The following is a 72,089-nucleotide window of genomic DNA, read 5'->3' on the forward strand; positions in this document are numbered from 1 at the left end:
GTCTTTCCCCTTTTGGAAGGAGGCCGCCTGCCTGAGTCCAGAACCACTGGAGGTTCCGGCGCGGTGTTCGGCTGAGGGCCGAACTCGGAGCCCTTGGGAGCCTTGCTCCCTCTGCTCCCGGAAACCGGAAGGTCGCCTTGAGGCGCCTCCGGGACTGTCTCCCCTCGACCCGGTGCCTCTTGAGACAATACCTCGGCATTGTCCGTAGGGCAAGGGGAGGTGGCGGTCGGAAGTGGATCGCTATCCATATCCGACGAGCCCAGGGAGCCGTCCGACGAAGATACGTCGATACGGGCTCGTGGCGGTCTGCATAATCATAATTCGGTGTTAGGAGAAGCAGTGGAACAAAGGTATGCTATGAGTTACTCTGGCATCCGAATACTTACGACTTTGCCAGGGGCTTGGCCCTGAGCAGCCACTCTTCTTCGCCTTCGGCGGCGGTGGTGGAGTAGTCCGGAAGGAGAGTCCTTCCCTTCTTGGACCCTTCGCCCCCCCCCCCCCGGTTGGGGCGGCCTTCCTTTTCTTGTCTCCCCCTACTGGAGGGGGAGCGTCTTAATCTTCCTCCTCGTCTTCGGGGGAGGAGTGCGTCGCGGAGTTATCGGACGATGAGTCCGATAACACCTGGCGTCGGGAACTCTTTCGGGTTCCCTTGGCCTTCTTGGTCTTCTCCGGCACCTTGTAAGGAGCCGGAGTCAGCATCTCCGTCAGGAGAGCGTCTGCAGTGTCTTTGGGCAGAGGGGCTGGACAGTTAATCTGCCCCGACGTCTCCACCCAGTCCTGTCAAAGGCATGGAGCTCAGACCTCGCACATGGTTAAGCTAGGGGAAATAAATATCCTACCAGATGTATAGAACTCACCGAATGCGCTAGGCGCTTCGTGTTTAGCCCGCGGTCCTCGGTGAGAGAGGGAGGGACCTCGGCGCCCTTGAACAGCACCCTCCAGACGTCCTTGTGCGTCATGTCGAAGAGCTCGCTCAGAGTCTGGTGCTGGGCCTGTTCGAACTCCCACAAGTTGAAATCCCGTTGTTGACACGGGAGGATCCGGCGGAAGAGCATGACCTGGACTATGTTGACAAGCTTGAGCTTCTTGCCTGCCATATTCCGGATACATTTCTGGAGTCCATCCAGCTCCACCGATGAACCCCAGAACAGGCCCTTCTCTTTCCAGGAGGTGAGTCGCGTGGGGATTCCGGATCGAAACTCGGGGCAGCCACCCAGTTGGTGTCACATGGCTCGGTGATGTAGAACCACGCCGATTGCCACCCCTTTATGGTCTCCACGAAGGAGCCTTCAAGCCATATAACATTGGGCATCTTGCCCACCATGGCTTCGCCGCATTCTGCTTGTTGGTCTCCCACCACCTTCGGCTTGATATTGAAGGTCTTTAACCACAGGCCGAAGTGGGGACGGATGCGGAGGAAAGCCTCACACACGATGATGAACGCCAAAATGTTGAGGATGAAGTTCGGGGCCAGATCATGAAAGTCCAGCCCGTAGTAGAACATGAGACCGCGGATGAATGGATGGAGGGGAAACCCCAGTCTGCGGAGGAAGTGGTGGAGGAAAACTACCCTCTCATGAGGTTCCGAGGTAGGGACGATCTGCCCCGCAGCGGGCAACCGATGCGTGATATTCGCAGCTAGGTATCTGGCCCCGCGTAGCTTTTTGATATGTCCCTCCATGACGGAGGACGCCATCCACTTGCCTCCCGCTCCGGACATGTTTGGAGAAGGTTGAGGAGAAGGATGTGGACTTGGGCGCTGGAGCTCGAGTGTGCAAGAATGGCTGAGTAAGGAGGTGTTGGGTTTCGTAGTAATTTCAAAAAATTTCCTACGCTCACGCAAGATCATGGTGATGCATAGCAACGAGAGGGGGAGAGTGTGATCTACGTACCCTTGTAGATCGACAACGGAAGCGTTTGGTTGATGTAGTCATACGTCTCCACGGCCCGACCGATCAAGCACCGAAACTACGGCACCTCCGAGTTCTAGCACACGTTCAGCTCGATGACGATCCCCGGACTCCGTCCCAGCAAAGTGTCGGGGAAGAGTTCCGTCAGCACGACGGCGTGGTGACGATCTTGATGTACTACTGTCGCAGGGCTTCGCCTAAGCACCGCTACAATATTATCGAGGACTATGGTGGAAGGGGGCACCGCACACGGCTAAGAATATGATCACGTGGATCAACTTGTGTCTCTAGGGGTGCCCCTGCCTCCGTATATAAAGGTTCAAGGGAGGGGGGCCGGCCGGCCAAGGTGTGGCGCGCCAGGAGGAGTCCTACTCCTTCTAGGAGTAGGACTCCCCCCTTTCCTAGTTGGAATAGGATTCGTGGAGGGGGGGAAGAGGAGAGAGAGGAGGAAGGGGGGCCGGCCCCCTCTCCTTGTCCAATTCGGACCAAGGGGGGAGGGGCGTGCGGCCCATCTCTGGCCACGTCTCCTCTCTTCCACTAAGGCCCACTAAGGCCCGTATACCTCCCGGGGGGTTCCGGTAACCTCCTAGTACTCCGGTAAAATCCCGATTTCACCCGGAACACTTCCGATATCCAAACATAGGCTTCCAATATATCAATCTTTATGTCTCGACCATTTCGAGACTCCTCGTCATGTCCGTGATCACATCCGGGACTCCGAACAACCTTCGGTATATCAAAATGCATAAACTCATAATATAACTGTCATCGTAACCTTAAGCGTGTGGACCCTACGGGTTCGAGAACAATGTAGACATGACCGAGACACGTCTCCGGTCAATAAACAATAGCGGAACCTGGATGCTCATATTGGCTCCTACATATTCTACGAAGATCTTTTATCGGTCAGACCGCATAACAACATACGTTGTTCCCTTTGTCATCGGTATGTTACTTGCCCGAGATTCGATCGTCGGTATCCTATACCTAGTTCAATCTCGTTACCGGCAAGTCTCTTTACTTGTTCTGTAATACATCATCCCGCAACTAACTCATTAGTTGCAATGCTTGCAAGGCTTAAGTGATGTGCATTACCGAGAGGGCCCAGAGATACCTCTCCGACAATCGGAGTGACAAATCCTAATCTCGAAATATGCCAACCCAACATGTACCTTTGGAGACACCTGTAGAGCTCCTTTATAATCACCCAGTTACGTTGTGACGTTTGGTAGCACACAAAGTGTTCCTCTGGCAAACGGGAGTTGCATAATCTCATAGTCATAGGAACATGTATAAGTCATGAAGAAAGCAATAGCAACATACTAAACGATCGGGTGCTAAGCTAATGGAATGGGTCATGTCAATCAGATCATTCAACTAATGATGTGATCCTGTTAATCAAATGAAAACTCTTTGTCCATGGTTAGGAAACATAACCATCTTTGATTAACAAGCTAGTCTAGTAGAGGCATACTAGTGACACTCTATTTGTCTATATATTCACACATGTATCATGTTTCCGGTTAATACAATTCTAGCATGAATAATAAACTTTTATCATGATATATAAGGAAATAAATAATAACTTTATTATTGCCTCTAGGGCATATTTCCTTCAGTCTCCCACTTGCACTAGAGTCAATAATCTAGATTACACAGTAATGATTCTAACACCCATGGAGCCTTGGTGCTGATCATGCTTTGCTCGTGGAACAGGCTTAGTCAACGGGTCTGCAACATTCAGATCCGTATGTATCTTGCAAATCTCTATGTCTCCCACCTGGACTAGATCCCGGATGGAATTGAAGCGTCTCTTGATGTGCTTGGTTCTCTTGTGAAATCTGGATTCCTTCGCCAAGGCAATTGCACCAGTATTGTCACAAAAGATTTTCATTGGACCCGATGCACTAGGTACGACACCTAGATCGGATATGAACTCCTTCATCCAGACTCCTTCATTTGCTGCTTCCGAAGCAGCTATGTATTCCGCTTCACACGTAGATCCCACCACGACGCTTTGTTTAGAACTGCACCAACTAACAGCTCCACCGTTTAATGTAAATACATATCCGGTTTGTGATTTAGAATCGTCCGGATCAGTTCCAAAGCTTGCATCAACGTAACCATTTACGATGAGCTCTTTGTCACTTCCATATACGAGAAACATATCCTTAGTCCTTTTCAGGTACTTCAGGATGTTCTTGACCGCTGTCCAGTGATACACTCCTGGATTACTTTGGTACCTCCCTGCTAGACTTATAGCAAGGCACACATCAGGTCTGGTACACAGCATTGCATACGTGATAGAGCATATGGCTGAAGCATAGGGAACATCTTTCATCTTCTCTCTATCTTCTGCAGTGGTCGGGCATTGAGTCCGACTCAACTTCACACCTTGTAACACAGGCAAGAACCCTTTCTTTGCTTGATCCATTTTGAACTTCTTCAAAATCTTGTCAAGATATGTGCTTTGTGAAAGTCCAATTAAACGTCTTGATCTATCTCTATAGATCTTTATGCCTAATATGTAAGCAGCTTCACCGAGGTCTTTCATTGAAAAACTCTTATTCAAGTATCCCTTTATGCTATCCAGAAATTCTATATCATTTCCGATCAGTAATATGTCATCCACATATAATATCAGAAATGCTACAGAGCTCCCACTCACTTTCTTGTAAATACAGGCTTCTCCAAAAGTCTCTATAAAACCAAATGCTTTGATCACACTATCAAAGCGTTTATTCCAACTCCGAGAGGCTTGCACCAGTCCATAAATGGATCGCTGGAGCTTGCACACTTTGTTAGCTCCCTTTGGATCGACAAAACCTTCCGGTTGCATCATATACAACTCTTCTTCCAGAAATCCATTTAGGAATGCAGTTTTGACATCCATCTGCCAAATTTCATAATCATAAAATGCGGCAATTGCTAACATGATTCGGACAGACTTAAGCATCGCTACAGGTGAGAAGGTCTCATCGTAGTCAATCCCTTGAACTTGCGGAAACCCTTTTGCGACAAGTCGAGCTTTGTAGACAGTAATATTACCGTCGGCATCAGTCTTCTTCTTGAAGATCCATTTATTCTCAATTGCTTGCCGATCATTGGGCAAGTCAACCAAAGTCCATACTTTGTTCTCATACATGGATCCCATCTCAGATTTCATGGCTTCAAGCCATTTTGCGAAATCTGGGCTCACCATCGCTTCTTCATAGTTCGTAGGTTCATCATGATCTAGTAGCATGACTTCCAGAACAGGATTACCGTACCACTCTGGTGCGGATCTCACTCTGGTTGATCTATGAGGTTCAATAGTATCTTGTTCTGAAGTTTCATGATCATTATCATTAGCTTCCTCACTAATTGGTGTAGGTGTCACAGAAACAGTTTTCTGTGATGCACTACTTTCCAATAAGGGAGCAGGTACAGTTACCTCGTCAAGTTCTACTTTCCTCCCACTCACTTCTTTCGAGAGAAACTCCTTCTCCAAAAAGTTTCTGAACTTAGCAACAAAAGTCTTGCCTTCGGATCTGTGATAGAAGGTGTATCCAATAGTCTCCTTTGGATATCCTATGAAGACACATTTCTCCGATTTGGGTTCGAGCTTATCAGGTTGAAGCTTTTTCACATAAGCATCGCAGCCCCAAACTTTCAGAAACGACAACTTTGGTTTCTTGCCAAACCATAGTTCATAAGGCGTCGTCTCAACGGATTTTGATGGTGCCCTATTTAACGTGAATGCGGCCGTCTCCAAAGCATAACCCCAAAATGATAGCGGTAAATCAGTAAGAGACATCATAGATCGCACCATATCTAGTAAAGTACGATTACGACGTTCGGACACACCATTACGCTGTGGTGTTCCGGGTGGCGTGAGTTGCGAAACTATTCCGCATTGTTTCAAATGTACACCAAACTCGTAACTCAAATATTCTCCTCCACGATCAGATTGTAGAAACTTTATTTTCTTGTTACGATGATTTTCAACTTCACTCTGAAATTCTTTGAACTTTTCAAATGTCTCAGACTTATGTTTCATTAAGTAGATATACCCATATCTGCTTAAGTCATCTATGAAGGTGAGAAAATAACGATATCCGCCACGAGCCTCAATATTCATCGGACCACATACATCTGTATGTATGATTTCCAACAAATCTGTTGCTCTCTCCATAGTACCGGAGAACGGCGTTTTAGTCATCTTGCCCATGAGGCACGGTTCGCAAGTACCAAGTGATTCATAATCAAGTGGTTCCAAAAGTCCATCAGTATGGAGTTTCTTCATGCGCTTTACACCGATATGACCTAAACGGCAGTGCCACAAATAAGTTGCACTATCATTATCAACTCTGCATCTTTTGGCTTCAACATTATGAATATGTGTGTCACTACTATCAAGATTCAATAAGAATAGACCACTCTTCAAGGGTGCATGACCGTAAAAGATATTACTCATATAAATAGAACAACCATTATTCTCCGATTTAAATGAATAACCGTCTCGCATCAAACAAGATCCGGATATAATGTTCATGCTTAACGCTGGCACCAAATAACAATTATTTAGGTCTAATATTAATCCCGAAGGTAGATGTAGAGGTAGCGTGCCGACTGCGATCACATCGACTTTGGAACCGTTTCCCACGCGCATCGTCACCTCGTCCTTAGCCAATCTTCGCTTAATCTGTAGTCCCTGTTTCGAGTTGCAAATATTAGCAATAGAACCAGTATCAAATACCCAGGTGCTAATGCGAGCATTAGTAAGGTACACATGAATAACATGTATATCACATATACCTTTGTTCACCTTGCCATCCTTCTTATCCGCCAAATACTTGGGGCAGTTCCGCTTCCAGTGACCAGTCTGCTTGCAGTAGAAGCACTCAGTTTCAGGCTTAGGTCCAGACTTGGGTTTCTTCTCTTGAGCAGCAACTTGCTTGCTGTTCTTCTTGAAGTTCCCCTTCTTCTTCCCTTTGCCCTTATTCTTGAAACTAGTGGTCTTGTTGACCATCAACACTTGATGCTCCTTTTTGATTTCTACCTCCGCAGCTTTCAGCATTGCGAAGAGCTCGGGAATAGTCTTATTCATCCCTTGCATATTATAGTTCATCACGAAGCTCTTGTAGCTTGGTGGCAATGATTGGAGAATTCTGTCAATGACGCAATCATCTGGAAGATTAACTCCCATTTGAATCAAGTGATTATTATACCCAGACATTTTGAGTATATGCTCACTGACAGAACTGTTCTCCTCCATCTTGCAGCTATAGAACTTATTGGAGACTTCATATCTCTCAATCTGGGCATTTGCTTGAAATATTAACTTCAACTCCTGGAACATCTCATATGCTCCATGACGTTCAAAATGTCATTGAAGTCCCGGTTCTAAGCCGTAAAGCATGGCACACTGAACTATCGAGTAGTCATCAGCTTTGCTCTGCCAGACGTTCACAACATCTGGTGTTGCTCCAGCAGCAGGCCTGTCACCCAGCGGTGCTTCCAGGACGTAATTCTTCTGTGCAGCAATGAGGATAATCCTCAAGTTACGGACCCAGTCCGTGTAATTGCTACCATCATCTTTCAACTTTGCTTTCTCAAGGAACGCATTAAAATTCAACGGAACAACAGTACGGGCCATTTATCTACAATCATACATAAACAAGCAAGATACTATCAGGTACTAAGTTCATGATAATTTTAAGTTCAATTAATCATATTACTTAAAGAACTCCCACTTAGATAGACATCCCTCTAATCCTCTAAGTGATTACGTGATCCAAATCAACTAAACCATGTCCGATCATCACGTGAGATGGAGTAGTTTCATTGGTGAACATCACTATGTTGATCATATCTACTATATGATTCACGCTCGACCTTTCGGTCTCCGTGTTCCGAGGCCATATCTGTATATGCTTGGCTCGTCAAGTATAACCTGAGTATTCCGCGTGTGCAACTGTTTTGCACCCGTTGTATTTGAACGTAGAGCCTATCACACCCGATCATCACGTGGTGTCTCAGCACGAAGAACTTTCGCACCGGTGCATACTCAGGGAGAACACTTCTTGATAATTTAGTGAGAGATCATCTTATAATGCTACCGTCAATCAAAGCAAGATAAGATGCATAAAAGATAAACATCACATGCAATCAATATAAGTGATATGATATGGCCATCATCATCTTGTGCTTGTGATCTCCATCTCCGAAGCACTGTCATGATCACCATCGTCACCGGCGCGACACCTTGATCTCCATCGTAGCATCGTTGTCGTCTCTCCAATCTTATGCTTCCACGACTATCGCTACCGCTTAGTGATAAAGTAAAGCATTACAGCGTGATTGCATTGCATACAATAAAGCGACAACCACATGGCTCCTGCCAGTTGCCGATAACTCGGTTACAAAACATGATCATCTCATACAATAAAATTTAGCATCATGTCTTGACCATATCACATCACAACATGCCCTGCAAAAACAAGTTAGACATCCTCTACTTTGTTGTTGCATGTTTTACATGGCTGCTACGGGCTTAAGCAAGAACCAATCTTACCTACGCATCAAAACCACAACGATAGTTTGTCAAGTTGGTGCTGTTTTAACCTTCGCAAGGACCGGGCGTAGCCACACTCGGTTCAACTAAACTTGGAGAAACTGTCACCCGCAAGCCACCTATGTGCAAAGCACGTCGGGAGAACCGGTCTCGCGTAAGCGTACGCGTAATGTCGGTCCGGGCCGCTTCGTCCAACAATACCGCCGAACCAAAGTATGACATGCTGGTAAGCAGTATGACTTATATCGCCCACAACTCACTTGTGTTCTACTCGTGCATATAACATCAACATATAAAACCTAGGCTCGGATGCCACTGTTGGGTTCCGTAGTAATTTCAAAAAAATTCCTACGCTCACGCAAGATCATGGTGATGCATAGCAACGAGAGGGGGAGAGTGTGATCTACGTACCCTTGTAGATCGACAACGGAAGTGTTTGGTTGATGTAGTCGTACGTCTCCACGGCCCGACCGATCAAGCACCGAAACTACGGCACCTCCGAGTTCTAGCACACGTTCAGCTTGATGACGATCCCCGGACTCCGATCCAGCAAAGTGTCGGGGAAGAGTTCCGTCAGCACGACGGCGTGGTGACGATCTTGATGTACTACTGTCGCAGGGCTTCGCCTAAGCACCGCTACAATATTATCGAGGACTATGGTGGAAGGGGGCACCGCACACGGCTAAGAATATGATCACGTGGATCAACGTGTGTCTCTAGGGGTGCCCCTGCCGCCGTATATAAAGGTTCAAGGGAGGAGGGCCGGCCGGCCAAGGTGTGCCGCGCCAGGAGGAGTCCTACTTCTGGGAGTAGGACTCGCCCCCTTTCCTAGTTGGAATAGGATTCGTGGAGGGGGGGAAAGAGGAGAGAGAGGAGGAAGGGGGGCCGGCCTCTTCTCCTTGTCCAATTCGGACCAAGGGGGGGAGGGGCGCGCGGCCCATCTCTGGCCACCTCTCCTCTCTTCCACTAAGGCCCACTAAGGCCCATATACCTCCCGGGGGGTTCCGGTAACCTCCCGATACTCTGGTAAAATCCCGATTTCACCCGGAACACTTCCGATATCCAAACATAGGCTTCCAATATATCAATCTTTATGTCTCGACCATTTTGAGACTCCTCGTCATGTCCGTGATCACATCCGGGACTCCGAACAACCTTCGGTACATCAAAATGCATAAACTCATAATATAACTGTCATCGTAACCTTAAGCGTGCGGACCCTACGGGTTCGAGAACAATGTAGACATGACCGAGACCTGGATGCTCATATTGGCTCCTACATATTCTACGAAGATCTTTTATCGGCCAGACCGCATAACAACATACGTTGTTCCCTTTGTCATCGGTATGTTACTTGCCCGAGATTCGATCGTCGGTATCCTATACCTAGTTCAATCTCGTTACCGGCAAGTCTCTTTACTCGTTCTGTAATACATCATCCCGCAACTAACTCATTAGTTGCAATGCTTGCAAGGCTTAAGTGATGTGCATTACCGAGAGGGCCCAAAGATACCTCTCCGACAATCGGAGTGACAAATCCTAATCTCGAAATACGCCTACCCAACGTGTACCTTTGGAGACACCTGTAGAGCTCCTTTATAATCACCCAGTTACGTTGTGACGTTTGGTAGCACACAAAGTGTTCCTCTGGCAAACGGGAGTTGCATAATCTCATAGTCATAGGAACATGTATAAGTCATGAAGAAAGCAATAGCAACATACTAAATGATCGGGTGCTAAGCTAATGGAATGGGTCATGTCAATCAGATCATTCAACTAATGATGTGATCCTGTTAATCAAATGAAAACCCTTTGTCCATGGTTAGGAAACATAACCATCTTTGATTAACAAGCTAGTCTATTAGAGGCATACTAGTGACACTCTATTTGTCTATGTATTCACACATGTATCATGTTTCCGGTTAATACAATTCTAGCATGAATGATAAACTTTTATCATGATATATAAGGAAATAAATAATAACTTTATTATTGCCTCTAGGGCATATTTCCTTCAGGAGGGAGAAGGCGTGGGTAGAAAAAGGTTAATCCTTATCCCTTTATAAGGGCGGCAGAAACTATGCGCTCCCACTAGCCTGGTAAAACTCGCTTATCCCCCAAGCACCGTAATCGATGGCGCGGTTGGGTTACCCACGCACGTATTGATGAGAATCCCGTAATAAGGGGGACACGATCTCTGCTTTGACAAGACGTGTCAAGAAACTAACTTGCGTTATGTGCGGGGCTAGTTAAAGGAAACGGTTCGAATAATCACCGGTCCATGGCATAATGTCATGTTGCCAAAGCGTGTCAGCGGATTAGATTTGTGGAAATATTATGCTCTCTACGGTGGTATGTGGAACTTATTTTGCAGGGTCGGTCACTATCCTTGTATTCAAATTCTTCCGTGGTGTATTCGGAGGAGGAACCCGCCTTGCAATGCCGAAGACAATACTGCGCTCCGGACTCATCGTCATTGTAGCCTGGTTCAGGGGCTACTGAGGGAGTCCTGGATTAGGGGGTCTCCGGACAGCCGGACTATATCCTTTGGCCGGACTGTTGGACTAGGAAGATACAATATTGAAGACTTCGTCTCGTGTCCGAATAGGATCTACTTGGCGTGGAAGGCAAGCTAGGCAATACGGATATGTATATCTCCTCCTTTGTAACCAACCTTGTGTAACACTAGCCCCCTACGGTGTCTATATAAACCGGAGGGTTTTTGTCCGTAGGACAACATACAATCAAACCATAGGCTAGCTTCTAGGGTTTAGCCTCTCCGATCTCGTGGTAGATCAACTCTTGTAATACTCATATCATCAAGAATAAATCAAGCAGGACGTAGGGTTTTACCTCCATCAAGAGGGCCCGAACCTGGGTAAAACATCGTGTTCCCTGCCTCCTGTTACCATCCGCCTTAGACGCACAGTTCGGGACCCCCAACCCGAGATCCGCCGGTTTTAACACCGACAGTTAGGTTTACCTTAATACTTATGTTGTAGTTGCGGATGCTTGCAATAGAGGTTAATCATAAGTGGGATGCTTGTTCAAGTAAGAACAGCACCCAAGCACTGGTCCACCCACATGTCAAATTATCAAAGTACCGAACGCGAATCATATGAACCTGATGAAAACTAGCTTGACAATATTCCCATGTGTCCTCAGGAGCGCTTTTCCTTATATAAGAGTTTTTCCAGGCTCGTCCTTTGCTACAAAAAGGATTGGGACACCTTGCTGCACTTTATTTACTTTTGTTACTTGTTGCTTGTTACAAATTATCTCATCACAAAACTATCTGTTACCACTTATTTTAGTACTTGTAGAGAATACCTTGCTGAAAACCGTTTATCATTTCCTTCTGCTCCTCGTTGGGTTTGGCACTCTTACTTATCGAAAGGACTACGATAGATTCCCTATACTTGTGGGTCATCGGGGTGGCTGTCCTCACATGGGAATTGGGACATCTCTTTATATGTGGGTGTCGGAGAGATGTTGGTGCAATTGTCTCCATGCTCAATCATGTCGTAGTTGTAGCCGTGGTTGAAGGCCGAAGATGGCACATCATCACTCTCCTCTAAGACCAAAGAAAAGGTCTCATGTGCGGTCTCGTAGCTTGACTTGGAGAATGTGTCCAATATGGGCGCCGTCTTCATGTTTTTGAAGAGGTACGTGCTCGCCGCGCTATGGTCGAAGGGGATGGCCCTTGCTCGACCTTCTTGTCGCCATCTTGTTGTAGGAGGCCCATATGATGTGGCACCTCGTAGCTCGTCTCCATGACCGAAGGGCGGCTTGCGAAGATGGAAGTGTCGCCCTCACTTGTAGGTGGTCGCCTTGGACTTGATGAAGTCGTTGTAGGCGTACTTGTGGGAAGTAGGTGAAGATGCCTTGATAGCACTTGGCGAAGATGCCAAAGTGGTTGTTGTAGCCGTAGCTCTGTCTTGGTGGTGCTCGTCTCGCGGTCTTCTCTTTTGCTCATGAAGCTTGGACTTGGCATGAAGTAGAGCTTGTTGGGACTTGTACATTTGCGCTTGGCGAGCATCTTCATGATGATGGCATCATCGTCGCACTTGAGCTCGTAGTAGATGTCGTTCGTCGTCGTCGTGCACATGTTGCTTGGAGATGACTTGCCCTTCATGACAAGGTGGATCACAAACGTAATGGTGGTCGTCATGGAGATGTGGACGTGGACGACTTGCGCTTGCATCATTTTTGCGCTCCGAAGACTTGTGACTTGAACGTCGCCGCCTTGAGGATGATGAAGTGGAAGAACGGTTGATCAACAAGGCCCGAATCTCCTCCATCCTTGCATCTTGCTCCTCCTTTTGTGTGGAAAGCTTGTTGTCGATGTAGTCCCTTTTCCTTACTTCGGAGTGACGAATGTCGATGGAGAGGTTCTCGATGCGCTCTCGCAATCTTGATTGTGTGCCTTGCATTTGTTGTTGTAGATCGAAGATTGACGCTTTGGTGAAGTAGTTGTTCATGCCGTTGTTGTCGTGGAAAACCGGAGATGAAATGCCTTGCCTATCCATCACAATACTCGAGAAAATATGAGTGGAGAAAGGAGAAGAACTTATACCAAATGTACCTTGACCGATGTTGAAGATGGATCAATGATCACTCAATGATGTAACAAGGAAATAGCACAATTGGTACCAATTCTTGTCGGTTTCTCACACCTACACAAAATAAGGCTTATGGTGGAGCTTGGTGAGGATAGTGGCACAAAAAATTTGATGCAAAATGTTAGCAAGAGTCAATAATGTTGAAAGAGATTCACAAATTTGCAAGTGAAACAAGTAGACCAATAGCAATGAATGGCACACGGAAACACACACAAGGATAGATAACTGGGGTGGTGCAACCAAGGATGAGCATAAAATGTGGAATCCACGGAAAACACTCGTGTTGCACAACTCAAGAGAGACGCTAGCACGATTGCTCAATAGGCGGATACGACACTTGTGCACAACCTATAAGATGCAAAATGTATGAACATTCTATCCCAAGTATGCTATGTATGTATTACTCCCGGTGTTACGATCCAAGATGATCTTATATGCAATGTGCTATGATGCTATGACACTTGCTTACAAGCTCTTTCTTCACTCTTTTTCTTTGCTTAAAAGCTTTTTTTGTGTATGGCCACTTTTGCACAATGCACAAACCAAGATAGCTACTGTGTATATGCGGGAACAAACTTGAGGCACACGAAATGATATGATACCAATATGGTATGGTATGTATGCAATGGAAGGTGTAGACCACTAATGTGCACAAGTAACATTGCCGGCAATACTCAAATGGCGAGTCTCGATAGGCAAGTAACGCAAAATAGGCTATGGGTTATCAATGCAATGGCAAGGGAATATACAATGGAGGGATACCACGATAACAAGATGATATGGAGGTTACCGTCCGTGGCGATGATGAGTGGCAGTGATCTTTATGGAGATACCAAGATGATGGAGACTCATCCCTAAGTAGCCGAAACACCTTAGGAAACGGAAAAACCGCGAACTCAAAATCTCAAATGTCAAATGGTGGTAGTGGAAGCTCAATGGGATTGCGGAATGGCAATGATGGGTTGTGGAGTACGCAATGCGGAAATGGAGGGTTAGGTGGTGGACTATACACGGTGTCGGAGTTGGAAGCACGGTCCCTAAGTAGCCAAAACACCTTAGGAGACACAACTCTCAACACAAACAAAATTGGGTTAAGTCGGTGTGGAAGAAGTGTATGGTTGGTAAGCCTATGCAGAAGTGGTGGTGGTGGTTGATGAAGAAGCAACCGTCCCTAAGTAGCCTAGACACCTTAGGAGACTCAAATCACTCCTCAAGCAACCACTAATGCGATGGGGATCAATATTGGTTAGGTTGCGGAAGTCGATGGTGGTGTAGCGGATGATATTGTGGAAGCCCTAGGCAAAGATGCCAATATTCCAAAACTTTGATGGAGTCAAATGATGCTGGTAGTATTTTTTATGGGAAGTGGAATGTCAAGAGCTGTTCAATGAGCTAAAGAACGCGAAAATTGGACTCCGGATGAATTAGTTATGGCCAAAACAAAAATCAGCCGAAATGGGAATGTACAGGTATCGGACGTCCGAAGGTGGTTGGATGTCCCGGGGCCGGACGTCCGGGCGGGTTTGGAAATCCGTAAATTTGGCTCGGGTTATGGGTTCCGGTCGTTTGGAAAAGGTCGGACGTCCAGTCGTTCCAGGGGCTCCGGACGTCCGTAAAAGGTCGGTCGTCCGGTGGGTCGGGGTCAACGCGAAATTTCAGACCCGGGACGCGATTTTGGGCAGATTTTGGGGATTTTGGGGTCAAAATAGAGGGTATTTCGTGGATGGAAAGTGGGGAAACTTGGTGAAATGCTAGATCCACTTGAAAGCAAGCAAATCTATGGATCAAATCCAACAAAACTTCGTCAAACCAACAAATCAAAAAAAATTGGGGCTATTTTTGGTGGGGATTTTCGGAATTGGGGAAGAACACAACAAAATTAGGCTAGAAAACAACGACGGGAGACTCCGAAATCGTGATCAACATGGGTCATGATACCAAGATGATGTAGGGTAGGAACCCTATAGGCCGATCTTTCACGAAAGGAGCGGATCCCGTGATGAACACGAAGAACACGAGAAGGGAAACGAGGGGGAAAACACAAGAGAACACTCAAACCAACAAGTATGATCACACATGCGCTAGATCCATGAACACAAAGGAAGATACAAGATCCAAAGTCAACAACGGACGATACAAGAGGTAACCGGTCTTCTCCGTGAGGAGGTCTTGATGTTCTTCTCCGTGAGGAGGTCTTGAATCCAACGTGGATCTTCTCCGTAGAGGGGTCTCGGTCTCTCTCGTGGAGTAGATCCGATGTGGATGAGCAATGATCTATCTCTAATATGAGCTAAACCAATGCTGACCCTAACTAGGAAGAGGTGGAGGAGTATATATAGTCTAGGGCCACGAAGGGGTAAGTGGGGGGTACATGGGCCTTGGCCCGATACTCTGCGCACAGACAGGCGCCGGTCGTCCGACGAGTACCGGACGTCCAGTGGCTCGCGAGGGTCCGGTCGTCCGGTACATGTCGGACGTCCGGCGTTTTGGCTCGGGGTAGCCCTTGTCGGATTTCCGGACGTTGTCTGTCGTCCGGTGGCTGATGGTTGTCGGACGTCCGGCCTTGGTCGGTCGTCCGGCCGCTGTAGCTTTCGTCGGCTGGTCCATCTAGCTGGTGGAGACTCTAGGCGTCGGACGTCCGGTGACTGTCGGACGTCCGGGAGCTGATGCTTCCTGGCAGCTCTTCCTCTTGTTCCGTGTGCTTGGTGTCCTCGCCGTCTTGTTCATGGTCTTCCTCTTTGTTCCTGGTCATGCATAGCACATATATTTGAGGGGAGAGTATCAGGTGATACCAGGGCTTAAATGCTCCCATGATATCCAACGGCTCCTGGGAGGCTTTCAACATTCTGCAAAAAAGACCTTTTGAAGTCAACAAATTGTAAACAAGTACGGCAGCCTTTCAGATTCTCCAGGAGCCGTTGGATCTGAGATCCAATGGACCAGAAGCTCGTATCATGGTATCACCTGATATTTTCCCTATATTTGAGGTAGTAGCCATGTCTCATATGTGGAAAGTGATGGTTCGAAGAAGAGCGAGTTCACCTTGTGTCCAATGGTGTATAGTCGAGGTCTCATCTTATGTATCCTTGGGGCTTGGAGAGTAGTCAGAGTGTACATGGGGATGAACCTGGGATGCTCCGCATCACATGATATCGCCACCTTCATCGACTTATCGCCCGTCGAGGATGCCTACTACACCAGCACGTCGGCGTTCTTCTACATCAACCGTCTACACCAAGCAGGGGTCGTCCCCGTAATTGCGACGCCTTGAGGTCTACACCGACGAGCTCATATTGTCGTCATCTTCAAGCAACGCCGCCACGCGGCGACACTCAAGTCAACTCTGACATCTACATCAACACACTTCCCCAACCTCGTCCAAGCTCCGACAGGGTGAAGCCACTTCACCGACATGTCTTTTTTCGATGAAGCTACCCATATCTTGCCGGGGACTGACGAGGCGAAGGCAAGCTACCATGTCCGAAACCAACGAGGCGGACACCACCAGGCCGGGCACCAACGAGGCGAAGGCCGCCCATCTGTCTGAGTGGACGAGACCAGACATCTTCGTCATCGGACATCGACAAGCCCAAGGGATACGACTAGCATTGTCGGAGCAACGGATGTACCGCTCCTCCCTCCTCCCTCCTCCCCCCATATTCTACCACATCATCACCATCTTCTACATCGAGCACATGGAGAAAAGGAGACTTGAAGACGACGATCGTCGCAGCAGCTTAATCGGATGTGGTCCGCGACTTCGACGAACTTCACAATCGCCCAAGTCACGTCGGCCACGCTACCAGGCCACGGAGCACCTTATGTAAAGGGATCATATAATTTATATCTCCGACGAAAGATTAATAAAATATAAGTTTCTTTATATTTTATTTATGTACTTAGTACAGTGACACGCCCATAATGTTTACTTTTCCTGACACGTAGAGAGATAATAATATAACAACTATGTTATTTTTATTATTTCTTCATGTCAAACAATTTCATCAAATTTGAAAGTAGTGAGACTTTCCATTCGGTGCCTAATTATGGCGAGAAGTTCATACCACCTTTCTTTCCTAATGCTTGCTTGAGCAATGGTCTGGTCCAGGACTGTCCAGCTATGCAGGTACGAGCACTCCCTCTATGTGCCCACGTCGTAACAGGTGTCGAAACATGCACCGCTCCTCTGTGCAACCGGGCGGCCGTTTGCACCTACAGCCCACGTTGGTACAGACGTACAGTATCTTGACACCGTCGCTATGTCCTGGACGTCCGTCTACCCTCACTGAACAAGCGTACGCATTAACTATCCTGCGTAGACTCCTTGACTACGGCGACCAACCCAAATCCCATTGCAAACCAACGAACGAAGAATACCGTGAGCAGGCGTGGACGAGCACGCCAACGAATTTTCGATAACAATTTGCTATACAAAGATGTTCTTCTCGTCCGCCATGCGTGCCAGGTGCGGCAGGCACGGTCTACTGACTGCCGCAGCGACACAGAACAGTAGGATGCGACAGTACATGGAGAGCACTTCTTGGCCGTAGCTCTCTATAGTATCGAGTCGATACTACTCGTTCTCGAGTGTGTCGTGCTCTTAGATATGCTGCTAGCCTGCTAATTAAGCGCCTGCGGTGTGGTGGAATTAGCGGATCAAATAGGCAGAGGGGCATGTTCGACGCAGACGCGGTGAAGGTGGAGGGTGTAAATGAGGCGAGTGCAAATGTTGTCGTGAATGTTTTTGCTTAGAAATTGGGAGGAATAAATTTGGTAGGTGTGTAGGTAGGTGAAGTTCGGTTGCTCTGTTTCAGGACTCTGTAATTTGAAAAGATTGGGGACTGAAAGTAGCCACCAAGCCATCACGTCGAGACTGAAAAGAAGACTGCAAAGTACACATATGTACACTTGAACAACAGATAATGCAGAGTCTGACCAACATGTCTTATATTCAGTGTTGTTTTTCTCGTGACCTCCGTCATAATGTGCGCTCATGCAGAGATCAGTCGACAGGCAGAGCATTGCTCTAGGCTTAGGAGGCACTGGGAGTAAACTTTTCACTTGGCAGTTTCTTCCGGCTGGTGATTGTATTTCTTAGCCAATATTTATTTAGCTATAATGTATGAACTGAACTGAGGGCAGGTAAACACACTATAGATCTTACTCTGCAGAATAATCGAGTGATCTTAATATTAACCCATTAGTGGTAATGCAGAACTGCTAATATAGTCATGTTGGTCATTGACTCCTTTGCCTTGAAAGGTTGTTTCGCACCGAGGGATGGTATATCTATCTATCTTTGTGTAAAAGATTTAAGCTGTTTTTGCATTCCAATTTCTAAGTGCATTTTTGAGAAGTACGATCCTAGTGCAGTAGATGCATAGTAAACTAAAATTTGCAGCTAGCTATAGTTGCGGTCACAAGATAGTACCAATTTGCATTTGTGAGTTCTCAAAAAATATTAAAAAAACACAAATGAACAATATGCTATAGCTTGAGCATTTACAAACAAATGTACAAACAATGTAATGATCTGTGAACCGTACAAATCATAAAAATCTAGAGATGGTTTAACAGGCATCAAATGCCTAAATGTTGAATTATTATTTGGAAATTATAAAATGGACAAAATAGGTGTAGAGATCACTCACGCCATATCTGACATTTCCTACATGATTACCACCGTATCTTTATCATTGGAGTGAATTGTAAAAAACAACCACATTTGAAGTTTTGACACCGATTTGCCACCACATTTCTAGGGCGTCCCAAAAATCCACAACTTTCCTTGTAAATTTTCTCAATAAAATCAAATGACCATTTTGAGGCTCTTAACACGATTTCTGACATGGCTGGCCCACCGGCCAGGTGCCACGTCGTACGAACCACACGACGAGTGGGTTGACGGCCGTTAGGTCTTGCGCTAGGTCAAAGCGCTCTCCCACCTGTCTGCTCGCCCCATTCCTCTTTCCCTCGTCTCTCTCTCTCTCTCTCTCTATCTATCTATCTATCTATCTATCTCTCTCTCTCTCTCTCTCTCTCTCTCTCGTGCGATGGCGGCGGCAGCTAATCCTAGCGACGACGAGTCAGTCGACGAAGGAGGGACCGGAGGCGAGGTTGATGGGTTCTCAGAGGTAGACAACTGGCTCGGCAGCCATAGTTTGCCAATGCAGCGAGCCCTCTTGCCGGAGTTATCCCCTTCGCCCCCTTCGATGCTGGATTGGGACATTGAGCGGCGTGCGGCGGCGGCCCTGGCACGCACAATCAGAGCTTTCGTCTTGGGAGGAGGCCATCAGTGGGCTTCAGGGTTCAGTGTCGTGTAGTAAGTGTTCTTCCTCCTCCACCTCCCTCTGTCAGTGTTTACTAGAGTAAGTGGATGAAATGAATGTTAGGGTTCGGCTTGTGACATGCTAGGAGCTGTTAGGGTTGGTGCATTCTTTGGATTTAGATTTTAGTGCTATAAATAGTGCATTTTTCTTTTACTGTTACTGCATCCTAAATTTTTTTTCTTTGCTTTAGTACTGTTATATTTTAGGGCTTTGTTTACTGAAGATCAGTGTTTGTTTACTCAAGTGTTCTATCTGAAATAGTTAAGATGTTTTCTGTATAACATGTTACCGTATTTAAAACTTCAGATGTGATGGTTTTTTTGCAATTCACTCTTATCATTGAGATTGATGTTGCAGCAAAGGGTCGGAGACGGTTGCAAGTCGTCTCTAGCTGATGCGGAGCACGTAAAAATGTGTCTACGAGACAATAAATCCATCTATGCATGTTTGATTTTGCTATAGTGATGGAAGACCACTTTGCACCCAGTGATATGAGTTTTTTCAACAAGTAAGTGGTATGTGATCTCCAGACAAATACAATGGTGACCTGAGCCATTTGTCTCATGGTTAGATTGTGTACGACTGAACTTACCCAATAGAAAGTTGTAATATTTGCCACGGTACTTTCCAATGTTCCTAGTGTTATGGCGGACATGGGTAAGGACGATGTGCATATGACATGTACAGTTAAAGATGTTGCTCGGAAATTGTACATAAGAGTTCAAAAAAAGATACGAATTAGACAAGCATATAATGTCCTGAAGCTGCCCAGAAGCAAGGCAATGAATAAATTGCACTATTTTGAATATAAAAATAGCGGATCTTGAATAACAATGACGATCAGAGATCCACCAAATGCAATGGAACTCATTCAACAGCTGTCATAAAACATGGCACGGAAAACAATAAAACTCATTCAAACATTAAACCTACTTTGACCATATTTCATACTTCAATTCAAAGTTCAAAACATTCAAACTACAAACATAGTTCAACTACAACATGCAAACTTGAACTACGACAAACTACAGACACTACAAGTTGTCCCATTCAATGTTGGCGGATTCGTCGCTCTCGTCATCGGGCTAAGCTCACCGTCATACTCGAGCTTGACCACACAGGAGGGGCCATACTTGTCCGCCTTCTTCCGCTCATTGTCCCTCTTCCAGAACCACTCCGCTTCCTCCTACATGAGGTGTAGATTTTCCGCTCCAAACCTCCATTGCCGCCTCGTCACTCTCTCGGGTGTCCCTCTCGTCAAGGACAATGCAGGATCACCCTCTTTGCCGGGCGGGACACGATGTTCACCGGCATTTGATGAACTCCACATCCTACGTGGTTTCTATCTCTAGGAAGTTGAGCTCCGCGGCTGGCCGAGCCTCGAAGCGGCGATGTCGTAGACGCTCATGGAGATCTCTGCCATCTCGATCGTGTCGAACCAGTGTCATTGGCCTTCACACGGGAACATGACACCCAAGGAGCCAGAGTCCTGCGATCGTCTCCCATTGAAGCCGGACATGCCCTTTACGCATTTCTGTGGCATGCTACAATGGCAATGGGGTGCGTCTATGATGTGTGGTGACGGCGTTGGGGTGCGGTGACAGTGAATTGGTGGATTTCATGGATGCGGATGCGGTGGAATAGAGGTAGGCGGTGGCCGATCTTGGCGATGCGATGGTGCGGCGACAACAAGAGGTGGTGGGTCTAGCGGTGGGGGGTTGCTGCGATCATGAAATCGAATGGATAGGCCACCAGATTTAGGGGTTGTGGTTGTCACACTGTCGGTGGGAATGACACCTATGGGATCACAAGAATCCCTACTGTGGTTAGCGGGGCACGGGGTCATGAGAAGAGCAGATCAAACAGATAGCACACGGTTCGCTTATCCAGGTTTGGGCCGCGAGGATGCGTAAAACCCTACTCCTGCTTTGGTGGATTGTATATGTGTGTTCTTGAGCTAGCTATGGGGCGTGAGGAGCTCCAAAAAGCCGAATCCTTCCTCTGGTCGCCTCGGGCCTCCTTTTATAGAAAAAGGGGTTGCCACAGTGGCACACAGGAGGTGGAAAGGGTACAGTGATGCGAGGTTATCCCTCGCATTACATGACAAGGCGCATTTAATGCGTCTTGCTTAGGTGTCCTTGCTTTATCGGGGACGGGGGAGAGATCTGTCTCGTCCGTCGCCGCTCCTTCTTGTGTCGACACGCGCCCTGGCCAGCGATGCCTGAGATGCCATGTAGGTAGGCAGGCAGCTGAGGTGGCGCAGTGGTGGGTCTTCATGAAGATCGGCATGCCGCCACGCAGGTGCCTGCCCAGCTGGTTGGGTCGGCAGCTGCATGCATGCGGTGGTGGAGGTTTAGTCGGCGTGGGCCTGATGGTGGCCCTGCGGGTGTCCTCGGCAAGGTCCTTGCCGGGGCCCCGGCAAGGGTCTTGCCGAGGCGCCTGCTGTCATCCCCGGCAAGGCGCTTGCCAGGGGCCTTGTGGTCTTCCTTGGTTGGGATCCCGCCAAGGGTTGTCGTCTCCTTAGTGCGTATCTGATCTTGAATGTCTTCACAAAGATCTGCCTGCCGCCACGGGGATGTCTCCTGAATCCTTTCCCTTTGGGGGAAGTGGACTCAAGGGTGATTTGCTCCGTAGGCGCGGGACGACTCGCCGCGGCAAGGGTCTTGTCGGGGCTGCTAGAACTGTCTCCCGGCAAGGATCTTGCCGGGGGAGTCCGCTTCGTCCCCTTTGCTCTTCATGGTCTTGGCCTTGGCGTCGTCCTAGTTCTCTTGAGCTTCGATCTTACCCTGGCTCACCTCCCTTGCCTTGCTGGGTGTGGTGGTATCCGCGGCTCAGACTGCCCATGCACAGTTATAGGGGTACAAAAAGTGTACCCCTCTTTTTGTACACCGACAGGAGCCCCCAGGCCTGGGCCACACATAAGCGCAACGCGTTGTTGGGCTAGGCCCAAAAACGGTGCGCGGGCAGGCGGGGCGGTTTTTACCGCGGTAAGATTCTTCACGCGCTGCACTTTCCACGGTTCCCGCACGTGGCGCGGCGTGGGGAGGCGCGTGTGACGTGGGCGGCATGCGTGGGGTTGGTTCCCGCAGGCATGCGCCACATCATAGTAAAGGGGCGGTTCGCGCCTTCCCCATAAATGGAGGAAGGCGTGGAGGCACGGCCCATTTACTGAATGGGGCTGAGGCGCGGTCTTCAAGGCATCCACTCCCCACGATCACGGGGTGGGGAGTGGTCGTCTCACCCGCCCCCTTGGTTCTGCACGTCCGCCACATGTCCCCCATGCGCCTGGGGTGGCAAGCAGTGGAGGCAGGAAACCGGGCCGTCGCTGGTTGGGGCGGCGGGTCGGTCCTGGCTCCATGCAGCTTCCATATGTTGATTGGCCGAGCGGGGCAGCCAAGCCCCAACCCCGATCCTTTATAAAGAGCCGGAGGGGGGTGGCGTCCCGCATTCTTTCATCTTCTTCCTCCTTCAGCTTCTGCTCCTCCCTTCCATCCATCATGGAGAGAGGGAACCCCGGTCCTTCAACAGTGGCGGCGAGGGTCGCCGCTCGACAACGCGTCCCTCCTTCTCCTACGCCTGCGGTGGCAGAGCCAGCCGCGAGGGGAAGGGGGACGGCGTGAGGCCGTGGGCGAGGCCAGGGCGCTCGGGGAAGAGGAGGACGGGGTGGCGCGTCGGCCTTGCCTCTGCCAGCAGCTCCTCCTCCAATGGAGGGCCATGTTGGGGATGATCCTTGTGAGTTCTTCGTCAGGCTGCACCGGCCGCCGCGCCGTCACCTTCGTCTCCCAACTCCATTTGCGCGGGAGATGGAGCTGGATCCGCCGGAGTCATTGCGGCTGCACATGAGGGGCTGCGGGATCAGTGGCACGCGGGTCCGCGTCGACTTCCCCGCCCCTCACGTGATGTATCTTCGTCGGGGATGGAAGACGTTTGCTCATATCCACCGCTTGACGGAGGGGCTCACTCTCCATTTTAAGCTAATGGAGGGTGGCCTTCTCTCCGTCAAAGTCTTCGGGCTCTTTGGGACCCGTGCAAGGTGCTGCGTGGAGAGCTCTTCTGATAGTGAAGACTCCTCCTCGGGCGGGAGTGACGAGGAGGACAGCGGCAGCGATGACGAGGGTAGTAGGCGGCAGGATGACGGGTCCGACTAGGTGTCGGGTGCCGCTCCGTGCGGCACTGGTGACCCCATCATCCGTGTCGCCGGCTCCTTGAACTTCTCGGGGTCGTCTCCTTGGGCAGTTGGCGTTGGGAGGCTGCGGAAGAGGAAGAGGGCGGGCGGCAAGGCCGTCAAGTCAGAGTATGCGGGCACCGATGCCTTCGACGCGTGCTGACGTCCTGCCGCCTCGTCTTCGAGCTCTGCTTCCGACGCCGCCATCACCATCCAGCCTTTGGACGGCCACCAAGATGTTCTCTTGGTGTCTTCTGCCATCCGTACCTCGCCTAGGCGCTCCTTTTGTCCCTTTCGTCTCCTTGACCTGCCTCCTGAGGAGAGGGACAAGAAAGGGATTACAGGCACCTTATCTCTTTTTAGTTTGTAAGCCTTTGGGCCTTTATTGAATTTAAAGCTTGTAATCACATCATTCATGTTTTTCATTCCCTATGGACTGTACCTGAGTAGAATGTTTTTTAATGAAAAAGGGATGCTTGCCGGGTCATTTTTTGCGGGTGGAACCCATGATAAGGAGTAAATCCTTGGTATCTTCAAGATAAACATTTCCTTGCCCGGCAATAGGCCTTGCCGTCTCCCCACTTCGCTCGACCTTCCTCACGCCTTTGGCGGAGGCAGGGACGAGGCGGGTTCAGGCTCCTTGTTTCATCCTTTCGCTGTCGCGACTACGACCAAACTTGGCCCTAGGAATGAGCCCTAGGGCCTAGAGTTAGGGGAGCACGGTATCTTAGGGGAAAACGAGGTTTCACATACCTCAGTCCATAATGGAATGCATGATAAGGGATGAAGAACTTATCTGAAGTTGCAGTCCCCAGCAACCCTGGTTCGCCGTGGGTGAATCTTTGCTCTTGCAGCCCCCGGCAATACTGGCTTGTCACGGGCTAGATGCTGGTCTGTTCCTCTTTTTTTCTCCCCAAGTGGTTCGGCACGAATATCTGTGTGTCCTGTGAACCAAAGAAGACAAAAGAAAGACAAAGAGACGCACACTCGACCTCTAAGCTAGGGGTTAGTCACCGCTAAGTACTATCAACCCTAACCAAGGACGAGACTCGACCTAGCATGCATGCTATAACTTAGGGCGCCAGCGCTTCATTTATTTGTGCTCAGGGTCTACGCCTGGCTTTGTACAAAGGGTTACATGTGTCATCAGCAAGGCTCGTACAAAAGGTGGCTTGCCGGGGGGCCCGGCAAGCCGCGCCTCACGGGTAAAACTTGCAAAGATGCTCAATGTTCCAGGAGTTACTCACCGGAACGGCATCTTCGGTCTCCAGGTGGACTGCGCCGGGCCTGGTGACTCGTATTACCCAATAAGGGCCTTCCCACTTTGGCGTCAACTTGTTGGAATTCTTGGCCGATTGAATGCGCCGAAGAACAAGGTCGCCTTCCTTAAAGCTTCGGGCATGAACCTTGCGGCTATGGTAGCGGCGCAAGGCTTGCTGGTAGCGTGCTGCTCTCACAGCCGCCCGAAGACGATCTTCCTCAAGGAGTGTTGCGTCATCTTGCCGCAATTGCTCTTGCTCAAGCTCGTCATAAGTGAGTACTCGAGGTGACCCGTATATGAGTTCCATGGGGAGAACTGCTTATGCCCCGTATACCAGGGCAAAGGGTGTCTGGCCGGTGGCTCGATTTGGTGTCGTTCTGATTGACCAAAGAACCGCCGGCAATTCATCAATCCAGCGCCTTCCACTCTTGTGTAGTCTGTCAAAGGTCTTTGTCCTCAGGCCTCGCAGTACTTCAACATTTGCCCTCTCAGCTTGACCATTGCTTCGTGGGTGAGCAACGGAAGCGAAACAGACCTTGCTGCCGAGGTCTTGAATATATTGCATGAAGGTGTGGCTTGTGAACTGCGTGCCGTTGTCAGTGTTAACCGTATTGGGTACACCAAAACGACACACCGGTCCTTTGAAGAACTTGACGGCTGACTGTGCTGTGACCTTCCTCACTGCTTCCACTTCTGGCCACTTTGTGAACTTGTCAATTGCGACGTACAAGTACTCAAAGCCCCCGACAGCGCGGGGGAAAGGGCCCAGTATGTCGAGCCCCCAGACTGAGAAAGGCCAGGAGAGAGGAATGGTTTGAAGGGCTTGAGCTGGCTGATGAAGCTTCTTTGAATGGAACTGACACGCTTCACACCTGGTGACTAGTGTCGTCGCATCCTGGAGGGCGGTGGGCCAGAAGAAGCCTTGCCGAAACGCTTTGCCGGCAAGGGCCCTTGACCCGATGTGGGATCCACATATGCCTCCATGTATCTCCGCCAATAGCCCCAGTCCTTCCTCTCGAGGGATACACTTCAATTTCACGTCGTTCGGCCTCTTTTTGTACAGGACGTCATCGACGAACTGGTACATAGTAGAGCGACGGGCTACTTTTTCCGCTTCTTCCTGCTCCTCAGGAAGTTCCCCTGTTTGGAGGAATCGAACGGTATGATGTGCCCACGCTGGAGCCTGGGGCTCGACGGCGAGGACTAAAGGCATTTCCTCCGCTATCGGAGCGGCTGTCTCCATGGAAAGAGCTTGATGCTCTGTCAGAGCCAGCCGTCCCGTGGCGGGCTCAGTGTCTCCGGCAACATCCTTGCCGGTGGCTTCGGGGAGCTCGGCGGGAAAGTACTTGCCGGGCCTTGATTTTCCCCTCTTGTTCTGCTTTGTTGATGGATCAACGGATGGCTGAGTTAGCCGAAGCACAAAGGTACCTGGTTCCACAGGTAGCTTGAGGGCAGCGCGTTTTGACAGGTAATCGGCGATATCATTCTCCGCTCGGGGAACGTATTCTGCCTGTATACCGTCAAAACGCTCTTCCAGCTTTCTCACTTCATCGACGTAGGCCTTCATCAATGGGCTCTGGTAATCCTTGTTGACTTGCTTGACGACAAGTTGCGAGTCGCCTCCGACGACGAGTTTCTTGATTCCGAGGTCCGCTGCGATCCTAAGACCGGCAAGCAGCCCTTCGTACTCAGTTGTATTGTTTGTTGACACCTCCCTGGGGAAGTGCATCTGGATCACGTACTTGAGGTGCTCTCCGGTGGGCGCGACAAGCAGTATGCCAGCCCCGGCACCCTGTAAGGAGAAAGCTCCATCAAAGTAAATGATCAGTCGCAACTTGCCTCCTTGCCTGGGAGAGTAATCTCTTGGGTTTCTTCGTCAGGCGTCGCGGTCCATTCTGCAACGAACTCTGCCAGGACTCGGCTTTGAATCGTCGAGGTACTCTCAAACTTGAGGCCAAAGCTGGACAGTTCCAGTGCCCACTCTACGATCCTTCCCGTTGCGTCTGGATTGTGCAATATCCGTTGCAGAGAGAGGTGAGTGACGACAGTGATTTCGTGCGCCTGGAAGTAGTGACGCAGCTTCCTCGAGGCCATAAGAAGGCCGAAGAGCAGTTTCTGCACACCGGAGTACCTCGATCTAGCCCCCCTGCAGGAGGGAACTAACAAAGTAGACCGGGTGCTGCATCATTTTCTTCTTCGGCGGCACTTCAATTGGCTGCGTCGTCTCGGCATCGGTGGCATCGGGCTCCGTCGCTGCTATTACCTCATCATCAATTTCTCTCTGCGTCACTAGTGCGGCACTAACCACCTGGTTCGTTGCCGCCAGGTACAGCAGCAATGGTTCCTGTGGCCTAGGCGCAACTAGTATTGGCGCAGAGGAGAGGTACCTCTTCAAATCTTGCAATGCTGCTTCGGCTTCTGGCGTCCACTCCATCGGGCCCGCCTTTTTCAAAATTTTGAAAAAGGGAAGGGCGCGCTCAGCGGACTTGGAAATGAACCTGCTCATGGCGGCAACGCAACCAGCAAGCTGACGCACATCCTTGACTCGCTTGGGCGCTTCAATCTGCTCTATAGCTTTGATCTTGTCCGGATTGGCCTCTATCCCACACTATGACACAAAGAACCCGAGAAGCTTGCCAGATGGGACGCCAAAGACGCACTTCTCAGGGTTCAGCTTGAGATTGATCTTGCGTAGGTTTGCAAATGTTTCTTGTAAATCTGATATGAGGGTTGCCCTGTTCTTGGTTTTGACCACTATATCATCCATATAAGCTTCCATATTTCTATGGAGCTAGGGTCCAAACCAATCTAGACCGCCCTTGCAAACGTTGAACCAGCACTCTTCAACCCGAAAGGCATCCGTATAAAGCAATACATACCACATGGGGTGATGAATGTCCTTTTCTCTTCATCTTCCCTTGTCATGAAGATGTGGTGGTAGCCGGAGTAGGCATCGAGGAATGACAACAGATCACACCCAGCTGTGGAGTCAACAATCTGGTCGATGCACGGCAACGGGAAGGGGTCTTTGGGACAAGCCTTATTAATATCTGTGTAATCAATACACAGCCTCCACTTTCCATTTTCCTTGTGCACTACCACCGGATTGGCCAACCATGTTGGATGGAGCACTCCTCTTACCAAACCCGTTGCTTCTAGTTTCCGGATCTCCTCTGTGATGAACTCTTGTCGTTCCAAAGCTTGCTTTCTGACCTTCTGCTTGACGGGCCGCGCATGAGGACAGACTTCAAGGTGGTGCTCAATCACCTCCCTGGGAATGCCGGGGATGTCGGATGCTTGCCATGCAAACACATCGACATTCGCCCGCAGGAAGGTGACGAGCGCGTCTTCCTATTTGTCATCAAGGGTGGAGCTTATGGTAAAAGTTCCTCCCGTGCCGTCCTCCTTGACAGAAACCTTCTTGGTTCCCGGCGGTGTGGCCCTGGACTTCTTGTTTCTGTCGACGGAGCTCTCTGGCACGTCCTCGACGGGAGCGCTACACTCCGAAGAGGTGCACTTGCTGGAGTGGGTGCCTGAGGTCTCACCGATCTTCTTCTTTTGCCTTCCCGGGGCTCCAGCGGCAGGAGCAAGCGCCTTAGCAATGGCGGCTGCTGCAACTGCTTGTTGGTAGAGTTGGTCAGCGCAAATTAGCGCATCCTTCTTGTCTGATGGGACGGTGATGATCGTCACAGGCCCCGGCATCTTCAGGGTGTTGTAGGCATAATGTGACGCCGCCATGAACTTGGCCAGCGCTGGGCGGCCAAGGATCCCGTTGTAAGGCAAGGGGATCTTGGCAACGTTGAACACAATCCTTTTTGTCTTGTAGTTCAGATCACTCCCAAAAGTCACGGGCAACGTGACCTTTCCCTTTGGTTGACTTCTTCCCGGGTTGACCCCCTGAAACGTGCCCGTCTCTTCGAGGTCTTCATCAGGAATCTGCAATTTCTCAATCATGGCAGGAGAGATTAAGTTCAGACCGGCCCCGCCATCGACTAGCATCTTTGTCACCTTGAGGTTGCGTATTCTTGGTGAAACCAACAATGGCAAGCACCCGACTGCAGTAGTGCGATCAGGGTGATCCTCAGTGTCAAAAATGATAGGTGTGCTGGACCACTTCAGCGGCCTTTGGGCATCAAACGACGGTTCCGCCGCTGTAATCTCACACGCCCACTGTTTAAGCTGGCGGTGAGAGGTATGCAGCGAGGCGCCACCATCGACGCACATGGCCTCTGTAGCTTTCTGAAATTCTTGGTCACCAGACTCATCATCCTCTTCGTGATCATCGTCATCTGGCTTTTTGTCACGGCCCCAGGCGGGCCTCTCCCGTTGTTTATCTTTGCCGCGACGGCCCGCTTGGCCGTCACGCTTCTTGCCGGACCCCTCAGCACCGTCCTGGCCTTTCTCCTTGTCCCGCCTCTCATATTCAGCCCTCTACTTCTCGGCAAGGAGCTCAACCTATCGGCAGTTCTGAAGATCATGGCCTTTGGTGCGATGGATCTTGCAGTATTGCTTGTCGGAGTTTCCTGGCTTCTCGGCAGCCGCCAAGGCCCGGCAGGCGACACATCCGGCAATTTCCTTGCCGGGGTCATCTGCCTTGGTCTTCTTGGCGGAGCCGGCGTCGTCAGATCCCTCGACGGCAAGCACAACTTTACCTTTGCGCTTCCTGTTCCGGCGCCGGCCTTTCTTCGCCGGGGCGGCAGTATCCTCATCTGAGGAGTCGGTTTCCACGCCGGCATCTTCGCCAAGGTACTTCCTTCCCTCTTCAGCTCGGGCACATCTCTCAGCAAGAACATAGAGTTCTGCCACATCTTTCACCTTGTTCATTGCCAGTTCTTCGCGCATCTTGCGGTTACGCACGTTCTGATGGAACGCGCTGATGATGGCGGCAGGGTGAACATCAGGGATATTGTACTGTACCCGGCTGAACCTCTGTATATACTTGCGCAGACTCTCGCCTCCCTTCTGGGGAATGACATGCAAGTCGCTTGCTTGGCCATGGGCTTGGTGACCTCCAGTAAAGGCGCCCACAAACTCATGGCACAAATCCGACCAGGAGGAAATAGAGTCTACCGGCAAGTGCATCAACCACGACATGGCGTTTGGTTCAAGAGCCAACGGAAAGTAATTCGCAAGCACCTTATCGTCGTGGGCTCCGGCGGCTTGCATCGCGATGGTGTAGATGCTGAGGAACTCAGACGGGTGAGTCTTGCCGTTGTACTTTTCGCCAACGTCAGGTTTGAAGGTGCGGTGAGTGGGCCACTGGAACTGCCGCAGCTCACGGGTAAAAGCCGGATAGCCTACCTCGCAAGGTAGGCCTCCAGGGCTCTCCGGGGCCGGGTGGTTCATAGCAGGCCCTGCTCGCCTGTCTGACTGGTGGCGTGCTCCGCGCCGGCGCTCGATAGTGGTTCGAGCGTCTTCATGGGCTCGTTTCTGAAGAACTTGGCGCTGGTCACAGTGGGTCCGCGGGTCAGACGATGCTACGGAGATGTCGTCGCCCGCGACGTCGCGATGAGCCGGCGTCCGCGGTACCGGATGGGGAAGAGGTGAATGCACCGTGGTCGCGGCGCCGCCGGCTTTTCCGCCACTGGTCTGCGGGACTCCATCGGAGCATCGACTCGGGGGCCCCACCAAGCTTGGTTCGTCTTTGTTGGCCACCGCAACAAGGCTTCGGATAGTGGCTCTCCATTCGTCGAGTTTCCCCGTAGTGGGAGGAAAGTCGAGGAGCAACTGCGCGCGCGCCAGGGCCTCTGCTGGCGTCGGTGGCGGCGAAACCTGCATGGATCGCGACGCGCTTCGACTTCTGACCATGTCAGAAGGAGCTCTATCATGACCCCGCGGTCGCATGCCGTTCTCACCAGCGCCTGGCGAGTGGGCAGGTCTTCTACGTCCCGGGAGTGGCGCTCGGGGCTCTTCCCGTGGCGACGCCCGGGATCTTTGGCGTGATTACGCCGTTCGTCGCGTGTTGCCTGGGAGGAGCGCGCTGTTGGCGCCGGTGTGGGAGTCTTGGAGGCCCTTGCGTCGCCTTCGGGCAGGGCGGCGATGACCTTGGAAGGCCCCGCTCCACCTGCGAAGGGCTTGGCTCCGCCTTTGGATTTGGCGACGTGTGGCCCATTACCAGGCGCACAAACATCGCCGCCTCCCAAACTCCGGCTGCTGGGATGGTGTTGGTGTTCGCGAGCAGCGCCCAGGGTCCTTTCTGCGACCGGTCCGCTGCTCGCCCGCATCGGGACGAGCTGTCCGGCTTCCGACTAGCCAACCGCCACCGTCGTCATCTTCTTGGGCGCCATGATGATGAAGAAGCGCCGAACTAACTGCTAAAGCAGATTCTCACAACTACGCCCCCTACCTGGCGCGCCAGAGATGTCGGTGGGAACGACACCTATGGGATCACAAGAATCCGTACTGTGGTTAGCGGGGCGCGGGGTCATGAGAAGAGCGGATCAAACAGATAGCACACGGTTCGTTTATCCAGGTTCAGGCCGCGAGGATGCGTAAAACCCTACTCCTACTTTGGTGGATTGTATATCTGTGTTCTTGAGCTAGCTATGGGGCATGAGGAGCTCCAAAAAGCCGAATCCTTCCTCTGGTCGCCTCGGGCCTCCTTTTATAGAAAAAGGGGTTGCCACAGTGGCACACAGGAGGTGGAAAGGGTACAGTGATGCGAGGTTATCCCTCGCATTACATGACAAGGCGCATTTAATGCGTCTTGCTTAGGTGTCCTTGCTTTATTTGGGATGGGGGAGAGATCTGTCTCGTCCATCGCCACTCCTTCTTGTGTCGACACGCGCCCTGGCCAGCGATGCCTGAGATACCATGTAGGTAGGCAGGCAGCTGAGGTGGCGCAATGGTGGGTCTTCACGAAGATCTGCATGCCGCCATGCAGGTGCCTGCCCATCTGGTTGGGTCGGCAGCTGCATGCATGCGGTGGTGGAGGTTTAGTCGGCATGGGCCTGATGGTGGCCCTGCGGGTGTCCTCGGCAAGGGCCTTGCCGGGGCCCCGGCAAGGGTCTTGCCGAGGCGCCTGCTGTCATCCCCGGCAAGGCGCTTGCCGGGGGCCTTGTGGTCTTCCTTGGCTGGGATCCCGCCAAGGGTTGTCGTCTCCTTAGTGTGTATCTGATCCTGAATGTCTTCACAAAGATCTGCATGCCGCCACGGGGATGTCTCCCGAATCCTTGCCCTTTGGGGGCGGTGGACTCAAGGGTGATTTGCTCCGTAGGCGCGGGACGAGTCGTCGTAGCAAGGGTCTTGCCGGGGCTGCTAGAACCGTCTCCCGGCAAGGATCTTGCCGGGGGAGTCCGCTTCGTCCCCTTTGCTCTTCGTGGTCTTGGCCTTGGCGTCGTCCTAGTTCTCTTGAGCTTCGGTCTTACCCTGGCTCACCTCCCTTGCCTTGCTGCGTGTGGTGGTATCCGCGGCTCAGACTGCCCGTGCATAGTTATAGGGGTACAAAAAGTGTACCCCTCTTTTTGTACACCGACACACACGAGGCTGTCTGATGCTGGGAGGGAAGGGGGGTTCAGTGTGGCAGTTAGCATGCACGTGATTGTGGGTGGCTGTCATTTTTTTTGCGGCAACAACCCAAGTGTTGTATATTTGCAACACTTGGGGCTATTTTCTTGGCCAGCCCTAATTTTTTTAGCAACTTTTACAAATAGGGCAATTGTTGCAGCTTCATTTTTGCCCCAAGTCCCATAAAAAGTTGTTAATCCGTATAATAGGGCAGCTATTGGAGATGCTCTTAGAAAAGTCTCATGGTACAAGATGTTATATGCCAGTTTTAAGATTAGGTCCAGTTCTCCTTTTGTATTTATGAGAAATGAGAAACATTTTTTTATATAGACATCCAAATGAATCAGCGTTTAGTTTTACTACCTTTACACAATTTGGATACTTGCAAAGTGTTGAGCTAATACACACACAAGGAAAATACTCCCTCCGTCCGGTATTACTTGACATGTAACATATTTATCGAGCATAATTACATCTGGGTCAGTATTTGAGAGTTGAACCAAACAACTATCTAAGCTCTTCGAATTCTCTACCCAATTATCCCGACACAGTCTTCCATTTAGGAGAAAACCTATTGATTTTCTTAGTGTCAAAGGAAAATCTGTTGAAAACTAAGTGCCGGTACATACTGATCAAACGATTGTATGGTAGAGAATAAAAATAGTGGATGTCCATATTAGGTATGTTGGCACCTGAAGAGTTGATCCACCAATCCTTAATGGAATCCTCTAAGTGCCACGAAGAGGTGTCAATGTGTGCAAGTTGTAACCAACCACCATGCTCTTGAGTTGGACGGTTTGGAACGAGCTTAATATGCCCATGTATTAGCGCTCCTCCACCAATCCTTCCACGCTTAGTTCAAGAGGAGGCCAAGCTTTGGGTCAAAGCAGATGCTAAGAAGTTAGGGAATTTCATTTTGGGGGAGTAACAATGTTGGTTGTAATGGTGTCTTTGTAACACAAACTATTTTCCCTCCTTAATTAATAGATGAGGCGAAGCTTATGCCTCCGTTTCGAAATAAGAAAATAACAGAATAGCACTTGACACTACTAGGGAAAACCCTAGCAGTAGCGCGGGTTTCACTACTAGGGAAAACCCTAGTAGTAGCGCGGGTTCTGATGCCATCGGCAACGCGGGTGGCCGCGCTACTAGTACGACGCTGCAGCTAACGTTTAGTAGTAGCACGTGTCGTACACGTGCTAATACTATAGACTATATCAGTAGCGCTTTTCTGGAACGCGCTACTATTAGTTAGTTGTAGTGGTTTCCTAGCCCCACGCTACTGCTATATCTTTCATCATTTTTCGCAATTCCTACCATGTTTCAGTTTCAATAAACTGCAATTTCCAGATACTAGGTACAACTACATATCAATTTCATAAAGCATTATAGGTACTAGGTAGTACTACTAGATAACAATTTCATATATAGTCAACATGCATCCTCAAGCAGTACTAGGTGATATTGACGACGATCACTGCTACCCCTTGAGCACTGCGTTGGTTTTCCCTTGAAGAGGAAAGGGTGATGCAGCAAAGTAGCGTAAGTATTTCCCTCAGTTTTTGAGAACCAAGGTATCAATCCAGTAGGAGGCTACGCGCGAGTCACTCGCACCAACACAAAACAAATAAATCCTCGCAACCAACGCGGTAAGGGGTTGTCAATCCCTACACGGTGACTTACGAGAGTGAGATCTGATAGATATGATAAGATAATATATTTGGTATTTTTATGATAAAGATACAAAGTAAATTAGAAGGTAATGAAAATAACTAAGTGTTGAAAGATTAATATGATGGAAGATAGACCCGGGGGCAATAGGTTTCACTAGTGGCTTCTCTCAAGAGCATAAGTATTTTACGGTGGGTGAACAAATTACTGTTGAGAAATTGACAGAATTGAGCATCGTTATGAGAATATCTAGGTATGATCATGTATATAGGCATTATGTCCGAGACAAGTAGACCGACTTCTGCCTGCATCTACTACTATTACTCCACACATCGACCGCTATCCAGCATGCATCTAGAGTATTACGTTCATAAGAACAGAGTAACGCTTTAAGCAAGATGACATGATGTAGATGGATAAATTCATGCAATATGATAAAAGAAAACCCATCTTGTTATCCTCGATGGCAACAATACAATATGTGCCTTGCTGCCCCTACTGTCACTAGGAAAGGACACCGCAATATTGAACCCAAAGCTAAGCACTTCTCCCATTGCAAGAAAGATCAATCTAGTAGGCCAAACCAAACTGATAATTCGAAGAGACATGCAAAGATAACCAATCATACATAAAAGAATTCAGAAGATCCAAATATTGTTCATAGATAAACTTGATCATAAACCCACAATTCATCGGTCTCAACAAACACACCGCAAAAGAAGATTACATCGAATAGATCTCCACGAGAGAGGGGGAGAACATTGTATTGAGATCCAAAAAGAGAGAAGAAGCAATCTAGATAATAACTATGGACCCGAAGGTCTGAGGTAAACTACTCACACATCATCGGAGGGGCTATGGTGTTGATGTAGAAGCCCTCCGTGATCGATGCCCCCTCCGGCGGAGCACCGGAACAGGCCCCAAGATGGGATCTCGTGGATACAGAAAGTTATGGCGGTGGAATTAGGGTTTTGGCTCCGTATTTGATCGTTTGGGGGTACGTAGGTATATATAGGAGGAAGGAGTACGTCGGTGGAGCAACAGGGGGCCCACGAGGGTGGAGGGCGCGCCTGGGGGGGGGGGGTAGGCGCGCCCCTACCTCGTGGCTTCCCTGTTGGTTGCTTGACGTAGGGTCCAAGTCTCCTGGATCATGTTCGTTCCGAAAATCACGTTCCCGAAGGTTTCATTCCGTTTGGACTCCGTTTGATATTCTTTTTCTGCGAAACTCTGAAATAGGCAAAAAAACAGCAATTCTCGGCTGCGCCTCCGGTTAAGAGGTTAGTCCCAAAAATAATATAAAATTGAATAATAAAGCCCAATAATGTCCAAAACAGAAGATAATATAGCATGGAGCAATCAAAAATTATACATATGTTGTAGACGTATCAAGCATCCCCAAGCTTAATTCCTGCTCGTCCTCGAGTAGGTAAATGATAAAAAGATAATTTGGAATAGAATTTTTGATGTGGAATGCTACTGGGCATAATTTTAATGTAATTCTTCTTAATTGTGGCATGAATATTCAGATCCGAAAGATTCAAGATAAAAGTTTAATATTGACATAGAAATAATAATACTTCAAGCATACTAACTAAGCAATTATGTCTTCTCAAAATAACATGGCCAAAGAAAGTTCATCCCTACAAAATCATATAGTTTAGTCATGCTCCATTTTCGTCACACAAGAATGCTCTCATCATGCACAACCCCGATGACAAGCCAAGCAATTGTTTCATACTTTAGTAATCTCAAACTTTATAAACCTTCACGCAATACATGAGCGTGAGCAATGGATATAGCACTATGGGTGGAATAGAGTATAATGATGGGGGTTATGTGGAGAAGACAAAAAAGGAGAAAGTCTCAATCAACGAGGCTAACCAATGAGCTATGGAGATGCCCATCGATTGATGTTAATGCAAGGAGTAGGTATTGCCATGCAACGGATGTACTAGAGCTATAAACGTATGAAAGCTCAACAAAAGAAACTAGTGGGTGTGCATCCAACTTGCTTGCTCACGAAGACCTAGGGCACTTGAGGAGGCCCATTGTTGGAATATACAAGCCAAGTTCTATAATGAAAAATTCCCACTACTATATGAAAGTGACAAAACAAGAGACTCTCTATCATGAAGATCATGGTGCTACTTTGAAGCACAAGTGTGGAAAAAAAGTATAGTAGCATTGTCCCTTTTTTATTGGGCCTTCCTTTTTTTGGCCTTTCTCTTTTTTTATTGGGACAATGCTCCATTAAATGATGACCATCACACTTCTATTTATTTACAACTCAATGATTACAACTTGATACTAGAACAAGGTATGACTCTATATGAATGCCTCTGGCGGTGTACCGGGATATGCAATGAACCAAGAGTGACATGTATGAAAGAATTATGAATGGTGGCTTTGCCACAAATGCTATGTCAACTACATGATCATGCTAAACAATATTACAATGATGAACGTGTCATGATAAACGGGATGGTGGAAAGTTGCATGGCAATATATCTCGGAATGGCTATGGAAATGCCATAATAGGTAGGTATGGTGGCTGTTTTGAGGAAGATATAAGGAGGTTTATGTGTGAAAGAGCGTATCATATCACGGGGTTTGGATGCACCGGCAAAGTTTGCACCAACTCTCAATGTGAGAAAGGGCAATGCACGATACCTAAGAGGCTAGCAATGATGGAAAGGTGAGAGTGCGTATAATCCATGGACTCAACATTAGTCATAAAGAACTCACATACTTATTGCAAAAATCTACAAGTCATCAAAAACCAAGCACTACGCACATGCTCCTAGGGGGATAGATTGGTAGGAAAAGACCATCGCTCGTCCCCGACCGCCACTCATAAGGAGGACAATCAAAGAACACCTCATGTTTCAAATTTGTTACATAACATTTACCATACGTGCATGCTACGGGACTTGCAAACTTCAACACAAGTATTTCTCAAATTCACAACTGCTCAACTAGCACAACTTTAATATCACTACCTCCATATCTCAAAACAATCATCAAGCATCAAACTTCTCTTAGTATTCAAAACACTCATAAGAAAGTTTTTACTAATCTTGAATACCTAGCATATTAGGATTATTTAAGCAAATTACCATGCTATTTAAGACTCTCAAAATAATCTAAGTGAAGCATGAGAGATCAATAGTTTCTATAAAACAAATCCACCACCGTGCTCTAAAAGATATAAGTGAAGCACATAGAGTATTCTAATAATTTCCGAATCATGTGTGTCTCGCTCAAAAGGTGTGTACAGCAAAGATGATTGTGGTAAACTAAAAATCAAAGACTCAAATCATACAAGATGCTCCAAGCAAAACACATATCATGTGGTGATTAAAAATATAGCTCCAAGTAAAGTTACCGATGGAAGTAGACGAAAGAGGGGATGCCTTCCGAGGCATCCCCAAGAGTTGGCTTTTTGGTGTCCTTATATTATCTTGGGGGTTCCATGGGAATCCCCAAGCTTAGGCTCTTGCCGCTCCTTGTTCCATAATCCATCAAATCCTTACACAAAACTTGAAAACTTCACAACACAAAACTTAAAGTAGAAAACTCGTGAGCTCCGTTAGCGAAAGAAAACAAAACATCACTTCAAGGTACTGTAATGAACTCATTCTTTATTTACATTGGTGTTAAACCTACTGTATTACAACTTCTCTATGGTTTACAAACTATTTTACTAGCCATAGATTCATCAAAATAAGCAAACAACACACGAAAAACAGAATCTGTCAAAAACAGAACAGTCTGTAGTAATCTATAGCTAGCGCAAGATCTGGAACCCCACAAATTCTAAAATAAATTTCTGGACGTGAGGAATTTATCTATTAATCATCTGCAAAAATAATTAACTAAATATCACTTTTCAAATAAAAATGGCAGCAGTTCTTGCGAGCGCTAAAGTTTCTGTTTTTTACAGCAAGATTAACAAGACTTTCCCAAGTCTTCCCAACGGTTCTACTTGGCACAAACACTAATTAAACACAAAAAACACAACCAAAACAGAGGCTAAATAAATTATTTATTACTAAACAGGAGCAAAAAGTAAGGAATAAAAATAAAATTGGGTTGCCTCCCAACAAGCGCTATCGTTTGACGCCCCTAGCTAGGCATAAAAGCAAGGATAGATCTAGGTATTGCCATCTTTGGTAGGCAATCCATAAGTGGCTCTCATAATAGATTCATAAGGTAATTTGATTTTATTTCTAGGAAAGTGTTCCATGCCTTTTCTTAACGGAAATTGGAATGTAATATTTCCTTCCTTCATATCAATAATTGCACCAATCGTTCTAAGGAAAGGTCTACCAAGAATAATAGGACATGAAGGATTGCAATCTATGTCAAGAACAATAAAATCTACGGGCACATAGTTCCTATTTGCAACAATAAGAACATCATTAATTCTTCCCATAGGTTTCTTAATAGTGGAATCCGCAAGGTGTAAGTTTAAAGAGCAATCATCAAAATCACAGAAACCTAACAAATCACACAAAGTCTTTGGAATCGTGGAAACACTAGCACCCAAATAACACAAAGCATAGCATTCATGATCTTTAATTTTAATTTTAATAGTTGGTTCCCACTCATCATAAAGTTTTCTAGGGATAGAAACTTCCAACTCAAGTTTTTCTTCATAAGATTGCATCAAAGCATCAACGATATGTTTTGTAAAGGCTTTATTTTGACTATAAGCATGGGGAGAATTTAGCACGGATTGCAACAAGGAAATACAATCTATCAAAGAGCAGCTATCATAATTAAATTCTTTGAAATCCAAAATAGTAGGTTCATTAACATCTAGAGTTTTGATCTCTTTAGTCCCACTTTTATCAAATTTAGCATCAAGATCTAAAAACTCCGAATTTTTGGAACGCCTTCTAGGTAAAGGTGGATCATATTTAGTACCATCATTATCAAGATTCATATTGCAAAACAAAGATTTAATAGGGGACACATCAATAACTTTTAGATCTTCATTTTTATTTTCATAGTTTTCCGGCTTAGCGGCCATCTTATTAACTAAGGTAGCCTGCTTATCCGAAATTTCAGCTATTAACTTCTCAAGACAAGCAATTTGGGATCTCAAACCATAATTCTATAGACATATCATCGAGCTCTTTATTCATATAACTCATAAAGCTTTTTTGTTCCTTAAGCTCCTTTCTAAAGAAATTATTATGCTCAAATTGTAATACCATAAAACTCCTAACGTCGCTTTCGATTTCTTCGAACCTTTTAAGGTGAAGATCACCAAATCGGGGAAGAGCCATCGTAATAAACAAGCAATCCAACACATGAGCAAACAAGAAGCAAGCGAAAAATAGGCGAACGGAAACGAGAGGGAGGATAGAGAGAGAGGGCGAATAAAACGGCAAGGGTGAAGTGAGGAGAGGAAAACGAGAGGCAAATGGCAAATAGTGTAATGCGGGATATAAGGGTTTGTGATGGGTACTTGGTATGTTGACTTTTGCGTAGACCTCCCCGCCAACGGCGCCAGAAATCCTTCTTGCTACCTCTTGAGCACTGCGTTGGTTTTCCCTTGAAGAGGAAAGGGTGATGCAGCAAAGTAGCGTAAGTATTTCCCTCAGTTTTTTAGAACCAAGGTATCAATCCAGTAGGAGGCTACGCGCGAGTCCCTCGCACCTACACAAAACAAATAAATCCTCGCAACCAACGCGATAAGGGGTTGTCAATCCCTACATGGTCACTTACGAGAGTGAGATCTGATAGATATGATAAGATAATATTTTTGGTATTTTTATGATAAAGATGCAAAGTAAAATAAAAGGCAATGAAAATAACTAAGTGTTCGGAGATTAATATGATGGAAGATAGACCCGGGGGGCCATAGGTTTCACTTGTGGCTTCTCTCAAAATCATAAGTATTTTACGGTGGGTGAACAAATTACTGTTGAGGAATTGACAAAATTGAGCATAGTTATGAGAATATCTAGGTATGATCATGTATATAGGCATCACGTCCGAGACAAGTAGACCGACTCCTGTCTGCATCTACTACTATTACTCCCCACATCGACCGCTATCCAGCATGCATCTAGAGTATTAAGTTCATAAGAACAGAGTAACGCTTTAAGCAACATGACATGATGTAGAGGGATAAATTCATGCAATATGATAAAAACCCCATCTTGTTATCCTCTATGGCAACAATAGAATACGTGCCTTGCTTCCCCTACTATCACTGGGAAAGGACACCGCAAGATTGAACCCAAAGCTAAGCACTTCTCCCATTGCAAGAAAGATCAATCTAGTAGGCCAAACCAAACTGATAATTCGAAGAGACATGGAAAGATAACCAATCATACATAAAAGAATTCAGAAGATCCAAATATTGTTCATAGATAAACTTGATCATAAACCCACAATTCATCGGTCTCAACAAACACACCGCAAAAGAAGTTTACATAGAATAGATCTCCATGAGAGAGGGGGAGAACATTGTATTGAGATCCAAAAGAGAGAAAAGGCCATCTAGCTAATAACTATGGACCCGAAGGTCTGAGGTAAACTACTCACACATCATCGGAGGGGCTATGGTGTTGATGTAGAAGCCCTCCATGATCGATGCCCCCTCCGGAGGAGCTCCGGAACAGGCCCCAAGATGGGATCTTGTGGATACAGAAAGTTACGGCGGTGGAATTAGGGTTTTGGCTCCGTCTTTGATCGTTTGGGGGTACGTATGTATATGTAGGAGGAAGGAGTACGTCGGTGGAGCAACAGGGGGCCCACAAGGGTGGAGAGCGCGCCTGGGGGGGATTAGGCGCGCCCCCTACCTTGTGGCTTCCCTGTTGGTTGCTTGACGTAGGGTCCAAGTCTCCTGGATCATGTTCGTTCCGAAAATCACGTTCCCGAAGGTTTATTCCGTTTGGACTCCGTTTGATATTCTTTTTCTGTGAAACTCTGAAATAGGCAAAAAAAAGCAATTCTGGGTTGTGCCTCCGGTTAATAGGTTAGTCCCAAAAATAATATAAAAGTGAATAATAAAGCCCAATAATGTCCAAAACAGAAGATAATATAGCATGGAGCAATCAAAAATTATAGATATGTTGGAGACGTATCAATCACCATATGTAGTTCTACATGAAATCGACGACATCAACGATGATCATCATATGTAGTTCTAGATGATATAGCCACACACACATATGTAGTTCTAGATGATATCGACGACGATCATCAAGCTGAAGCCTGGGCGGTGGGTGTTCCTGATAGTAATTAGGATGGCATGTCCAACACGAAGATTCTTGCCAACGAGGAATCTCTTTCACCCAACCGAGTTTAAGTGTGTGCGACCGTCTGTGTCCACGCGGTAAGTACGTACATATGGTGACGGAGCCCCTTGCGGTAAGGCGTAGTCCAGCTGAGCCTTCTTCATCAGGCTCGATACCACAACTCACAGATAGGTTCTTTGGCAATTTCTGAATAAGAAAAACATATCAATTAATAAATAACCTCGCACATACTCTTGCAAATATATTTCTATCAAGTATAGATTTCTACACTATCAAAAGGCACGGCACTACGCATTTGTACTAATTAAGCATGGATTCTACTAATAAGTATATATAGATTATCTACACTATTAATAGTTCCTTGGATTCTACACTAATAAGCATGTGACCAGACTCTACACTAAAGCATATCATCGACTAGATTCCACAAAGCATATCATTGGACTCTACACTAAGCATATCATCGGATTCACTAAGCATATCATCAGATAATTTGCATTTGTAAGTATAACAATAAAGCATATATATATATATATCATCAAATTACTACAGTCAATATAACATACCATTTCATGCCGATCGACCATGGTACTTGTTAGGCGGGTCATGAATGGCACCCCGACAAAGTTATCACGTGGCGGAATTATGTCCCATAGGTTGCACACCTCCTCCTCGCTCAGCCTCATTCTTTGAGCTACAATGGATTCATGAAGTGGGTTCTCATCATCTTCATCAAGTGGGTCCTCATCATGTTCATCATCTTCGTCATCTTCATCATCTTCCACCAGGTTGATATAAATGACAACCATCTTGGGTCTTTCTGCTCTGAAGGAGAAGCTGATCAACTCACCACTAGTAAGACGCATGCGGGCGAGGAAACGGGCCCGTCCATATCCTCCAATCTATGACATATTGTGTCCTTTCTCGACCTTCATAGTGTATGCCCCCCAAGGAGCCTCAAATGTCACAGTGTCTCCTATCAGCTTGTTGAATTTCAACCCCATATTGCATGGGACGATCTGTGTAAAAAAAGCAAAATGACACAATGCAGTAATGCCAACACTAAAAATAAAATAGTTGTTGCATTTCATCTAATTACCTACCGCCGCATGATGAAAACTCGGCTGGAAGTAGATGTCGAACAACTTGTCAGTTGCAAGGCTGCTGGCGCACCTTGACTTGCACAGTAGACATGGTGGTGGTGGTGGTGGCGCGATTTCCCTAAAGCAATATGAGCAAAGGATTAACGATCCACTTCACAGGAAATAAAAACAGTAGCCTACTAAATCAACTAACCTACTGAATCAACTAGCATACTTGATACGTCCATTTTGCATCATGCTTTTATATCAATATTTATTGCATTATGGGCTGTTATTACACATTATGTCACAATACTTATGCCTATTCTTTCTTATTTTACAAGGTTTACATAAAGAAGGGAGAATGCCGGCAGCTGGGATTCTGGCTGGAAGAGGAGCAAATATTAGAGATCTATTCCGAACAGCTCCAAAAGTCCTGAAACTTCACGGATGGTGTTTTCCAAATATATAAAAAAACATTGAGCGCAAGAACTTCACTAGGGGGGCCACACCCTGCCCACGAGGGTGGGGGCGCGCCCTACCCCCATGGGCGCGCCCCCCTACCTCGTGGGCCCCCTGGTGGCCCTCCGGTGACCATCTTCTGCTATATGGACTCTTTCGATGGGAAAAAATCATAAGCCATCTTCTCGGACGAAACTCCGCTGCCACGAGGCGGAACCTTGGCGGAGCCAATCTAGGGTTCTGGCGGGGCTGTTCTGCCGGGGAAACTTCCCTCCCAGAGGGGGAAATCATCGTCATCGTCATCACCAATGCTCCTCTCATCGGGAGAGGGCAATCTCTATCAACATCTTCATCAGCACCATCTCATCTCAAAACCCTAGTTCATCTCTTGTATCCAATTCTTGTCTCCAAGTCCGGGATTGGTGCTAGTAGGTTGCTAGTAGTGTTAATTACTCCTCGTAGTTGATGCTAGTTGGTTTAATTGGTGGAAGATCATATGTTCAGATCCTATATGCATATTAATACCCCTCTAATTATGAACATGTTTATGCTTTGTGAGTAGTTACTATTGTTCCTGAGGACATGGGAGAAGTCTTGCTATTAGTAGTCATGTGAATTTGGTATTCGTTCGATATTTTGATGAGATGTATGTTGTCTCTCCTCTAGTGGTGTTATGTGAACGTCGACTACATGACACTTCACCATTGTTTGTCCTAGAGGAAGGCATTGGGAAGTAATAAGTAGATGATGGGTTGCTAGAGTGACAGAAGCTTAAACCCTAGTTTATGTGTTGCTTCGTAAGGGGCTGATTTGGATCCATATGTTTCATGCTATGGTTAGGTTTACCTTAATACTTTTGTTGTATTTGCGGATGCTTGCAATAGAGGTTAATCATAAGTGGGATGTTTGTCCAAGTAAGGGCAGCACCCAAGCACCGGTCCACCCACATACCAAATTATCAAAGTACCGAACGCGAATCATATGAGCGTGATGAAAACAAGCTTGACGATATTCCCATGTGTCCCCGGGAGCGCTTTACATCATATAAGAGTTTGTCCAGGCTTGTCCTTTGCTACAAAATGGATTGGGCCACCTTGCTGCACCCTATTTACTTTTGTTACTTGTTGCTCGTTACAAATTATCTTATCACAAAACTATCTGTTACCACTTATTTCAGTGCTTGCAGAGAATAACTTGCTGGAAACCGCTTATCATTTCCTTCTACTCCTTGTTGGGTTCGACACTCTTACTTATCGAAAGGACTACGATAGATCCCCTATACTTGTGGCTCATCAAGACTCTTTTCTGGCACCGTTGCCGGGGAGTGAAGCGCCTTTGGTAGGTGGAATTTGGTAAGGAAAACTTTATATAGTGTGCTGAAATTTACTGTCACTTGTTACTATGGAAACTAATCCTCTGAGTGGGTTGTTCGGGGTATCTTCACCCCGACCAGTAGAGCAAAGAGTTGCTCCTCAACCTACTGAACCTACTGAAAATGAAAATGCTTGCTTTGAAATTCCTTTGGGTATGGTAGAAAAACTTCTAGCTAACCCTTTTTTGGGAGATGGAACAAAACATCCTGATGAGCATCTAATATATGTTGATGAATTTTGTGGATTATTTAAGCTTGCAGGTGTACCCGGAGATGTTGTTACGAAGAAGGTCTTCCCTTTATCTTTTAGGGGAGATGCATCGACATGGTATAGGCTATGTGATGATATGGAGTCTTGGAATTACAAATGATTGAAATTGAAATTTCATCAAAAGTTTTATCCTATGCATCTTGTTCATCGTGATCGCAATTATATATATAATTTTTGGCCTCGTGAAGGAGAAAGCATCGCTCAAGCTTGGGGGAGGCTTAAATCAATGTTATATTCATGCCCCAATCATAAGCTCTCAAGAGAAATGATTATTCAAAAATTTTATGCTCGGCTTTCTGATAACAATCGCACCATGCTTGATACTTCTTGTTTTGGCTCTTTTATGATGAAGACTATTGAATTCAAATGGGATTTATTGGAAAGAATTAAACACAACTCCGAAGATTGGGACCTCAACAATGGTAAGGAGTCAGGTATGACACCTAGTTTTGATTGTGTTAAATCTTTTATGGATACCAATATTTTTTGTAAATTTAGCACTAAATATGGACTTGACTCTGAGATAGTAGCTTGTTTCTGTGAATCTTTTGCTACTTATGTTGATCTCCACAAGGAGAAGTGGTTTAAATATCATCCTCCCATAGAAGTAAAAGTAGTTGCACCTATTAAAGTTGAAGAAAAGACTATTACTTATAATGATCCTATTGTTCCTACTTCTTATGTTGAGAAACCACCTTTCCCTGTTAGGATAAAGGATCATGCTACAGCTTCAACTGTGGTTTGTAAAAGCAATATTAAAACATATACACCTCCTGAGCAAGTTAAAGTTGAACCTAATATTGCTATTGTTAAAGATCTCTTGGCTGATAATATAGATGGGCATGTTATTTATTTCTGTGATGAAACTGCTAGAATTGCTAAACCCCATGATACAGATAAACCTAGACCTGTGGTAGGTATGCCTATTATTTCTGTTAAAATAGGAGATCATTGTTATAATGGCTTATGTGATATGGGTGCTAGTGCTAGTGCAATACCTATTGACTTATACAAAGAAATTATGCATGACATTGCACCTGTTGAGTTAGAAGATATTGATGTCACAATTAAACTTGCTAATAGAGATACTATTTCACCAATGGGAATTGTTAGAGATGTTGAAGTCTTGTGTGGGCAAAATAAATATCCTGCTGATTTTGTTGTTCTTGGTTCCCCACAAGATAGCTTCTGTCCCATTATATTTGTTAGACCCTCCTTAAATACTGTTAGTGCTACCATAGATTGCAAAAGAGATGTTGTTATTGTCGGTTTAGATGATATGACTCATGAATTTAATTTTTCTAAATTTAGTAGACAACACCGTGAAGAAGAATTACCTAGTAAAGATGAAATTATTGGTCTTGCTTCTATTGCCGTACCTCCTAGTGATCCTTTAGAACAATATTTTCTAGACCATGAAAATGATATGTTTATGAATGAAAGAAGGGAATTAGATGAAGTATTCTTTAAACAGGAACCTATTCTGAAACACAATTTACCTGTTGAAATCCTAGGAGATCCTCCTCCACCCAAGGGTGATCCCGTGTTTGAGCTTAAACTATTACCGGATACTCTTAAATATGCCTATCTTGATGAGAAAAAGATATATCATGTTATTATTAGTGCTAACCTTTCAGAACATGAAGAAGATAGATTATTGAAAACTCTGAAGAAGCACCATGCTGCTATTGGGTATACTCTTGATGATCTTAAGGGCATCAGTCCCACTCTATGTCAACATAAAATTAATTTGGAAGAAGATGCTAAACCAGTTCGTGATCATCAACGCCAACTGAATCCTAAAATGAAAGAAGTGGTAAGAAAGGAGATACTAAAGCTCCTTGAGGCAGGTATAATTCATCCCGTTGCTGATAGTAAGTGGGTAAGTCATGTCCATTGTGTCCCTAAGAAGGGAGGTATTACTGTTGTTCCTAATGATAAAGATGAATTGATTCCTCAAAGAATTATTACTAGTTATAGGATGGTAATTGATTTCCGCAAATTAAATAAGGCTACTAAGAAAGATCATTACCCCTTACCTTTTATCGATCAAATGCTAGAAAGATTATGCAAACATACACATTACTGCTTTATAGTTGGTTATTCTGGTTTCTCTCAAATACCTGTGTCGGCTAAAGATCAATCAAAGACTACTTTTACATGCCCTTTTGGTACTTTTGCTTATAGACGTATGCCTTTTGGTTTATGTAATGCACCTACTACCTTTTAAAGATGCATGATGGCTATATAATCTGACTTTTGTGTAAAGATTTGTGAGGTTTTCATGGATGACTTTTCCGCCTATGGATCTTCTTTTGATGATTGCTTGAGCAACCTTGATCAAGTTTTGCAGAGATGTGAAGAAACTAATCTTGTCCTGAATTGGGAAAAGTGCCACTTTATGGTTAATGAAGGTATTTTCTTGGGGCATAAAGTTTCTGAAAGAGGTATTGAAGTTGATAAAGCCAAGGTTGATGCTATTGAAAAGATGCCATGTCCCAAGGACATCAAAGGTATAAGAAGTTTCCTTGGTCATGCCGGTTTTTATAGGAGGTTCATTAAGGACTTCTCAGAAATCTCTCGGCCTCTGACTAATTTATTACAAAAAGATATACCATTTGTTTTTGATGATGATTGTGTAGAAGCATTTGAAATACTTAAGAAAGCATTGATCTCTGCACCTATTGTTCAACCACCTAATTGGAATTTACCCTTTAAAATTATGTGTGATGCTAGTGATTATGTTGTAGGTGCTGTTCTTGGACAAAGAGTTGATAAGAAATTAAATGTTATTCAATATGCTAGTAAAACTCTAGACAATGCTCAAAGAAATTATGCTACTACTGAAAAAGAATTCTTAGCAGTCGTATTTTCCTGTGATAAGTTTAGACCTTATATTGTTGATTCTAAAGTAACTATTCACACTGATCATGCTGCTATTAAATATCTTATGGAAAAGAAAGATGCTAAACCTAGACTTATTAGATGGTTTCTCTTGCTTCAAGAATTTGATCTACATATTGTTGATAGAAAAGGAGCCGAGAACCCCGTTGCAGACAACTTGTCTAGGTTAGAAAATGTGCTTGATGACCCACTACCTATTGATGATAGCTTTCCTGATGAGCAATTAAATGTCATAAATGCTTCTCATACTGCTCCATGGTATGCTGATTATGCTAATTACATTGTTGCTAAGTTTATACCACCTAGTTTCACATACCAGCAAAAGAAAAAGTTCTTCTATGATTTGAGGCATTACTTTTGGGATGACCCACATCTTTATAAAGAAGGAGTAGATGGTGTTATTAGACGTTGTGTACCTGAGCATGAACAGGAACAGATCCTACGCAAGTGTCACTCCGAAGCTTATGGAGGGCACTATGCTGGAGATAGAACTGCACATAAGGTACTACAATCCGGTTTTTATTGGCCTACTCTCTTCAAGGATGCCCGTAAGTTTGTCTTATCTTGTGATGAATGTCAAAGAATTGGTAATATTACTAGACGTCAAGAAATGCCTATGAATTATTCACTTGTTATTGAACCATTTGATGTTTGGTGCTTTGACTATATGGGACCTTTTCCTTCCTCTAATGGTTATACACATATTTTAGTTGTTGTTGATTATGTTACTAAGTGGGTAGAAGCTATTCCAACTAGTAGTGATGATCATAACACCTCTATTAAAATGCTTAAAGAAGTTATCTTTCCAAGGTTTGGAGTCCCTAGATATTTAATGACTGATGGTGGTTCACATTTTATTCATGGTTCTTTCCGTAAAATGCTTGCTAAATATGATGTTAATCATAGAATTGCATCTCCTTATCACCCTCAGTCTAGTGGCCAAGTAGAATTGAGAAATAGAGAACTCAAATTAATTTTGCAAAAGACTGTTATTAGGTCCAGAAAGAATTGGTCCAAGAAACTTGATGATGCATTATGGGCCTATAGAACTGCATATAAAAATCCTATGGGTATGTCTCCATATAAAATGTTGAAAGAACAAGTGCTCCCTAGGTGGTTTTGGTAATTGATGACAACATATCTCTTGTTGGACTAATGTTTCTATCTAGCATGTTTCAGATAAGTTCAACAATGGAGTGGCATGGACTAAAGGTTGTGGGAACTCCCTCAAAATGCTAAGTACAAAGGATTGGCTCAAGCTCAAAAGCTCAAGACTCTTCATTTTATATTTTAGTGATCCAAGATCACATTGAGTCTTTAGGAAAAGCCAATACTATCAAGGAGGGATGAGGTGTTGCTTAATGAGCCTCTTGCTTCATGTGCTTAGTGATATGCTCCAAAACCCTCAACTACTTTCCCATATCCACATATGACCTAAACCCTAAGCCAAACTCGGTCCTACCGATTCTTCCTATCCGGCGCCACCGAGTTTTCATTTGTCATAAGCCACTGCCAAACCCTAGCAATTCGGTCCTACCGATAGGGATCTCGGTCTTACCGAGATGGGGTTGCAAACTCTCTGTTTCCCTTTCGTAACTTTTCGGTCTCACCGAAAGAGAGAATTGGTCCCACCGAGACTGCAATGTAAATTCAGTGTTTCCCCTTTGTAACTTTTCGGTCTCACCGAAAGAGCAAATCGGTTCCAGCGAGTTTGCCTGACCAACTCTCTGGTTAGCTAAGTACCAAATTCGGTCTCACCGAGTTTGTGTAATCGGTCTCACCGAGATTACGTTATGCCCAAACCCTAACCATATCGGTCCTACCGAGTTGCATGTCAGTCCCGCCGAAAATCTCTAACGGTCACTAGGTTTACATTTTCGGTCCGACCGAGTTTGTTGATTCGGTCCCACCGAGATTGGAAAACTGTGTGTAACGGTTGGATTTTGTGTGGAGGCTATATATACACCTCCACCTCCTCTTCATTCGTGGAGAGAGCCGTCAGAACACATACACCATTCCAACTCATATGTTCTGAGAGAGAACCACCTACTCATGTGTTGAGACCAAGACATTCCATTCCTACCATATGAATCTTGATCTCTAGCCTTCCCAAGTTGCTTTCCACTCAAATCTTCTTTCCACCAAATCCAAATCCTATGAGAGAGAGTTGAGTGTTGGGGAGACTATCATTTGAAGCACAAGAGCAAGGAGTTCATTACCTACACACCATTTGTTACTTCTTGGAGAGTGGTGTCTCCTAGATTGGCTAGGTGTCACTTGGGAGCCTCCGACAAGATTGTGGAGTTGAACCAAGGAGTTTGTAAGGGCAAGGAGATCGCTGTGACGCCCCCGGTTTGACCGTACACTAATCATACACGCAAACGTGTACGATCAAGATCAGGGACTCACGGGAAGATATCACAACACAACTCTACAAATAAAAATAAGTCATACAAGCATCATATTACAAGCCAGGGGCCTCGAGGGCTCGAATACAAGAGCTCGATCATAGACGAGTCAGCGGAAGCAACAATATCTGAGTACAGACATAAGTTAAACAAGTTTGCCTTAAGAAGGCTAGCACAAACTGGGATACAGATCGAAAGAGGTGCAGGCCTCCTGCCTGGGATCCTCCTAACTACTCCTGGTCGTCGTCAGCGGGCATCACATAGTAGTAGGCACCTCCGGTGTAGTAGGAGTCGTCGTCGATGGTGGCGTCTGGCTCCTGGGCTCCAACATCTGGTTGCGACAACCAGGTAGAAGGGATAGGGGAAAAGAGGGAGAAAGCAACTGTGAGTACTCATCCAAAGTACTCGCAAGCAAGGAGCTACACTACATATGTATGCATTGGTATCAACTGGAATAAGGCTATCATAGGTGGACTGAACTGCAGAATGCCGGAATAAGAGGGGGGTAGCTAGTACTTTCGATGAATACGCTTCTGGCAGCCTCCGTCTTGCAGCATGTAGAAGAGAGTAGACTGAAGTCCTCCAAGTAGCATCGCATAGCATAACCCTAACCGCTGATCCTCCCCTCGTCGCCCTGTGAGAGAGCGATCACCGGTTGTATCTGGCACTTGGAAGGGTGTGTTTTATTAAGTATCTGGTTCTAGTTGTCATAAGGTCAAGGTACAACTCCAAATCGTCCTGTTACCGAAGATCACGGCTATTCGAATAGATTAACTTCCCTGCAGGGGTGCACCTACCCCAACACGCTCGATCCCATTTGGCCGGACACACTTTCCTAGGTCATGCCCGGCCTCGGAAGATCAACACGTCGCAGCCCCACCTAGACCAACAGAGAGGTCAGCACACCGGTCTAAACCTAAGCGCCCAGGGGTCTGGGCCCATCGCCCTTAGCACACCTGCACGTTGCGTGGGCGGCCGGAAGCAGACCTAGCCTAGTGGCGTTCCAGTCCAATCCAGCGTGCGCCGCTCCGTTGCTGACGTCACGAAGGCTTCGGCTGATACCACGACGTCGGGATACCCATAACTACTCCCGCGTAGATGGTTAGTGCGTATAGACCAAATGGCCAAACTTAGATCAAATACCCAGATCTCGTTAAGCGTGTTAAGTATCCGCGAACGCCGATCAGGGCCAGGCCCACCTCTCTCCTAGGTGGACGGAACCTGCCCTGTCGCTCCGCCTCAAAGATCCACTCGCGGGTGCTCCTACGAGCCGACCCGTCTTTAATCACCACATGTATCATGTATAATGTAAATAGTATATACCCGTGATCACCTCCCGAGTGATCACGGCCCGATAGTATAGCACAGCAGACGGACAAGAATGTAGGGCCACAGATGGAAATACTAGCATCCTATACTAAGCAAGTAGGATTGCAGGTAAAGGTATCAACAGTAGTAGCAAGGACAGGCTATGCATCAGGATAGGAATAACGAAAGCAGTAACATGTTACACTACTCTAATGCAAGCAGTATAGAGGAGAGTAGGCGATATCTGGTGATCAAGGGGGGGGGCTTGCCTGGTTGCTCTGGCAAGAGAGAGGGGTCGTCAACTCCGTAGTCGTACTGGGTAGCAGCGGCGTCAGTCTCGGTGTCTAGCGAGAGAAGAGGGGGAAGAAACAATAAATATAATGCAAACAAATGCATGATGATGCATGACATGACAAAGCGTGATGCTAGGTGTGCCCTAACATGGTACGAGGTGGTACCGATGAAGGGGGAGAACATCCGGGAAAGTATCCCCGGTGTTTCGCGTTTTCGGGCGGAGGAGTCGGAGGGGGAAAGTTGTGTGTTTGCTATGCTGGGGATGCGTGGCGGACGAACGGGCTGCGTATCCGGGTTCGTCTCATCGTTCTGAGCAATTTTCATGTTGAAAATATTTTAATTCGAGTTACGGATTAAAAGATATGATTTTCTAAAGATTTTATTAATTTCTGGAATTTAATTAATTATTTAAATTAATTCGAAAAACAGATTAATGACATCAGCATGATGTCATGCTGACATCAGCAGTCAACAGAGTTGACTTGGTCAACCTGACCAGTGGGTCCAGTGGGACCCACCTGTCATACACTGTTTATGTTAATTAGGGTTTAATTAACCTAACTAATTGATTAGATTAATTAACAGTAGTTAATTAGGTTAATTAATCATTGGGTTAATTAACCTTAATTAGTTAATTTAATCAGAATTAAATAAGTTAACTAATTAGTTAATTAATTAATTAATTATTTTTATCATTAATTATTTATTTATGTATTTTTTTTAATTCCTTTGTTTTTTTTAATTTGTTCTGGAGGCGGGGCCCTCCTGTCATTGGCCCAGAGGGGCTTTGCGGGTTTCGGGCGCATGGGCGCGTGGGCGCAGGGGGGCTACGGGGCGCCCGTTAGCGGGCGGAGCCCATGACCTAGTGTAGCAGGGCGTCGGCCAGGGGAGACGCCGGTCGCGGCGGCCGGAGCGGCCAGAGACGGGGCGTCGACGGAGAGCGGTGGCCGCGGGCGCGGGCCAGCAGCGCGATTGGGGCAGCGGAGCCGTGGCAGCACGGCACGAGGAGTGCCGCGGGTCGGATGGCCGCCGGAGGTGCAGCGGGAGGCGCCGCCAGAGTGGGGGTGCGGGGGGGAAGGCCAGGACGGGGCAGGCCTCGTGGCCAGGGAGCAACGGGCGGCCGACCACGGCGCGGGCGCACGGGGCACGGCCCTGACACGCCGTAGGAGAGGGGGGTTCAGGGCGCGGACCGCGGGTGGGGCGTGGTGGCTGCGACGCACGGGCGCACACGCGGCCACGTGGGTGCGTGCACAGGCACGGGACGGCGCCGGCGGCGCGTAGGCAGGGCAAGTGGGAGCAGCGGCGGGGGTCCTCACCGGAGTTCGTGGGGGCTAGGCAACGGGGGTTGAGGAGGAAGATGGCGACGACGACGTAGAGGAGGTAGGCCGGCGAGGTGGCGTCTTGGTGCGGGGCGGGGTCGGCGAGCTCCGAGGCACCCGCGTGCGGTCGTCGCGGCGAGCGAGGGTGACGGGGTCGGAGACGGGTGGCGCCGGCTTCAGGTGGGGGGGTCGCGCGAGGGGAGGGGGGCGAGAAGACAACGGCGACGGTGATCCGGGGCGGTGGCGTCGCGAGGTGGGGGGGAGCGGGCTCGTCCCTGATCCAGATCGGATCGGGAAGGGGAGAGGAGAGGCGTGGGGAGTGGGGGTGTGATGCGTGGGCTAGGGTTTCCAGGGGGAAGTGGATAAGAGGGAGTGGGGGAGTGGCCGGCTGGGCCTGGTGGTGGCCCAGTTGGGCCTGGGGTCAGCTGGGCCAAAGCCCGGGGGGTTCTCTTCTATTATTATTTTTTGTCTTTTGTTTTTCTGTTTTATTTCTTTTCTTTTATTTATTTTCCTTTTCTGTTTTTAAATCATTTTAAATTACTTAGGCATTTTATAAAAATGGGTTTGCTGCACCATAATTACCTTTGTAATATTTGGCGTCCACCGAACATTTTTGTTTCAATTTTGAAGACTTTTATTGTCGACTTTAATTTTAAGTTTGAATTTGACGCGTTTTTCGAATTATCCCGAGATTAGTAACAGTAATCGCAGATGACATGGCATCATTAGGAGAGTTTTACTGTAGCCAATTTATCCGGACGTTACAAATCTCCTCCACTACAAGAAATCTCATCCCGAGATTTAGGAGGTAGAAGAAAACAGTGCGGGGTATTCATCACGAAGACGATCCTCACGTTCCCAGGTGGCTTCATCTTCAGAGTGATTCGACCACTGGATCTTGAGGAACTTGATCGCCTTCTGACGCGTGCGGCGTTCAGCTCGGTCAAGAATGCGGACCGGATGCTCTCTATAAGAGAGGTCCTGTTGCAATTCGAGCACTTCATGATCCACCGCTCGGATTGGATCCTTGAAGCAACGGCGGAGTTGTGACACGTGGAACACATCGTGAACCTGAGAAAGGTTCGGCGCAAGCTCCAGTTGATATGCCACTTTTCCACGCCTTTCGAGAATAGTGAAGGGACCGATATAGCGAGGAGCTAGCTTGCCCTTGATCCCGAAGTGGTGTGCACCCTTCATTGGTGTAACTCGAAGATAAGCCTTTTCGCCAGGTTGATAGACCATGTCTTGGTGATGACGGTCATACTGACTTTTCTGACGTGACTGACCAGTCTTGAGATTCTCGCGAATAATGCGAACTTGTTCTTCAGCCTGTTGGATAATATCCGGACCGAAGAGTGGACGCTCCCCAGTTTCTGACCAGTTTAGAGGGGTTCGACACTTTCGTCCATATAGCACTTCGAAGGGGGACATCTTCAGACTAGCTTGATAGCTATTATTATAAGAGAACTCGGCATATGGAAGAGATTCCTCCCATTTCTTGCTGAATGATATTACACAAGCTCGAAGCATGTCTTCGAGAACTTGGTTGACACGTTCAACCTGTCCTTGCGACTGAGGATGAAATGCAGTACTGAACGACAGATGAGTTCCCATAGCTTCTTGGAAACTCACCCAAAACCTTGAAGTGAATAAGCTGCCACGGTCTGAACTGATAACCAGTGGGATACCGTGAAGTGAAACAATTCTGGCCATGTAGAGAGTAGCAAGCTGACTAGCAGTGATTGTCTCTTTGACCGCCAGAAAATGGGCAACTTTGGAAAGCCGGTCAATGACAACAAGAATAGCATCATTACCTTTCTGCGATTTGGGAAATCCAGTGACGAAGTCCATTTCAACATGGTCCCATTTCCATTCAGGAATAGAGATAGGTTGCAGAGTTCCGGCAGGCCTTTGATGCTCTGCTTTGATTCGGCGACAAACGTCACACTCAGCAACATAACGAGCAATGTCCTGCTTCATATTAGACCACCAGAATCTCTGACGAATATCCCGGTACATCTTTGTACTACCAGGATGGATGGACAGAGGCGTATCATGGGCTTCTTGCATAACCCTTTTAGTCTTATCCAGGTTTTTCTTCGAACATGGTACCACTAGGCGGCCTTTGAAATACAAGGCGCCATCGTCGGTGATAGAGAAGAATGAGGGCTTTCCTTCTGCTAGATGGCGCTTAATCTTATGGACTTCAGAGTCATAACCTTGTATAGTCTTTATACCAGCTACGAGATCTGGTACGACAGCCAGGGTATTTAGAGAACCCTTAGTAACAACAAGAAGATTCATCTTGCGGAACTCCGGGGGAGGGGGAGCGAGTGCTCCAGGAGGAACAATATGGAGGTTCAGCTTTCTAAATTCTTCGACAAGCGAGGGCTGAACTTTATGAACCTGGAGGTGGTTGCAGTAAGACTTGCGGCTCAAGGCATCGGCCATTACATTAGCCTTGCCGGGGGTATAAGATATACCCACGTCAAAGTCTGCAACAGTCTCCATCCATCTTTGCTGGCGTAGGTTCAAATCTGGCTGAGTAAACAGATACTTCAGACTTTGATGGTCGGTGAAGATCTCGCAACGATTACCGAGAAGGTAATGTCGCCACTGCTTCAGTGCATGAATGACAGCAGCAAGCTCGAGGTCGTGAACCGGGTAGTTTTCTTCGTGAGGGCGCAGTTGACGAGAGGCATAAGCAATCACTCTGCGCTCTTGCATTAGGACACAGCCTAATCCTTGACGGGAAGCGTCGCAGTAAATGACGAAGTCCTTCTTAGTATCAGGTGGAGCAAGTACGGGGGCAGAAGTCAACTTGTCTTTGAACGCCTGGAAACTTTCCTGACACTTGTCTGTCCAGTCGAACTTGACACCCTTATGCAACAGATTAGTCAGGGGCCTGGCAATCTTGGAGAAGTTCTCGACGAATCGACGGCAATAGCTGGCGAGACCGAGAAAACTTCGGACTTGCTTGACGTTCTTCGGAGGAGTCCAATCGAGAATAGCCTGAACTCGTTCAGGGTTGACGGCAATACCATCCTTGGAGATGACATGCCCAAGATAGGTTACTTCGGGGAGCCAGAATTCACACTTGGAATACTTAGCATACAGTTGATGTTCTCGAAGCTTCTCTAGCACAAGACGCAGATGTCCAGCATGTTCTTCCTCGTTCTTGGAAAATACAAGAATATCGTCCAGATAAACCACGACGAACTTGTCGAGGTAATCCATGAATATATAATTCATCAGACGAGAGAAGGTGGCGGGAGCATTGGTTAAGCCGAATGACATGACGGTGTACTCATATGACCCATACCGAGTCACGAAGGCGGTTTTTGGGATGTCCTCTTCACGAACACGGATCTGGTGGTAACCCAACCTCAAGTCGAGTTTGGAGAACACTGATGAGCCAGCCAGTTGATCATAAAGATCATTGATCCGGGGAAGAGGATATTTATTCTGAATGGTAGCTTGGTTTGTAGGACGGTAGTCTTGGACTAATCGGTTTGTCCCATCCTTCTTCTTAACAAAGAGAGAAGGTGCTCCCCAAGGAGAGCAACTTGGGCGAATGAAACCTTTGATAAGAGATTTGTCGATTTCCTCCTTAAGCTCAATGAGTTCATGCGGCGGCATCTTGTAGGGTCGTTTAGCTATAGGGGTAGTGCCAGGTTTCAAGTCGATGATGAACTCGACAGCTCTAGCAGGGGGGATCCCTGGAAGTTCTTCTGGGAAGACATCTTGGAATTCACGAACGACGGGAATGTTTTCAATGCCCTCGAGTGGTGCAGCGTTCAACGCATTTAAGGCATAAAGTCGTGCCTCGGCGTTCTGAACTAGATGAGCTTGGTAAGCTATTATTTCATCAGAAGGGTGTAGCAGATGGACGACCTTAGTGGCGCAAACTATAGAAGCAGTATGCGCTTTTAACCAATTCATTCCCAGAATGAGATCAATGCTACAGGACTTCAGTACGATGGGAGAGACAAGGAATTCCAGTCCTTCGATTTCTACAGGGACGTCGTTGCAAATCATGGAGGTTCGACATTGGCCCGCAGGGGTGTGTACTAATAGTGAAGCATCCATGTTCTCACATTTAATGTCGTGCAAGCATGCAAAACCTTCTGACATGAATGAATGCGATGCACCTGTATCAAATAAAACGGATGCTGGTACTGAATTTACGAGGAGGGTACCCATCACAGTAGCAGGCTGGTCTTGAGCTTCGCTCAGATCAACGTGGTTGGCATGAACACGACCATAAGACTTGGCATTGTTGCTGCGGGGCTGGTTGCTTCCACGGCCAGTTGCTGGAAGGGCCAGTTGATTCTGGTTCTGGTTGCATTCCCTAGCACGATGCCCTGGTTGTCCACACCTGAAGCACAATCCATTATTGGGAGTGGGAACAGGAGCTTGTGGTGGTGGAGCTGGGAGTCTTGGCTGCCTAGTCGGAGGAGCAGGCAGACGAGGTGCAGCATAGGTCTGCTTTGGGGTAGGTGCATCCGGCTGGTACAAGCTATTGGGAATCCATATCTTGCGTTTCTGCGAGGACGGGCCCGAAGATGAGCCCGTGTCATGGTTGCGCCTGTGAGAGCTTTGGTATTCCTGCAGACCAGTTTCGACATTGATGGCTTTGTTCACCAAGGTGGCGAAATCAGTAAAGTCGTGCACTAGAAGTGCGAGCTTGATGTCAGCTTGAAGGCCATCACGGAACTTCTCATGTCTGCGTGCATCAGTTGCAATGTCTTCTTCAGCATAGCGGGACAAGTCCAGAAACTCCCGCTGATAAGCTTCCACAGTTTTGTTGCCTTGGGTGAGGTTGCGGAACTCACGCTTCTTCCGGTCCATGACTCCCTGAGGAATGAAGCGAGCACGGAAGGCAGCTTGGAAGTCTGGCCAGGTGATGATTGTTCCAGCTGGCAGAGTACGCCTGTGGCTGTCCCACCATTGAGCTGCGGGTCCCTTCAGGAAGAAAGAAGCAAAGGTGACATAGCTGGCAGGGGCTACATCAGCAGACTCCATCTCATAGGTGATGTCACGGAGCCAGTCAGCATCCAGAGGCTGAGTTGAGCTGCGGTACACAGTTGGGTTCAGGCGCATGAAATCCTGCAGAGTTACTGGGGTTGGCTGCTGGTTCATATTGGGGCGAGGAAACTGAGCCATCATATTCTCCATGAACTGGCGATTCATCTCAAGCTGTTGGATCATACCAGCCATGTACTCAGGCGGTTGTGGGGCGTTGCCACCACGACCACGACCACCTGGTCTAACCATCCTGCTAATATTTAACAGGGGTAGTTCAGCATTGAGGAATTGCAAAAAACAAGAATCATTCATGATGAAACATGCACAACGAACGTAGCACGATAGATACTACATAGTAGTCGGCATATCTTACAAAAGAGATCAGCATAGAGTTCGTTACACAGAGTTCGGTACATAGGCTAAGACATCATAGGCGGCACACAGGCTCGCGGCGAATGCATCTAACACTAATAAGCAAGTCTACGTCAGTCCCATGCGGTACTGCGGAGGTAGGTGTAGCCCGACAGCTGGTAGTGACGCGAAGGTAAGACCTCCACGCGAGTAGCCTGGGGTCCGCGGATACTTTTGTGCGGAACCCGATGCGCAGGTGGCAGGAGAGGGCCCAATGCAGGAGAGTAGCCTCCCACATCTGGCCAGCCGACGCCCTAGGGCATCACCGTCCGGGCAGGGTAGATCGCAGAACGCGACAGATCACCAGAGCGGACAGAGGGGTGCAACAGCGTCAGAGCACGATACAGGTGCTGACGGGTGGTGTACAACTCGTGGCGAAGAGCTTGGTTAGCTCTATCCAGCCCATCAGCATGCAGAACCAGGTTCTGATGGTAGAATGGCTCTCGGGTGACAGTGGAGTAGGCAGCAGTGTAGTAACCCTCCGCACCAACATCGGATGCGATAGCAATGTGCCTGAAGGGGGAGTTGTCCAACTCCTGATACTCTCCACGGAGACGTGTCTGAGCAGCATAAGCAGCATCGTGGACCGCCATATCGATAGTCACTCCAACACCATGAGCAGTGTGCAGCACGGTAGTGGAGTCATACTCCCGAGAGTAGAGGTGGACGATGGCACGGTACTGCTCCTGGTTGAAGTCCTGGTACTCCTCATAGACGGTGTACTCAGGGTGCCAGCGATAACCCAGATAGGTCATCATCTCAACCAACACAGCAGGTGATCCTGAGGCACCAATGGCCGTCGTGTGGCGCACGACCTGCCCCGTGGGTTCTATCTGACAACAAAGATGTTTTCACAGGAGTCAAATGACAATGTGGATAATGTTCAAGTACTACTCTATAGAATAACTAGGGCTTATCCAACTTTGGGGTGAATGTCGTAACGGGATCCTAGTGTCAGAGTTAGTAAATTCGTTTAACCCGAGTAGAAGAGAGTTCAGAGTCCCAGAGTAAAGGTCGAGGAGTAAAAGATCCTAGTACCACCCGATGGCGACGTGGGCCCGTAAGGCACACAGCCAAGTTAGTAAAAGTTTTTGCAATGCCTAGACTCGACTTTGGCCAAGGAGTGTGGAAGGGGGGTTCCTACAGGCAGTCGGCTCTGATACCAACTTGTGACGCCCCCGGTTTGACCGTACACTAATCATACACGCAAATGTGTACGATCAAGATCAGGGACTCACGGGAAGATATCACAACACAACTCTACAAATAAAAATAAGTCAAACAAGCATCATATTACAAGCCAGGGGCCTCGAGGGCTCGAATACAAGGGCTCGATCATAGACGAGTCAGTGGAAGCAACAATATCTGAGTACAGACATAAGTTAAACAAGTTTGCCTTAAGAAGGCTAGCACAAACTGGGATACAGATCGAAAGAGGTGCAGGCCTCCTGCCTGGGATCCTCCTAACTACTCCTGGTCGTCGTCAGCGGGCATCACATAGTAGTAGGCACCTCCGGTGTAGTAGGAGTCGTCGTCGATGGTGGCGTCTAGCTCCTGGGCTCCAACATCTGGTTGCGAAAACCAGGTAGAAGGGATAGGGGAAAAGAGGGAGAAAGCAACCGTGAGTACTCATCCAAAGTACTCGCAAGCAAGGAGCTACACTACATATGTATGCATTGGTATCAACTGGAATAAGGCTATCATAGGTGGACTGAACTGCAGAATGCCGGAATAAGAGTGGGGTAGCTAGTACTTTCGATGAATACGCTTCTGGCAGCCTCCGTCTTGCAGCATGTAGAAGAGAGTAGACTGAAGTCCTCCAAGTAGCATCGCATAGCATAACCCTAACAGCTGATCCTCCCCTCGTCGCCCTGTGAGAGAGCGATCACCGGTTGTATCTGGCACTTGGAAGGGTGTGTTTTATTAAGTATCCGGTTCTAGTTGTCATAAGGTCAAGGTACAACTCCAAATCGTCCTTTTACCGAAGATCACGGCTATTCGAATAGATTAACTTCCCTGCAGGGGTGCACCACATACCCCAACACGCTCGATCCCATTTGGCCGGACACACTTTCCTAGGTCATGCCCGGCCTCGGAAGATCAACACGTCGCAGCCCCACCTAGACCAACAGAGAGGTCAGCACGCCGGTCTAAACCTAAGCGCCCAGGGGTCTGGGCCCATCGCCCTTAGCACCCTGCACGTTGCGTGGGCGGCCGGAAGCAGACCTAGCCTAGTGGCGTTCCAGTCCAATCCAGCGCGCGCCGCTCCGTTGCTGACGTCACGAAGGCTTCGGCTGATACCACGACGCCGGGATACCCATAACTACTCCCGCGTAGATGGTTAGTGCGTATAGACAAAAATGGCCAAACTCAGATCAAATACCCAGATCTCGTTAAGCGTGTTAAGTGTCCGCGAATGCCGATCAGGGCCAGGCCCACCTCTCTCCTAGGTGGACGGAACCTGCCCTGTCGCTCCGCCTCAAAGATCCACTCGCGGGTGCTCCTACGAGCCGACCCGTCTTTAATCACCACATGTATCATGTATAATGTAAATAGTATATACCCGTGATCACCTCCCGAGTGATCATGGCCCGATAGTATAGCACAGCAGACGGACAAGAATGTAGGGCCACAGATGGAAATACTAGCATCCTATACTAAGCAAGTAGGATTGCAGGTAAAGGTATCAACAGTAGTAGCAAGGACAGGCTATGCATCAGGATAGGAATAACGAAAGCAGTAACATGTTACACTACTCTAAATGCAAGCAGTATAGAGAGAGTAGGCGATATCTGGTGATCAAGGGGGGGCTTGCCTGGTTGCTCTGGCAAGAGAGAGGGGTCGTCAACACCGTAGTCGTACTGGGTAGCAGCGGCGTCGGTCTCGTGTCTAGCGAGAGAAGAGGGGGAAGAAACAATAAATATAATGCAAACAAATGCATGATGCATGACATGACAAAGCGTGATGCTAGGTGTGCCCTAACGCGGTACGAGGTGGTACCGGTGAAGGGGGGAACATCCGGGAAAGTATCCCCGGTGTTTCGCGTTTTCGGGCGGAGGAGTCGGAGGGGGAAAGTTGTGTGTTTGCTATGCTAGGGGATGCGTGGCGGACGAACGGGCTGCGTATCCGGGTTCGTCTCATCGTTCTGAGCAATTTTCATGTTGAAAATATTTTAATCGAGTTACGGATTAAAAGATATGATTTTCTAAAGATTTTATTAATTTCTGAATTTAATTAATTATTTTAATTAATTCAGAAAAGATTAATGACATCAGCATGATGTCATGCTGACATCAGCAGTCAACAGAGTTGACTTGGTCAACCTGACCAGTGGGTCCAGTGGGACCCACCTGTCATACACTGTTTATGTTAATTAGGGTTTAATTAACCTAACTAATTGATTAGATTAATTAACAGTAGTTAATTAGGTTAATTAATCATTGGGTTAATTAACCTTAATTAGTTAATTTAATCAGAATTAAATAAGTTAACTAATATTAATTAATTAATTAATTATTTATTTATTTATGTATTTTTTTAATTCCTTTGTTTTTTTAATTTGTTCTGGAGGCGGGGCCCTCCTGTCATTGGCCCAGAGGGGCTTTGCGGGTTTCTGGCGCATGGGCGCGTGGGCGCAGGGGGGGCTACGGGGCGCCCGTTAGCGGGCGGAGCCCATGACCTAGTGCAGCAGGGCGTCGGCCAGGGGAGACGCCGGTCGCGGCGGCCGGAGCGGCCGGAGACGGGGCGTCGACGGAGAGCGGTGGCCCCGGGCGCGGGCCAGCAGCGCGATTGGGGCAGCGGAGCCGTGGCAGCATGGCACAAGGAGTGCCGCGGGTCGGATGGCCGCCGGAGGTGCAGCGGGAGGCGCCGCCAGAGTGGGGGTGCGGGGAGGGAAGGCCAGGACGGGGCAGGCCTCGTGGCCAGGGAGCAACGGGCGGCCGACCACGGCGCGGGCGCACGGGGCACGGCCCGGACACGCCGTAGGAGAGGGGGGTTCAGGGCACGGACCGCGGGTGGGGCGTGGTGGCTGCGACGCACGGGCGCACACGCGGCCACGTGAGTGCGTGCACAGGCACGGGACGGCGCCGGCGGCGCGTAGGCAGGGAAAGTGGGAGCAGCGGCGGGGGTCCTCACCGGAGTTCGTGGGGGCTAGGCAACGGGGGTTGAGGAGGAAGATGGCGACGACGACGTAGAGCAGGTAGGCCGGCGAGGTGGCGTCTTGGTGCGGGGCGGGGTCGGCGAGCTCCGAGGCACCCGCGTGCGGTCGTCGCGGTGAGCGAGGGTGACGGGGTCGGAGACGGGTGGCGCCGGCTTCAGGTGGGGGGGTCGCGCGAGGGGAGGGGGGCGAGAAGACAACGGCGACGGTGATCCGGGGCGGTGGCGTCGCGAGGTGGGGGGGAGCGGGCTCGTCCCTGATCCAGATCGGATCGGGAAGGGGAGAGGAGAGGCGTGGGGAGTGGGGGTGTGATGCGTGGGCTAGGGTTTCCAGGGGGAAGTGGATAAGAGGGAGTGGGGGAGTGGCTGGCTGGGCCTGGTGGTGGCCCAGTTGGGCCTGGGGTCAGCTGGGCCAAAGCCCGGGGGGTTCTCTTCTATTATTATTTTTTTGTCTTTTGTTTTTCTGTTTTATTTCTTTTCTTTTATTTATTTTCCTTTTCTGTTTTTAAATCATTTTAAATTACTTAGGCATTTTATAAAAATGGGTTTGCTGCACCATAATTACCTTTGTAATATTTGGCGTCCACCGAACATTTTTGTTTCAATTTTGAAGACTTTTATTGTCGACTTTAATTTTAAGTTTGAATTTGACGCGTTTTTCGAATTATCCCGAGATTAGTAACAGTAATCGCAGATGACATGGCATCATTAGGAGAGTTTTACTGTAGCCAAATTATCCGGACGTTACAATCGCCTACTTCGTGAAGATCTACCGCTAGTGAGGCAAGTCCTGTGTGGGAGATGGCCATGGTGGGATAGACAAGGTTGCTTCTTCGTGGACCCTTTGTGGGTGGTTGCTTCTTCGTGTACCCTTCGTGGGTGGAGCCCTGTGTGGACTCGCGCAACCGTTACCCTTGGGTGGAGCCCTGTGTGGACTCGCGCAACCGTTACCCTTGGGTGGAGCCCTGTGTGGACTCGCGCAACCGTTACCCTTCGTGGGTTGAAGTCTCCATCAACGTGGATGTAGGATAGCACCACCTATCCGAACCACGGGAAAAACATCCGTGTCTCCAATTGCGTTTGAATTCTCCAAACCCTTCCCTTTACATTCTTGCAAGTTGCATGCTTTACATTCCGCTGCTCATATACTCTTTGCATGCTTGCTTGATATGTATTGTGTGTGTTGAAATTGTGCCTAAACTCCACTTAAACCGAAAAAGCTTACAAATTGCAACTTGAGCATTATGTGTCTAATCACCCCCCCTCTAGACACATCTACTTCTAGATCCTACAAATGTTCTATGGAAAAGCATGTCACTTACCTCTCGAGCTAGAACACAAGGCTTATTGGGCTATTAAAGAACTAAATTATGATTTTAAACTTGCTGGTGAGAAGAGGTTATTTGATATTAGCTCACTTGATGAATGGAGAACCAAGCCTACGAAAATGCCAAGTTGTTTAAAGAAAAAGTTAAAAGGTGGCATGATAAAAGAATACAAAAGCGTGAGTTTAATGTAGGTGATTATGTATTGCTATACAACTCTCGTTTAAGATTTTTTCCAGGAAAACTTCTCTCTAAATGGGAAGTTCCTTACGTTATCGAAGAGGTCTACCGTTCCGGTGCCATAAAAATCAACAACTTCGAAGGCACAAATCCAAAGGTGGTGAACGGTCAAAGAATCAAACACTATATCTCAGGTAATCCCATAAATATTGAAACCAATGTTATTGAAACCGTAACCCCGGAGGAGTACATAAAGGACACTTTCCGGAACATTTCAGACTCCGAAAAGGAATAGGTATGTGGCACGGTAAGTAAACCGACTCCAAAACAGTTTTTAAGGCAATATTTCTCCGTTTTGGAATATTTAGAAAAATAGAAAAATAAGCAGCAGTCCGGAAAGGACACGAGGGCTCCACGAGGGTGGAGGGCGCGCCCTACCCCCTGGGCGCGCCCCCCTACCTCGTGGGCACCTCATGTGCTCTTCGAACTCCATTTTCTTACAAAACATGTATTTTGGTCGGTAAAAATTCATTATATAACCTCCCGGGGGTTTTGACTCCCGTATCACGCAAAAATCCCATGTCTTTGTTTCAAGCTATTTTCTGTCAGGGTTGTCAAGGCCAGGCACTATGTCGTCTCCCTCCTCCTCCAACCATGAGGCCAACGATGCTTGGCTAATGAAGATAGAGCTGAAGAGAGAAGAATCTATGGAGATCAACAAGGATGAAGGGATCAAGAAGGCCATGGAGGACCAAGTTCCGGTAAAAGAAGACACCCTTCAACTGGATCACAATCTTCTTACCCCAACAGAAATCAAAGCTTTCAAGATGATTGAGTTAGCTCGTATACAAAATAAGTATCTCACACGTGAAAATATTTTGTTGAAGGAGCATATCATCGCACTCAAGGGCATTATCCGCAAGTTAGAAGACCTCCTACACTCGATGTGCGACTATCCAACATCAACAACTCCACCTTCTTCACCAACAAAGGAGACGTAATCACCTGGGTATGGGCACTCCTCTTGGCAACTGCCAAGCTTGGGGGAGTGCCCCGGTATCGTATCACCATCACTTTTATCTTTCCCGTTTTTCTTAGTTCGATCCTTTTGGTAATATTTTGATCTAGTAGAATAAAAGTTCTTAGTATGATCTAGCCATGAGTTTTGCTTTACTATCCTTCTATGTAATCGAGTCCTTGAGCTATATAATAAAGATTAGTTTTGAGTCAAGGGCTTGATTATTTTGCCATGATCCTAAGTGAATAAAAGAAAAGAGAAAGAAATAAAAAGAAACAAAGAGATCATGTGACTCTTATGGAGAGTAATGAGCTCACATAGAAAGAGTATGATGAATAAAAGTTATTGAGGGTTGACAAACATAGTTTTGGTCATCGTTGCAATTAATAGGAAGTAATAAAGAAAGAGAGGTCTTCACATATAAATATACTATCTTGGACATCTTTTATGATTGTGAGCACTCATTAAAATATGACATGCTAAAGAGTTGACATTGGACAAGGAAGACAACGTAATGGGTTATGTTCTCTTACATCTGAGATAAATTATATTGTCTTGGATCCTCCAACATGTTGAGCTTGCCTTTCCCCCTCATGCTAGCCAAATTCATTGCACCAAGTAGAGATACTACTTGTGCTTCCAAATACCCTTAAACCAGTTTTGCCATGAGAGTCCACCATACCTACCTATGGATTGAGTAAGATCCATCAAGTAATTTGTCATCGGTGCAAGCAATAAAAAATTGCTCTCTAAATATGTATGATTGATTGGTGTGGAAGAAATAAGCTTTATACGATCGTGTGATATCGAAGTAATAAAAGCGACTAACTTCATAATAAAGGTCCATATCACAAGTGGCAATATAAAGTGATGTTCTTTCGCATTAGGATTTTATGCATTTACCCATAAAAGCGCATGACAACCTCTGCTTCCCTCTGCGAAGGGCCTATCTTTTACTTTTATCTCCTACATTGCATAAGAGTCATGGTGATCTTCACCCTTCCTTTTTACATTTTATCCTTTGGCAAGCACAATATGTTGGAAAGATCCCGGTATATATGGCTAATTGGATGTGAGTTTTCATGAACTATTACTGTTGACATTACCCTTGAGGTAAAATGTTGGGAGGCAAAACTATAAGCCCCTATCTTTCTCTATGTCCGATTAAAACTCCATACTCATAAGTTTTGCGTGAGTGTCAGCAATTGTGAAACACTATATGATAGTTGAGTATGTGGACTTGCTGAAAAGCTCTTATACATTGACTCTTTCCTATGTTATGATAAATTGCAATTGCCTCAATGACTGAGATTATAGTTTGTCAGTTTTCAATGAAGTTTACGATTCATACTTGATATTGTGATTGAATTATTACTCTAGCATAAGATATCATATGACAAGAATTATATAAGTTGTTGTTCTAAGAATGATCAGGATGCCCTCATGTCCGTATTTTATTTTCATCGACACCTTCATCTCTAAACATGTGGACATATTTTTCGATTTCGGCTTTTCGCTTGAGGACAAGCGAGGTCTAAGCTTGGGGGAGTTGATACGTCCATTTTGAATCATGCTTTTATATCAATATTTATTGCATTATGGGCTGTTATTACACACTATGTCACCATACTTATGCCTGTTCTCTCTTATTTTAGAAGGTTTACATAAAGAAGGGAGAATGCCGGCAGCTGGGATTCTGGCTGGAAAAGGAGCAAATATTAGAGACCTATTCTGCACGGCTCCAAAAGTCTTGAAACTTCACGGATGATGTTTTCCAAATATATAAAAAACATTGAGCGCAAGAACTTCACCAGGGGTGCCACACCCTGCCCACGAGGGTGGGGGGGCGCCCTACCCCCTGGGCGCGCCCCCTACCTCGTGGGCCCCCTGGTGGCCCTCCGGTGACCATCTTCTGCTATATGGACTCTTTTGATGGGAAAAAATCATAAGCCATCTTCTCGAACGAAACTCCTTAGCCACGAGGCGGAACCTTGGCGGAGCCAATCTAGGGTTCTGGCGGGGCTGTTCTGCCGGGGAAACTTCCCTCCCGGAGGGGAAAATCATCGTCATCGTCATCACCAACGCTCCTCTCATCGGGAGAGGGCAATCTCCATCAACATCTTCATCAGCACCATCTCATCTCAAAACCCTAGTTCATCTCTTGTATCCAATTCTTGTTTCCAAGTTCGGGATTGGTGCTAGTAGGTTGCTAGTAGTGTTAATTATTCCTCATAGTTGATGCTAGTTGGTTTAATTGGTGGAAGATCATATGTTCAGATCCTATATGCATATTAATACCCCTCTGATTATGAACATGTTTATGCTTTGTGAGTAGTTAATTTTGTTCTTGAGGACATGGGAGAAGTCTTTCTATTAGTAGTCATGTGAATTTGGTATTCGTTCTATATTTTGATGAGATGTATGTTGTCTCTCCTCTAGTGGTGTTATGTGAACGTCGACTACATGACACTTCACCATTGTTTGGTCCTAGAGGAAGGCATTGGGAAGTAATAAGTAGATGATGGGTTGCTAGAGTGACAAAAGCTTAAACCCTAGTTTATGCATTGCTTCGCAAGGGGCTGATTTGGATCCATATGTTTCATGCTATGGTTAGGTTTACCTTAATACTTTTTTTGTATTTGCGGACGCTTGCTGTCGGTGTCAAACCGGCGGATCTCGGGTAGGGGGTCCCGAACTGTGTGTCTAAGGCGGATGGTAACAGGAGGCAGGGACACGATGTTTACCCAGGTTCAGGCCCTCTTGATGGAGGTAATACCCTATGTCCTGCTTGATTGTTCTTGATAATATGAGTAGTACAAGAGTTTATCTACCACGAGATCACAGAGGCTAAACCCTAGAAGCTAGCCCATGGTATGATTGTTGTTGTTCCTACGGACTAAACCCTCCGGTTTATATAGACACCGAAGGGGGCTAGGGTTACACAGAGTCGGTTACAAGGAAGGAGATCTACATATTCGTATTGCCAAGCTCGCCTTCCATGCCAAGGAGAGTCCCATCCGGACACGGGACGAAGTCTTCAATCTTGTATATTCATAGTCCAACAGTCCGGCCAAAGGATATAGTCCGGCTGTCCGGATACCCCCTAATCTAGGACTCTCTCGGTAGCCCCTGAACCAGGCTTCAATGAAGATGAGTCCGGCGTGCGGATTGTCTTCGGCATTTCAAGGCGGGTTCCTCCTCCGAATTCTTCATAGAAGATTTTGAACACAAGGATCGTGTCCGGCTCTGCAAAACAAGTTCCACATACAACCGTAGAGAGAATAATATTTTCACAAATCTAATCTGCCGACGCATTTCGCAGTGTGACATCACACCATAGCTAGGTCACCATTCGAATCGTTTTTCACAACCAACCTCAGCGTGTTTGACGAGGCGGTTTCCTTGGCACGTCTTGTCGAAGCAGAGGTCGTGTCCCCTTATTACGGGATTCCCATCAATACGGACGTGGGTAACCCAACCGCGCCATCAATTACGGCACTTGGGGGATAAGCGAGTTTTACCAGGCTGGTGGGGGCGCATAGTTTTGTCCACCCTTATAAAGGGATAAGGGTTCACCTTTTTCTACCCATGCCTTCTTCCTCCTTGCTCATCCATTCTTGCGCACTCGAGCTCCAGCGCCCAAGTCCACATCCTTCTCCTCAACCTTCTCCAAACATGTCCGGAGCGGGAGGCAAGTGGATGGTCTCCTCCGCCACGGAGGGAGACATCAAAAAACTGCGCGGGGCCGGATACTTAGCCGCGGATATCGCGCACCGGCTGCCAGCCACGGAGAAGATCGTCCCTACCCCGGAACCTCATGAACGGGTGGTTTTCCTCACCCACTTCGTCCGTGGACTGGGGTTTCCCCTCCATCCATTCGTCCGCGGCCTTATGTTCTATTATAGGTTGGACTTCCATGATCTGGCCCCGAATTTCATCCTCAACATCTCGGCGTTTATCGTCGTGTGCGAGGCTTTCCTCCGCATTCGGCCCCACTTCGGCCTGTGGCTGAAGACCTTTAATGTCAAACCGAAGGTAGTAGGCAGACAACAAGTGGAATGCGGCGGAGCCATGGTGGGCAAAATGCCCAACGCTACATGGCTCGAGGGCTCCTACATGGAGACCATAAAGGGGTGGCAATCGGGGTGGTTCTACATCACCGAGCCGCGCGACACCAACTAGGTGGCGGCCCTCGAGTTTCGATCCGGAATCCCCACGCGGCTCACTTCCTGGAAGGAGAAGGGCCTGTCCTGGAGCTCATCGATGGAGCTGGACGGAGTCCAGAAGTGTATCCGGAACATGGTAGGCAAGAAGCTCAAGCTTGTCAACATAGTCCGGGTCATGCTCTTCCGCCGGATCCTCCTGTGTCAACGATGGGCTTTCAACTTATGGGAGTTTGACCCAGCCTAGCACCAGACTCTACACGAGCTCTTCGACACGACGCATAAGGACGTCTGGAACATGTTGTTCAAGGGCGCCGAGGTCCCCCCTTCCCTTACCGAGGACCGTGGGCTAAGCGCGAAGCGCCCTGTGAATCCGGTAAGTTCTGTACATCTGGTAGGGTATTTATTTCCCATAGCTTAACCATGTGCGGGGTCTGAGCTCCCATGCCTTTGACAGGACTGGGTGGAGACATCGGAGCAGATTAACTGTCTAGCCCCTCTGCCCGAAGACCCTGCAGACGCTCTCCTGATGGAGATGTGGACTCCGGCTCCTTATGAGGTGCTGGAGAAGATCAAGAAGAAGGCCACGGGAACCCAAAAGAGTTCCCGGCGCCAGGTGGTATCGGACTCATCGTCCGATAACTCCGAGACGCACTCCTCCCGCAAAAACGAGGAAGAGGAAGATGAAGATTCTCCCCCTCTAGCCGGGGGAGACAAGAAAAGGAAGGCCGCCCCAACCGGGGAGGCCGAAGGGTCCAAGAAGGGAAAGACTCTCCTTCCGGACTGTTCCACCACCGCCGCCGACAGCGAAGACGGGTGGTTACCCAAGGCCAAGCCCCTGGCGAAGTCGTAAGTATTCGGATACCAGAGTAACTCATAGCATACTTTTATTGCACTGCTTCTCCTAACGTCGAATATGATCATGCAGTCCGCCCCGAGCCCGTATCTACGTATCCTCGTCGGATGGTTCCTTGGACTCGTCGGATATGGATAGTGATACACTTCCAACCGCCTCCTCTCCTCGCCCTATGGAATATGTCGAGGTATTGTCTCAAGGGGCACCGAGCCGGGGGAGATAGTCCTGGAGGCGCCTCAAGGCGACCTTCCGGACTCCAGGCTCAAAGGGAGCAAGAATCCCAGGGCCCCAAGTTCGGCCCTCAGCCGAACACCGCGCCGGAACCTCCAGTGGTTCCAGACTCCGGCAGGCGGCCCCTTCCAAGAGAGGCAAGCCGCCCGTGCCGGTGACCTCTGTCCATCCAGAGGCACCGGACAACCTGCTGGGAGTGCTTCGCAGCGCTTCCATCGACGAAGAGCACCGCACTATTATGAGTGCGGTGATCGAGAAGGTTCAGTCTGCCAAGAGCGGACAGACTGAAGCTTGTGCCAGCCTTCTAACAGGCTTTGAGGTAAGTGTTTAAAATATAGGAAAATATTACCGCATAGACAGTAGCCCCTGATGATCTGTTTGGTGTTCACAAAGAAAAGCCGAATAGAGGATCAAATAATATCTGCAGGAGTCTAATACAAGTATGTCTATATGCGTATGCAGGCTTTGCTGCTGACCTCTGACGCACTGACTATGGAGGTCGCCGCACTAAAGCAGAACCTCGAGCGGTCCGAGAAAGAGCTCGGCCTTGCCAAGAGGCAGCTCGAGGAGAACAAAGGTAAGTAATACCTTGTCTATATGTATATAAAAAAGATGTGGTTGCAAAATGACAGGATCATCATGGATGTGCCAGGGGCTACGACCGAAGTGGCGACCCTGAAGCAAGCGTTGTCCGAGGACAAAAACAAAGCGGCCAAGGAGCGCACCGAGCGGGAGAAACAAGAGGCACGGGTGGGCGAGGTGTAGCAAGAGCTCCAGGCTCTCGTGAAGAAGCACGAGACTTTGGAGCTTGACTCGAAGACACGAGAGTCCGAGCTTGCCGCAGCCCTCGAGAGCACAAAGCATGCCAAGGCTGAAGCCCAAAAGGCCCTCCAAGAAATTGAGGCAATGAGGAAGATAGCGGCGGGTAAGGCATTCATTATGCAAAGCAAGCATGTGAAAGTAAATTACTTGTTACTTACCCGAGTCCGGAGCTCTCCAGGAGCATTCGCAGATTTGCCTTGCAGCATGTTAGATGCCGCAAAGTACTACCAGGCTGAGGAGGGAAGCTCGACGGAGAAGTTGTTCTGGTCTCAGTATACTGGGACCGAACACCCGATGCCTGTGAGCGACAAGCTGAAGCAACTGGTCGAGCTGCACAAGATGGCCGAACAGGCCATGAGGGGCCTTGTGGCCTGGCGACTCCCTTCCCAACAGCTACTTCGGCCTGGTGAGGCGGCTTGTGGATGCCTGCCCACGGCTAGAAGTCATAAAGCGGTCGTCTGCATCGAAGGTGCACGCCGGGCTTTTTCCCGTGCGAAGGTGCACTGGGCCAAGATGGACGCCGAGAAGCTAGTGAAGGAGGGGCCGCCGCAGGGCAAGGAGCATCGCCACCCTGAGATGTATTATGAGGGTGTCCTGAAGGGTGCCCGTCTTGTGGCGGACGAGTGTGCAAAGGATGTAATTTTTGAATGAACTTGCTTGTGTGATCCTGTATTATGAAAACTTGTTCATGTGTGCTATGCAACGCTTGTTTGAATTTAAAATATTACCTTCTGTGCGGCTGTTTATCAAATCTGAGAGATGGCCAGTCGTCGGCTTCTGCCCCCATGCCACGAGTGCTGGGGTGTTCGGGATAAATCTGAGCACTCTTTTTCCCATTGTTGGGTCCTTCGAGGGAGGTGCTCAGCGCAACGAACAAGGCAATCATACTATAATGCTTTATCACTCTCACTTAGCCATAGAAGTCTACAATTTTAAATTTTGGCGAAGCCCCTAGTATTCGGAAGGACGAATTCGGGGCACTATACACGCCTAAGCCGGACAAAGCCGACTCCTCGCCCTAAGCGGCATAAGTCTTTAGGGACTCGAGACCTCTCGAACAGCGACCAGCTCTCGCCTTATCATGATAGTCAATTTTAGCTTTCTCTACTGAGGTGCTTGCCCAGATGAACCGGGGCATAATCAGAGTAGTTCTCCCAGTGCTACCTTAGCCGATATAGCGGAA

The sequence above is a fragment of the Triticum urartu genome, chromosome 5 (assembly GCF_003073215.2).
Source record: "Triticum urartu cultivar G1812 chromosome 5, Tu2.1, whole genome shotgun sequence".
NCBI lineage: Eukaryota > Viridiplantae > Streptophyta > Magnoliopsida > Poales > Poaceae > Triticum > Triticum urartu.